General features: G+C 44.1%; 3 protein-coding genes across 16 annotated transcripts in view; 1 reads left to right on the top strand and 2 right to left on the bottom strand.

Annotated features, from left to right (window-relative positions):
- The window catches only part of LOC118583077 (fer-1-like protein 4), a 41,260-nt gene extending 40,071 nt beyond the window's left edge, over positions 1–1,189 (bottom strand). Inside the window, 4 exon segments of the mRNA XM_036186372.1 lie at positions 51–150; positions 393–481; positions 814–869; positions 1,111–1,189. Coding sequence (XP_036042265.1) covers positions 51–150; positions 393–481; positions 814–869; positions 1,111–1,189 — 324 coding nt within the window.
- Positions 1,190–14,736: 13,547 nt separating this feature from the next.
- Positions 14,737–19,457, top strand: Spag4 (sperm associated antigen 4). Of its 3 annotated transcripts, none has more exons than XM_036183107.1 (12): positions 14,737–15,190; positions 15,662–15,766; positions 16,057–16,123; positions 16,287–16,348; positions 16,549–16,592; positions 16,801–16,826; positions 16,906–17,014; positions 17,234–17,309; positions 17,417–17,532; positions 17,896–18,063; positions 19,061–19,150; positions 19,246–19,456. In XM_036183107.1, exons 1-12 carry the CDS (start codon positions 14,881–14,883, stop codon positions 19,402–19,404), a joined length of 1,332 nt encoding a protein of 443 aa, XP_036039000.1. In that variant the 5' UTR covers positions 14,737–14,880; the 3' UTR covers positions 19,405–19,456. The 3 variants fall into 3 exon arrangements, with proteins under 3 accessions (XP_036039000.1, XP_036039001.1, XP_036039002.1); XM_036183109.1 differs by having other exon boundaries at positions 15,043–15,171; positions 19,246–19,455; XM_036183108.1 differs by lacking the exon at positions 17,896–18,063 and having other exon boundaries at positions 19,246–19,457.
- Positions 19,458–23,380: 3,923 nt separating this feature from the next.
- On the bottom strand, positions 23,381–62,728 carry Cpne1 (copine 1). Of its 12 annotated transcripts, none has more exons than XM_036183347.1 (18): positions 62,546–62,720; positions 58,851–58,893; positions 54,188–54,269; positions 30,124–30,252; positions 29,847–30,026; positions 29,654–29,728; positions 29,505–29,576; positions 29,316–29,396; positions 29,068–29,157; positions 28,879–28,965; positions 28,672–28,758; positions 28,519–28,578; positions 28,307–28,440; positions 28,151–28,205; positions 27,134–27,185; positions 24,672–24,805; positions 24,288–24,524; positions 23,381–24,132 (listed from the first exon to the last, which is right to left on the bottom strand). In XM_036183347.1, exons 4-18 carry the CDS (start codon positions 30,250–30,252, stop codon positions 23,992–23,994), a joined length of 1,614 nt encoding a protein of 537 aa, XP_036039240.1. In that variant the 5' UTR covers positions 54,188–54,269; positions 58,851–58,893; positions 62,546–62,720; the 3' UTR covers positions 23,381–23,991. The 12 variants fall into 12 exon arrangements, with proteins under 12 accessions (XP_036039240.1, XP_036039241.1, XP_036039248.1 ...); XM_036183348.1 differs by lacking the exon at positions 58,851–58,893 and adding an exon at positions 50,008–50,150 and having other exon boundaries at positions 54,188–54,237; XM_036183355.1 differs by having other exon boundaries at positions 54,188–54,237; positions 62,546–62,676.
- Positions 62,729–71,504: the final 8,776 nt, after the last annotated feature.

The following is a 71,504-nucleotide window of genomic DNA, read 5'->3' as shown; positions in this document are numbered from 1 at the left end:
CTGTTTGGAGGAAGTCTTAGGCTTGCTGATGGTTGGCTGGTGGAACTTACTGGGGACACCCGGAGTTTCTCATCCACTAGGTTTTCTCTCAGCACCAAGTGCCCAGCACTCTGAAGCTGCTGCAGGGAGATCACCAGGGTCCCCAGGGGCCTAGAAGAAGCATGGAGCACAAGAGTGAGTCAGGCCAGGGGTGTTGGTGCACGCCTTTAATCCCAGCACTCAGGAGGCAGAGCCAGGAGGATCTCTGTGAGTTCGAGGCCAGCCTGGTCTAATAAGCGAGATTCAGGACAGGCACCAAAACTACACAGAGAAAGCCTGTCTCAAAAAACAAAAAAGAGCGAGTCAGGTAGTTGACACCAAACCATTCCCTGGCTTCCTCCAGTTCTACTCACCTGGGGCTGAACACACGGCTACAGTTGACCACCTGTACAGACAGACTTTGCCCAGCCAGTGGAGATCCATAGTGGGGCCAACGAAACAGCTGGGGACAGGAAGATGCTCATAACCAGATGTTGGGCTGACCCTCACACAGTCTAGTCCCAACTGTCCAAATGTGAGGCTACCTCTAGGAGTGATCTCCCAAGCCTCAAACAAACCCTTCCAACATGGGATTGACTTCAATCTAGGGCTGATCTGGGACTTACTGCCAATCAAAAACTAACCCCACTAGTTTTGAGACTGACATCTCAAACCTAAGACTCACACCATTTCTGGAGACTATACCTTCCAAGCCCAGGAATGAGCTTCTGCGCCACCATGGACCCCAAAAGGAAAATACTGACTTCTTTCCAGCTAAGAATCAGCTATACTGACCTCACCAATGTCTGCTTCCCGGCCACAGTGAATTTTCCTTGTTTTCTGGGTAAAACCTGCTCAAAAATGAAACTAGTCATCTTTCAGCCCCTACCCATACACAAATCATTTACCCCAGCCGCCGGTGGCCCACAGTCTAGTTCCCCAATCACAGTGAAAGATAAGAAAATGAGTAGAAGACATGGAGAAGGGAGACAGGTTATAGAGTTGGCCAGGATTTAAGTTGGAGGTCTGGGGAATGAAGAATCCAGAACTCCCCAGTTCTAGACATCCTCAGACCACCCATGCAAGTCTTACCACGAAAGCAGAGCCTCACTTGTCGGTCATGGATGCCTGGTAGCCCTGTTAGGTGCCTCACATACACGGTCAGAGCCATGGTCACTGTGCCTCTGGCTCTCAGTCTGCTGGCTTGCCCTTCTGCCCACCTGTGTTGTCCATGACTCATTGGACTCACCCAGCAAGTTCAGCAATCCCTTCCCTTTAGGCAAACAGACAGGGGGCAGGCCTGGAGGTCATGGGTGGGGAAGGATTGAGGCCTGAGAGGCAAGGGAAGGAGGTCATGGGTAGGAAGGATTGAGGCCTGAGAGGTGGGGATACAGTCCCTGTTGTCAGCGCAGAATTCTGTCTGTACCATCTGCAGGATGCCAAGAAGCTTCAGCCTGTGTCTCGTCTTTATGGGATGGGAGCTGGGACAGGGTAGGGATGGAGAAGGCGGGATCTCAGGCTGGCCCCGGTTGCCCATGAGGCCTTGGTTTTCCTTCTAGGGCTGTGATCAAACACTATGACCAAAAGTAATTTAGGGAGTTGCCTTGGGGTCACTATTGCTGTGATGAAACACCATGACCAAAGGCAAGTTGAGGAGAAAAGGGTTATTCCACTCACACTTGCTTGCCTATCAAAGGGCAGGAACTCAAGCATGCAGAGTTCTGCTTGCCAGCTTGCTCAGTCTACCTTTTTTTTTTTTTTTTAAATAGAATCACGGACTACCAGCCCAGGGATGTCCCCATCCAAGATAAGCTGGGCTCTCCCCCAACAACCAGTAATTAAGAAAATGTCCAACAGGCTTGCCTAAAGCCCGATTTTGCAGAGGCATTTTCTCGACTGAGGTTTTCTACTCTCATATGACTTTAGCTTGTGTCAAATTGACATAAAATTAGCCAGAACAATTGACCCCTGTAAAATGGATACAGCAATACAACACTATTTAACAATAATCTTTCCAAAAATAATAATAATAATCTTTCATCCAAAAGATCTCATATTAATAAATAACACAATATAAAATATATTGGAAGCCGGGCAGTGGTGGTGCACATCTTTAATCCCAGCACTTGGGAAGCAGAGGCAGATGAATCTCTGTGAGTTCGAGGCTGGACTGATATACAAAGCGAGTTTCAGGACTGTTACACAGAGAAAACCTGTCTCAAAAAATTTAAAAAAATATATATTGAAAACTTAAAAGTCTCACAGGTTTTGTTTGTTGGGGGGGGGATTTTTTGATACAGGGTTTCTCTGTGTAGCTCTGGCTGTCCTGGAACTTGCTCTGTAGACCAGGCTGGCCTCGAACCAGGAGATCTGCCTGCCTCTGCCTCCCAAGTGCTGGGAATAAAAGCTGAGCTACCTCTGCCTAGCTAAAAGTCTCACAGCTCACAGTCTTTACCAATTCAAACACTTTAAAAATTTAGGCTCTTTTAAAATATCAGTCTCTAAAAATTCAGTCTCTATAAAACTCCAAAATGTCTTTAAAAATTCAGAGTTTCTCAACTGTGGGCTCCTGTAAAATAAAATAAAAAAAAAAATTACATACTTCCTCACTCCAAGAACAAAGAACCAGGGCACAGTCACAATCTGAAAGAGCAAAATTAGACTTCTGGGACTCACAATCTTTTGGGCTCCTCCAAAGGCTTGCCACAGCTCACAAAGCTTGTCTTGTAGACTCAGGCCAGCTCCACCTCATAGCTGCTGCTGTCCTTGGGGGTCATACTATGACATTAGCATCACCAAAATGCTGGAATCTCTTGCTGCGACTGGGCTGCACTTTCACCAATAACTTCTCTTAGGCTCTCTTCATGGGGCCAAGCATAATTTCTCTCCTTGACCCCTTCAATCCTGGGCCTTCAACTGTTACTGAGATTGCACCTTTACCAGTGACCTTTCCTGGCCTCTCACAGTGCCAAGACTCAGCTGCTCTCCATGACCCCTTCAAGCCTTCAAAATCACTACCACCTGAGAGACTCTTACAGATAACAAAGTTCAGCTGCCAACATGAGCTAGAACCGAGGCTCTTCCTAGACCACTGCTTGTGTGTTAACTAACCCTGAGGAAACACTTCCCAGAAGATTTCGCCTCAGTGATGCTGGGCTCTTCTTAGTCATCTATAATTTCTCAGCTCTAGCATTGATTGTCCCAGGAAAGCAATGTTTTCACATTAGAGGTTTTGCTATCCTGTTAATCACAGTGATTCTTCAACTCAGCTCAGCAGACACCATAAGTCTTAATTCAAAATATGCAACGGCCCCAAGAGAGTCTTTCAGTGACTCTCAATCTTCCCTCTGGAACTTCATAAACCAGGACTCCATCATCTATATTTCTCTCAAAATTCTTACCTCCCAGGCTCCTACAGACCTGCTCACCAGCTTTGAACACCCAATGGTTTTTCTAGCCCAGTGTTCCAAAGTTAATCCACAGTCCTTCAAAAAACCCATGGTCAGGTCTGTCACTGAAATACCCCAGTCCCTGGTACCAATTTATGTCTCAGTTAAGGTTAACTACTTCTGTTATGAAACACCTCAACCAAAAACAACTTGGGGAGTAAAGTGTTTATTTGGCTTTCATATCCCAAGTCATGCTATGCATTGAGGGAAAACAAGACAGGAAATCAAACCGAGTGGGAACCTGGAGGCAGGAGCTGATGCAGAGGCCATGGAAGAATGCTGCTTACCAACGTGGTCAGCCTGCTTTTTTAAAAAATAGAACCTAGGACCACGAGCCCAGAGCTGTTCTCAACCCATAACAGGTTGGTTCCTCCTCCATCAGTCACCAATTAAGACACCTGACAGGCCTGCCTACAGCCAGATCTTATGCAGGAATTTCCTCAGTTGAGGTTTCTTCCTCTCTTATGACCCTTCCAAATCAATCTTTTTTTTTTTTTGTAAGAATTTTTTTTAAACTTTATTTTATGTGCATTGGTGTGAGGGTGTCAGATCCCCTGGAACTGGAATTACAGACCATTGTGAGCTGCCATGTGGGTGCTGGGTATTGAACCTGGGTCTTATGGAAGAGCAGCCAGTGCTCTTAACTGCTGGGCCATCTCTCCAGCCCCCTAATCTTTCTTTTTTTTAATAATTTATTTTTATGTTATATGCATTGGTGTTTTGCCTGCATGTATGTCTGTATGAGTGTGTCAGATCTTGGAGTTACAGACAGTTGTTAGCTGCCATGTGGGTGCTGGGAATTGAACTGGGGTCCTCTGGAAGAGCATCCAGTGCTCTTTAACCACTGAGCCATCTTTTCAGCCCCCCAAATCAAACTTTAATCAAGAAAATGTGCCACGGGCTTGCTTACAGACCAATCTGATTAGGACATTTTCTCAATTGAGGTTCCCTCTTCTGAGATGACCCTAGTCTGTGTCAGGTTGATATAAATAATTTTTGTTTTGTTTTGTTTTTTGAGACACAGTTTCTCTGTGTAGTCCTGGCTGTCCTGGAACTGACTCTATAGACCAGGCTAGCCTCTAATTCAGATATCTGCTTCCTTCTGCCTCCCTCATGCTAGGATTAAAGGTGTGTGCCACCACACCTGGCTCAGACCTTTCTTGTTCTGTTCTGAGTTCCCAGAGTTCACCTCCAAATGTAGCACACACAGTAGACCTTGAAAAACAGTGGCTGGGGCCAAGCACGGGAACACACAGTTGTAATTCCAATAGTTGGGAGGCTGAGACAGGTGGATCTCTAGTTCAAAGTCAAGTTGAGCTACACAGTGAGACCTAGTCTCAAAACAACAACAAAAATAAACTGTCTGGATAAACAGATGGAGCAAAAGACGGACCCTCTCTCCAGTGTCAGCACTGCACACATTCACCACGTTTGTTGAATGCATCCCTAGCCTACATATAGTAGTTGTACTTTGTGCTTCCTAACCAGAAGCCAGAGGCCCTTAGCTTAGTGTACTAGGACTCGAGTGAAGCTGTAAATGGAGTCCGGGGAGTCTGCAAACCTTAGAATCAGACTAAAAATTAACTATGTGTACATTTGTCTGTATATAAATGTCCTACTTAGCTGTTAAAATTTTTACTATTTCTATTGATATGTACGTGTATGCATTTGTGTCCAGATCCCTGGGAGCTGGAGTTACAGGCAGTTGTGAACAGTTGGACCTGAATACTGAGAGCCAAACTCTGGTCCTCTTGATGAGCAGCACTCCCCAGCCCTAAGCCATTGCTCCAGCCCCCAGAGTAGTTTTTAATTTTTAAATTACATTTGTTTGTGCATTTGTTTATTTTGGAGAGTTGTGCACGTCATAGCATACATATGGAGGTCAGAAGATAACTTGCAGGAGTGAGTTCTCATCTCCCACCATGAGGGTCCTGGGAATCAAACTCAGGCTGTAGGTCAGACGTGGCAGCGAGCTTTTACTCACTGGTCCATCTCCCTGGCCAAATTATTCCTTTCCTTTTTTTTTTTTTTTTTTGTTTGTTTGTTTGTTTTTATTTTGTTTCTTGAGACAGAGTTTCTCTGTGTAGCCCTGGCTGTCCCGGAACCAGCTCTGTAGACCAGGCTGGCCTTGAAGCCAGAGATCCAACTGGCTCTGCTTCCTGAGAGATGTGTACCACCACCACCCAGACTCCAAGTTATTCTTTTTAATTTACTTCCTACGTGCAAAATGTTTGCTGTGTTCTCACAAATGGAGAGATGAAGCCAAGGAGAGGTGAAACAGATGTGCTCTTTATCTGTAGGAAGTTTCGTACATGCCAATAAGAACACAACCCAAAAAGAACATGTCACAGTTACTTTCACAGTAGGGAAGGTTCAGGACTGGGGAGCTCTGAGGAGGGAGGACAGAGGCACTTTGCTGAAGAGGGGGTCTTTAAAACAGGATCTGAAACAGAAATTGGAACCCAAGACCAACATTCAGGTAGTGGGAAGGGATGGTGTCCTAGGACCTGTAATTTCAGCTTGGCTGAAGTAAAGGAATGTAGATAAGATGGGATCATCAGAAGAACTGGGTCTTGTTATTTAGCTTCAAGCTAAATAACAAGACTCCTCCTTGTGTTAGCTTTTCCATTTCAATAATGGCATTAGGAAGAACTGGGGGTGTGGCTCAGTTTGTAGAATACTTACTTAGGATGCAGGAGGCCATAGGTTAAATCCCAACACCCCATAAATTAGGCATAGTGAATGACTAAAACCTCAGAATTTAGGAGATGGAGGCAAGAGGATGAGAGGTTCAAGATCATCATTACATAGTGAGTTTGAAGCAAACCCTGCTTCTAAAACCTAAAAACCACACAAAACAAAAATCCAAACAACGAAACTCCACACCTGACAAGAAAGGTTACTTTTTAACTCAATGTTTTTGAGAATTTTATATGTGGTATTTATACCATTTCTAACACCAATCCCCCTCCAACTCCTCCCATGCCCCATCACTCCCTCTCAAATTCATGACCTCTACTATGATTATTGTATGTGCACACCCCCCACTAATGAGCCCATTTAATGTTGCTTTTATGTACATGTGCTTAGGGCTGACCCCTTGGGATAACGGATCACTATGTTTGCCTCTGGAGAAAAGTGATTCTTCCTCTCTCAGCAGCCACCGTTTGCCAGTAGCTCTTCATCTAGAGGTGGAGCCTTATGAAATCTCCCATTGTAAAACAGCAGGAGACAGACCTTGGTAGGTTGGAGCTGAGGGGCACAGGCAGAAGTCACTCACATCATGCAATAGCACTCGTATGAAAAGTTTTATTATCAGCCGGGCGGCGGTGGCGCACGCCTTTGATCCCAGCACTCGGGAGGCAGAGGCAGGTGGATCTCTGTGAGTTCGAGGCCAGCCTGGGCTACCAAGTGAGATCCAGGACAGGCACAAAGCTACACAGAGAAACCCTGTCTCGAAAAACCAAAACAAAAACAAAAAGTCACTGGAAAGTACATGTGACTTTCCCATAAATATAGGTCCTATTGACTGAGAAATAATGCTCAAGATAAGGGTCTAGGGAGGAAGACTGTGACAAAAGTAGGAGCCTAGGGGAGTCAGGTGTGACCTGGCCATGCAGATAGCACTAAGATCACCAGGCTATAAACCGTATCTCTTCTGGGCGGAAAGCAGGTTATACACCTCTTCCTTTGAAGAGACAACACTGTGTGTTCAATATTCCTGGTTCCTTTAGTGCTTATCTGTGAGCACAAGGACCTCTGTGTCCCCTACTCAGATACACCAATTGGAGCTGACAATACATGGTCACTTAGTCTCTGAATTTTAGCCAGTTGTGGATCTCTGTGGTAGCCTCTGTATTCAGGCAAATTTTATTAGGGTACACAATATATCACCACATTTCCCCTTTTTTGTCTAAAGTAATAAAAAAGTTGTAACTAATATAAGAAAAACTATATACAATACGTACAATAAGTATACATAACATATACTGTCAAGAATTACATTAACAATGTCCAGTCCATAAACATTTGCCAGACTCAGAGAAAAATACTCCATTATTTATGCTATTTTAGTGAGTCCAAAATGTTGTACCTAATTCACTTTCTATCCTAACTTGTATTACCAACCCCAAACTATCTTTTGATGGCTTTTAAACTTATACACTTTACACCTCTTTAGTGAGTTTCTTTTCTGAATTTGTTAACAAGAAAAACTATAACTATCTAATCTTCAACTCCATCAGAGACCTAAGAAGGAAATAAGATTACCAAAGACTTCTAAGAAATGTGAGAAATGACAGAAATAGCTGGCTGCCTAGACAGTCACCCAGGTTCCTCTGCAACACTGGGGTATCCATCTTTGGCCTACAGGCCTACCTAGCATATCTGACAGACTCATCTGTGAAGCAGGATTGTCTAAATGGCCTTCCTACCTTGTCTTGGCAAGGATCAGCAGTCCTTTCTTTTGTGTCCTGCTTGTCCATTTGGACAGCATACTGTCAGCAGTTGAGGCAAGGGCACTTTCTTGACCAGTGGCTAATTTGCCACAAAGAAAGTAAACTCCATAAAGAGTTTCTTCGATGACCATCATCTTCTCTGAAGTAGATTGGTGCTGCCAGGAGTAGACATGTCACGTTGTCATTTAAAAAAAAAAATGAATTTGCATTGGGGATTTAGCTCAGTGGTAGAGCGCTTGCCTAGCAAGCGTAAGGCCCTGGGTTCGATTTTCAGCTCAAAAAAAAAAAAGAATTTATGTTACTAAAACATCTTAAATGTCATGTTCTATAGATCTCTGAAGTGTCTGAAGATGGCCTGTCTACCTAAAATATATCTCTGAAATATATCTTTGAAGAAAACTTGAGTAACAGGACTACAAGTTTGATTGTAATGACTAACTACTAACTTGCACTTTTTTTTTTCTTTTTTCGAGACAGGGTTTCTCTGTGTAGCTTTGGAGCCTGTCCTGGAACTCACTCTGTAGCCCAGGCTGGCCTCAAACTCACAGAGATCTGCCTGCCTCTGCCTCCCGAGTGCTGGGATTAAAGGCGTGCGCCACCACCAGCCGGTGCACTTTTTTTTTTAAGATTTATTTATTTATTATGTATACAGTGTGTGTTCTCCCTGCAGGCCAGAAGAGGGCGCCAGATCTCATTACAGATAGTTGTGAGCCACCATGTGGTTGCTGGGAATTGAACTCAGGACCTCTGGTAGAGCAGTCAGTGCTCTTAACCTCTGAGCCATCTCTCCAGCCCCAGCACTTCTTTATATATATTAGTTGGTAATAATAACTTTCAAGGACTAGAAAATTGCATTACATTGTTAAATGAGTTGTATAGGTACTATACCTTGAACAAGATTGGAAACATATGCACAGTATGTTCTAACAAAAATAATCTCAAATTTGTATCAATATATAAGTACAAAATTTGTGTACAATTCACAAAAATGTAATCCAATGTAAAATATTTAAAACTAGTAGCTGCTTTTTAAAAGTAAATTCAATAATCTACCTTTTTATCTTATCATACCAATAATCTTCCATTTTCTTTTCAGAGTAGATTCAATAATCTATCTCTTTCTCGTATCATATTCATATTCTTTTTTTAAAGTAAATTCAATAATCTACCCTTTTATCCTATCATTTCTATATAATACATTTCTATATCATATCCCCCTTTCTTCTAGAAAGAGATTGACTATGACCAATAACAACTTTTAACCAACCCCTAAACAAAGACAAACATCCATAATCCATTTTGGGGGGATATGGATGTAGTTTCCTAGGCTACTTCCTGCTAATTGGGGGTACTGGTAGTTTTTTGGGGACACAAAGAAATTTAGAATATGGTCAAGTCCTGACTGGAGTAGTCTGTAGGGCTGTGGGTCACCTCAGCTAGCCATCTTGATATTGTCCTGAGCAGTTTATAACCCAAAGCCAATTTGCGTGATATTTGTCAGCTTGGTAGCGTTATCATCATCCTGTTGGAATCATCATTGTGGGGTTCCATCATCTTTTTGAAAACTTCAAAGTCACTGTTAGGCATGGTCATGATTCACTGCAGAAAACTGATAGAGACTCAAACATGAAAACATGTACAGGAAGCTAATGAAGCCTTTTTCTAGAATTAGTTAGTACTCTATATGACCATTAACATCATGACAAAATTTTAAAATTAGATACATATATTAATCTTATAAATTTTGATATAAAATTCATACCTTAAGAAAAGTTTAGCTGGGCAGTGATGGCACATGCCTTTTATCCCAGCAGTCGGGAGGCAGAGGCAGGCAGATCTCTGTGAGTTCAAGGCCAGCCTGGTCTACAGAGTGAGTTCCAGGAAAGGCTCCAAAGCTACACAGAGAAACCCTGTCTCAGAGAAAAAAAAAGAAAAAAGGTTTAAAAGAGTCAAAATAAAACCAAAGGACCATGAGATTAATGGCAATAGAACAGTCCCTTAATTTTTGTTTTTCTTCGGTCCCATATCAGGTGGCTCTTCTGACATGATACAGAGATTTTCTTTTAACAAGCATACTTGGGTTTAGAGGAGAGAGCCACACTCCAACTCCAAAGCCAGCTTTAATTTTTAAATGAACTGGGAATACATAAAGACCTTTTGTATTATGTGTCTGTACAGAAGAGCAGAAACAAACATTTAGAAAGATTTATGAAATTTTATCCTGTTAGATATGTGATATACCAATAGGTCAGTTTACTCTTTTTCTTAGGACATTTTTTCTGGATGATTTGTCCTTTTTCTTTTCTTTTCTTTTTTTAAATTTTTAGTGTTGAGGGCTGACTTTCAATAGATCGCATCAAGGGAGCTGCGTATGAAACCCCGACCCAGACGCAGGTCTAGGAATGGTTTAGCGCCAGGTTCCACACGAACGTGCATTCAATGGAATGGGCAAAAGGGCGGCCCATTTCCTGGGGCAAATGGCTCTCCGCACCGGACCCATCCCGATGCACGGCGGGGACGGAGGGGGAGCTGGCTATCCAGGGGCTCCGTTGGCAATGCCTTATCATTCTGCCTGGGTGGGATTCTGACTTAGAGGCCAGGCCTTCAGTCACGATCCCACAGATGGTAGCTTCACCCCATTGGCTCCTCAGCCAAGCACGATTTGTCCTTTTTCTTCAGATGTCTCATTTGTCAGTGTTCTTCAGATTCCTTAGCCTTCATTCTCCTGAAAGACAAAAACAAAACCCTTCCCCAACCCTAACTTTGAGGAGGTTCCCTTGTGGCAAGTTATAGCTGATCAAATGAAAAGCATTTGTTAGTGGTATAAGTTAGTTTAAATTGAATGGTCATGCTGGTTGATATACTATCACCTTTTCTAATTAAGAGGTCTCCCTTGTTCAAATTGAACCTTTATCAATTTTGATGGTATCCATAGCTTTTCTTCTCCTGTGGAGACAAAAGCAAAGCCTTGTCCCCAATGTAACACATGCCCTGGTTTCCATTCTGAGGTCAGAACATCTTTAAAGTATACAGGCTGATTTAATTCCATAGTTTTTTCTATTATCCAATGTCTCACTGCAGCTGTTGTTCCTTTCTCATTGCACTGAGAAAATTCAAAGTTAATAGAGCATTATGTAACTTATTGGGGGGGGGCGTTGTTACCCCTTTCTGTTATTTAGCATATCCTTTAGAGTTTGATTTGATCTTTCTATAACTGCTTGGCCTGTAGGATTATGTGGAATACCTGTAATATGCTTTATATTGTAATAAGCAAAAAACTGTTTCATTTAGACAGAGACATATGCTGGGGAGCATTGTCAGTTTTAATTTGTGCAGGTATACCCATGATGGCTATAACTTCTAGCAAATGAGTGATTACAGAATCAGCTTTTTCAGAACTCAGAGCAGTTGCCCACTGAAATCCTGAGTATCAATATTGTGGTGCACATATTTCAATTTTCCAAATTCTGCGAAGTGAAACACATCCTTCTGGTAGTGGAGTTTGATTGTATAAAGAACAAGTAGGATATTTCCTTATAATTTCCTTGGCTTCTTGCCAGGTTATGGAAAAATCCTTTTTAAAACCCTTACTATTGACATGATGTTTTTAATGGGCCTCCAGCACATTTTCCTTTCAATAACTGATCAATCTCATCATTATCTTATACTAGAGGGCCTGGCAGACCCATATGGGATCGGATGTGTGTTATATATAAGGGATGATTCCTATTCTTGCTTATTTCTTGTAACTGAATAAATAATAAGTTAATTCTCACTCATCAGGGATAAATTCAGCAGTTTCAATGTGTAAGACCATTCTTTCTGCACACTGAGAGTCAGTAACTATGTTGAGAGTTTCCAAAAGAATCCATTAATACCATCAAATGGCATATAATTCCGATTTTTGGACAGAATTATAAGGACTTTGAACCACTTTACTTAAATCTTCTGATGTGTAACCTGCTTTTCCCTTTTGGTTTGAATCAGTATAAATTGTAGGGGCTCCATATATTGGTGTTTCACATACAATTCAGGGCAGGATCCAGTTAGTTCTCTTTATAAGTTTAATTCTATTGCTTTTGGGATATTTTTTGTTAATCTCTCCCAAAAAATTACTGCAAGCTCTTTGCAAAAGTTTACGTTCTGCCCATAATTTGTCAATTTCATCATTAGTTAAAGGTACTACAATTTGTGCTGGGTCTATTCCTGCTAATTGATGAAGTCTCAATTTCCCTTTTAAAATCAACTCAGAGATCTTTTCCACATAAGTTTTTAATTTGGTAGAAATTGCCATTCCAATATATTATCTTCCCTCTGCATTAAAATTCCTGTAGGAGAATGCATAGAGGCTAAAATACCCAAATGTAATAAAGTTTTGCATCCAAATGATCCACATGTGCATCCTGTATTTCCTTTTCCTCCAAAGCCAATTTTCTCTCAGATTCAGCTGATAATTCTCTTGGACTATTTAAGTCCTTGTCACCCTCTAAGGTTTTGAACAAATTTCTCAGTTCATCATTTTTTACTCCAATAGTACTCAGTAGATTGGAAATGTTTCCTAATAATCTTTGAAAGTCATTAAGTGTCTGTAATCGATCTCTCCTAATTTGCACTTTTTGGGGTCTAATTTTTTGTAGAACTATTTTACATCCTATATAATTAAGAGGACCTATCTTTTCAGGAGCAATTTGTAATCAACAAGGCAAAATTTCCTTTACTTCTTCAAACATTCTTTCTAAAGTATCTACATTTGAATCAGCTAGTAAAATGTCGTCCATATAATGGTAAACTATAGATTGAGGAAACTGTTTACGTATTACTCCCAATGGCTGTCATACAAAATACTGGCACAGGGTTGGGCTATTCAACATTCCCTGTGGGAGAATCTTCCACTGATATCTCTTAACAGACTGAGAATTATTATAAGTAGGCACTGTGAAGGCAACTTTTTCTGTGTCTTTTTCTGGTAAAGGTATTGAGAAGAAACAGTCTTTTAAATTGATAACTATAAGAAGCCATCCTCTAAGCATCTGCCCTAACTCCGCCCTCTTCTTCCAGTATCTCACTTAGATTTCCCGCCTGGCTCTTATCCTGCCTTACCACAGGCCAAAACAGCTTCTTTATTCACCAATAGTAGCGACATGTATTCACAGCAAACAGAAAGACCATCCCACAGCTGCAGTGCCTTCCTCACCTCTCTTCCTCTCTCTCTTCCCATGAGGCCACATCTGCACCGCCTCTCTTCCCCCTCCCCCGCCTCTGCATCTCTCTTCCTCTCTTGTTCCTCCTCTCCCTCAGCCCTTATCCCCAGAGGTGCACTCTGTATTCCTTTCCTCCCTCCCCGACAAATTCTCCACGTGAGTTCTGACACATGGCATGGCTTTCTAGGGCCCTTGGCTCCAACCCACCAAGGTTGTCTTCTGCTGTGTTTTTTTTTTTTTTTTTTTTTTTTTTTAAGCACCATTGCTTTCTCTGGGGTGGATCTCAATTAGGATTGAGCATGTAGTTGTTTAAATGTACATTCTAAGATGGCAAGATGGCTCAGTGGGTAAAAGCACTTGCTGCCATGTCTGAAGACTTGAATTTGATTCCTGGGTCCCACATGGTGGAAAGGGAAAGCTGACTCCCAAAAGTTGTCCCCTAATCTACAGACACACACAGACACCACAGAAGAGAGAGAGAGAAAGAGGGAGAGGAGAGAGGGAGAGAGAGAGGAAGAGTGGGAGGGAGAAAAAAATATATGGCTAGAAGTGTGGTCCTTTTATCCCAGTGCTTGGAGATAGCGGCAGGCAGAGCTGAGCACCAGACCAGCTTTGGCTACATAGTGAGACTCTTAAAAAATAAATAGAGGGGTGATTAAAACAGTAATTTTTAATGATGCTCTGCTCCCTCTTAATATTTACTACATATTCCTAAGTACCTGGGCACTCATTATAGGCTAGACCTATCTTAAAGGATACAGAAGTGAACAAAACCAAAAATAAATAAATAAATAATCCCCATCTTTGCCAGCGGTGGTGGCACATGCCTTTTAATCTAGCACTCTGGAGGTAGAAGCTGGTGGAACTCTGAGTCCTTGACTACAGATCGAGTTCAAAGACACAGAGAACCTTGTCTTGAAACATCCCCACCCCCACCCCCACAAATCCTCATAAGTTAACACTGCAGTGGGAATGATAGGCACTTAGGATCATCATGGGCTCCATAGCCAGTGGTAGGCCAGCAGAGATACTTAGCAAGACCTCATGTCCAAAATGCATAAAGGATTGGGGAGATGGCACAGTCAACCAAGTCCTGAGGACCCACGTGCAGGGACTCAGCACTCTAGTAAAAAGCTAGGCCAGAGCTCAGGGGCCTGTAATCCCTAGGACTCGCTGGTTTGGCTCAGAAACAAAGTGAAGGGGCTGACACAGCCCAGTGTATAAACTGCTTGCTGCCTAAGCATGAGGACCTGAGATGTTAGCCCCAGAACCCACAGAAATGAAGGGTGTTAAGGCACATGCCTGTAATCAAAAGCTCTGGGGGAGCAGAGACAAGAGGATCCAAGAGGATCCATGGGGTCTTGAAGAAAACAAACAAACAAACAAAAAACAGTGAGCCCCGGGTTCAATAAGAGAGACCCTATCTCAAAAAACGAAGGTGGAGAACGACATCCACACACACACACACACACACACACACACACACACACACACACACACACACGAAGCCATACACCAAAACACCCGGGACTCGCTGGGCTCCCAGTGACGTCACGGCGGCTCTGTGACACAGCTCCTCTGTGACGTCAGCAGCAGCGGGCAGGTCGCAGACGCCAGGGCGGAGTCGGCCGCGCCGCCCGGGGCTCACGCAGGGTCGGACCCGGCGGCGCGCGGCAGCGGAGGGAGGGCCGAGGGCTTTGGCTGCGGCGACTGCGGCTTCCCCGGGGGTTGGGGGGCGGGCAGCCCCAGGAAAGGATGCGGCGGAGCCCCCGCCCAGGCTCGGCCGCGTCCTCTCACAAGCACGCCCCCGACTTCTCCAGCGACAACAGCAGTAGTTCCCCCAGCGTGACTTCGGGGGACAGCAATGGGCGCCGGTCCGCTGGGCCGGAGCTCGAGCAGCCCGAGGGCAGAAGGGCCCGGGGCTCGAGCTGTGCCGAGCCCGCCTTAAGCCCACAAGTGCCCGGAGGAGCCGCATGGGCAGGAAGCTCTTGGCCGAAGCCGGCGCCTCGGAGCCACAATGGGCAGACCGCCTGTGGCGCGGCAACCGTGAGGGGCGGGGCCTCGGGTGCGGGCGGGGTCCAGCCCGGGGGCGAGAGGGCGGGGCGGGCTCGCGGGGGCGGGGCCCGACGCGGACCTGGGTGCAGTTCCGGCCTCGCGCCTGAGGGGGCGCGCTCGGCACGAGTCCCTGGGTGGCGGTGCACGGTGCCATGGCCCGTCCCGGGAGGGGGCGGAGGAAATCCTGTGACTGGGCATGGCTGACGAGGCGCCACAGCGCCGGCGTGAGTGGCATCCCGGACCCGGGCCCGGCCTCGCCGGGACTCGGGCTGGGTGGGGCGGGTTCTTGGGCTGACTGCGGCTCTCCGGCCCCGGGTCCGGGGGTGCGTAGGGGGCGTGGCTGGCACGGGGGTGCGGCAGCATCCAGGTCTGTTTGAGAGGCTGCCCGGCTGTCTGGCACTAGACTCGGGCGCAGCCGGGCCCCGGGGGAAGTGCGAGCTTGCGTGCACAAGACCTCAATGAAGCCCTGGGCTTCCCGCAGAACCGGCTGGATCTCCGGCAGGCTTGGAGGAGCAGCTCAGCCTTCTCCCCGCCCTGGATCTGAGGCAGGAGATGCCTGCCCCGCGGGTGTCGAAGAGCTTCCTGAGTACGAGCCAGGCCAGCCCGATCCCTTCTGACCCGGCACTGGGAACCCCAGTTCTCCTGCCCGAGCCCGGGTGCGAGTGTCCAGCCCGATCCCTTCTGACCCGGCACTGGGAACCCCAGTTCTCCTGCCCGAGTCCGGGTCCGAGTGTCCAGCTCAGCTCCTTTGTCCAGCCCACTCTTGTCTCCTGAGACCCAGGACCTTGCCCGCCCCCTGCCCCCGTCCCTCCCGAGCCTTTGTGAACTTGCCCCACTTCACCCCTCATGGTCCGCCCTCCCTGTCCTGGGCCCCAGGCTTCCTCTTTCAGGTGCTGAGCGTGTTGTTATCGGTGGCAGGAGACGTGCTGGTCAGTGTGTACAGGTCAGAGGAAGAAGGGGCAGGGATGGGCAGCAGGGCTGGGCCCCACCAAGCCTTGAGCTGATTCTTACCTGGTCGAGTTCCCAGGAACTGGGTCTAGGACCCTGGGGTCGAGGCTAGGGTGAGTTAGGTCCTCAAGGCATCAGCTTCCATCCTGGTTCCTCAGGGAGGTCTGTTCCATCCGCTTCCTGTTCACTGCTGCGTCGCTTCTGAGTGTCTTTCTGGCAGGTGAGGAGCTTTGATTCCCTGGGGCCCCAGCTCTGCAGGTTTGCAGCCAAATCCAGCTCACATGTCCCTGTGCCCCTCAGCCCACTCTAGTGACCCCTGCTTGGTCTCTCACCATCCTTCTGCCGCCCCAGCCACCACCCCTACCCCCTTGCTTTCCTCCCTGTCCCCTTATACCAGAGGATGCCCTTCTCTTTCTCCAGCACTCTGGTGGGGTCTCCTGTACCTGGTCCCCCCTTTGGAGAATGTGAGTTGGGGAGACTAAGCCCCTAGGTGGGGTGGAGGTTGTGGGGGGGCATCCCTGGGCTACTGGGAGGGGGCAGGGTAGGAAGCATGGAGCGTAATCCCCAGAGGCCAACTGAGAATGGGAGGAAAGGGGAGTCATTCTCAAAAAGGGAGGCCGGTGAGTCGGGCCACACAGGGAGAAGATCGCTTATTTGCTCCTCCCTCCCCAGGAACCTAAGGAGATGCTGACTCTGAGGTAAAAGGGGGCAGCCGGGGTGGGCCTTTGGGAAGGAGCGCCCTGGGACAGGTCACATGATGCCTACATCTCCATCCAGCCAGTACCACCAGCGTGTGCACACTCAGGGCCTGCAGCTGCAGCAGCTCCAGGCAGAGTTGAATCAACTCCACAAGGAGGTGTCCAGCGTTCGCGCAGCCCACAGTGAGGTGAGTGCCTGCATGGAGGCTCAGGGGCCCAGCTGCCATCACTCAAGGACCCTCTTTGGAACTACCACATCCTGGGTCCTGAGATGAATCTTCACCCAGACACCCACTGTGGGGACTCTTAAGGCCCTTAAGGTCCTATCTCTGGATATTGAGTTACTGAGAAGCCGGCCCACTGTAAACTAGCCCAAAACCCTCTTGGTCCACCCTCTGCCTCTTTAGAGAGTGGCCAAGCTTGTGTTCCAGAGGCTGAATGAGGACTTCGTTCGGAAACCTGACTATGCACTGAGCTCTGTGGGTAAGACACAGATGTGGAAAGAAACAGACTGGAGGGGGCCGGGTCATAGACAACCGCATTGCTGAGAAAGCCTAGGAGCCCCTGAAAGGGATGTCTACCCATTCTAGGAGCTTCCATCGACCTGGAGAAGACGTCCGATGACTATGAGGACACCAACACTGCCTATTTCTGGAATCGCTTGAGTTTCTGGAACTATGCACGCCCACCCTCGGTCATCCTGGAGGTGGGCCTGGAACCCGGGAGCTGGGGATGGTACCAAGGGCCGAGCCAGGGTGAGGGCAAGAATCAACGTAGTGGACAGAAGACTGGAGCTGAGGTCAGTTTAGCTTCAAGAGGTGCTCCACCGCCGACACGGTCTGGCATGGTGTGGGAAGGCTCCTGCCAAGCCGAGAACTGTAAAATACTGGGGTCTCAGCATTGTCTCCACGGTTAGACAAGGTCCAAGGCAGAAGGTAGAGCTCTGGGCTGAGCAGCAGCTCTAGGACAGAGTCTTGCTATGCAGCTCAGGCCACCCTCCAGTTCTCAGTACTGTCTGGACTTGGGGGTTTGTCTTATGTTCTGATGGTCTGCCCAAACCCGCCTACAGCCAGACGTATTCCCTGGAAACTGCTGGGCTTTTGAAGGTGATAAAGGCCAGGTGGTGATCCGACTGCCAGGTCATGTGCAGTTAAGCGACATCACCCTGCAGCATCCTCCACCCACCGTGGCACACACTGGAGGAGCCAGCAGTGCACCCCGGGACTTTGCAGTCTTTGTGAGTGGGGCTGAGACCAGGAGGTGGGGATTTTGTTCAGAAAACCCTCGGCAGTGGGGAGAATCATTGCCAGCATTTGGCATTATTTGCTCATCTATGAACTGCACACACTCACAAGTTGCTACAGGTTATAATGAGCATAACTAAATCCAGATTTGTTTGGCTTGCCAAGCTCTATACACATTATTTCATTGCATCTGTAAAACCTATGAAGTAGTTGTCTGATGATAGTGATCTTTTTTAAATGTTTTGTTTTTAAAGATTAATTTGTGCATTTTATTTGTTTTATTCATTCATTCATTCATTCATTATAGTGTTCTGTCTGCATGTATGTCTGCAGGCCAGAAGAGAGCACCAGATCTCATTACAGGTAGTTGTGAGCCACCATGTGGTTGCTGGGAATTGAACTCAGGACCACTGGAAGAGCAGTCAGTGCTCTTAACCACTGAGCCATCTCTCCAGCCCCCAGTAGTGATCTTAAAGAGTGATTTCTTTAAAAAAAAAAATTTTTTTAAAGGCCCAATAGTGATCTTAAAAAGAGTGATTTCTTTAAAAAAAATTTTTAAAGGATATGAGTGTTTTTGCTTGTATGTGCATCATGTATATTCCTAATGCCCCAGAAAGTCAGAAGAGGGTGGTAGATTCCACTGGAACTGGAGCTAAGAACAGTGTGAGCCACCAACCTGGGTCCCCAGCAAGAGCCATCTTTCCAGTCCTGCTAACAACTTTATAATAGCCTGGTTTGTTTGCTTAAGACAGGGTCATTCTGTGCAGCCCAGGTTGACTTTAATCTTACAATCTTGGCTTAGCATCCCTGGTGCTAGGACACCCTGGCTGTTGCTGGCTTCTTCAAGTCTACATTCCACACTATACATCTTTCATTAGAACATAAGCCAGAGCACATGTAGCTGTAGAACACCACCTTGAAGATCCTGAACAAAGCTGTTTTCTCTCCCTCTGTGCCTCACTGTTCCTCCATACACTCTTCACCCACCAGGGGCTCCAAGTTGATGATGAGACTGAAGTGCTCTTGGGAAAATTCATCTTTGATGTGCAGAAATCTGAGATTCAGACTTTCCACCTACAGGTGTGTTTATCTCTGGGGTTGAGAGTGCTAAGATGGATATTGATGGGGAGGACAATATTAGAGCAGTAGTTGGCACGATTCGTTTGTCTCCCCAGAATGACCCTCCGTCAGCCTTCCCCAAGGTGAAGATTCAGATTCTAAGCAACTGGGGCCATCCACGTTTCACATGCTTATATCGAGTCCGTGCCCATGGTGTGCGGATCTCAGAGTGGGCAGAGGACAATGCCACAGGGGTCACTGGGGGGCCCCATTAAAAATGCTGATGGTTGGAGCAGAATTGAGATTTGTGCTAAAGAAAACTGCATCACTGCTTTTGGGGAAAGCTCTGGCTGCCTATGGCAGGTCAGTATGGCAGAATATGCCCCTCAACACATCCTCTTTTCCTGGTATAGTAGCAGCAGCTGGTGTTTACAGTGTCTACAATATACAAGACAGTGTTTTAGACATTCTACACTGTACAAGGTGCAGCTTGATCTTTGGTCCAGAGAGGACTGCTCAGAAAAGCTCCACTTGTACCTAGTGAAAAGTAACACAGAAATGGGGCCTTCCTCGGGAGGCATCCCTCTTCAACTGGAGAACTACCAGGCAGCTGAAGCCATACTCGTGTTCAGTCCCTACCCCCAAATCCTGAAATGTCCTCAGTTCCTCCTATGTACAGTTAGAGGGGAAACTCTCCTCTGGCAAACACTGAAAAGCTAAGATCTGGAAATTTCTAGGAAACCTTTTGAGTCAAAGCTGACCTAGGCTTGGTAGCCCTCATGCAGTTAGTCACTACTAGCCTTAGCTGTAGGTCATCTGATGTTCATCAGACTCACGAATCTTCACTGTAATGGTTAAAAGAACTGGCATGCAGATAGGCAGTCAGATAATTAGAGGTCCTAAGGGTGGAAGAGGAACTAGTATGAACAAAGAAAAGCATTCTTTATCTTGGATATTGGGATCCTTCCTACTGGTATGTGAGGCAGGACACTTACCCTCCTATTTAAATTAAGGTGATGGTATTTTGTCATTTGAAGACATAAGTGCCCACACCAAGTATTCTCAAAACCTAAGGTTTGGGGGCTGGAGAGATGGTTCCAGTGGTTAAGACCACTGGCTGCTCTTCCAGAGGACCTGAGTTTGATTCCCAGCACCCACAGCAGCTCACAACCACCTGTAACTCCAGTTCTAGGGGATCTGACACCTCTTCTAGCCTTCTCAGACACTAGGCACACATGTGGTACATTCAAGCAGGCAAAACACCCAAACCCATAAAAATTCAACAACAAAAGCCAAGGCTAGGGCTAAAGAGATGTCTCAGCAGGGAAAGGCCACCAAACCTGACAACTAGAACTTAACCCCAGGGACCCACATGGTGGAAGAAGAACCAACTCCACAGATCTATCCTCTGCCCTCCCACATGCTGTGGCACTTTCATACAAAAAATTTAAATGTAATGAAAAAAATTAAGGGTCATTAAGATGACTCAAGTGGGTTACAGGGGCATGTCCCCTCGTCGTACGAGCTGAATTCAGTCTCTAGGACCCATACAATAGAAAGCCAAGTACCAGAGGTTGTCTTTTGACCTCCATGTGTACCATGACACATATATATGCACACATACAAATTAATGTAGTAGGAACAAATTAAAAGTAAGGTTAAAAACAGAACTAAGGGCTGGGCATGGTGGTGTCCAGATGCCTTTAATTCCAGCACTCAGGAGGCAAAGGTAAGGAATTTCTGAGTTTGAGCCCAGGAGTCAGTACTACATAGACCCTGTCTAAAAAAAACCAAAAAGAAAAAAATAGGATTAAAGACTGGGCATGGTAGTGCACACCTTTAATCCCAGCACTTGGAAGGCAGAGGCAGGGACAAGTGCATCGATAGAGGATAGAGCTAGCAGAACATCAGTTTGCCTAGTCTGAAAAAGCCCATGGTGCTGGATTCAATTCTCAGTACACATATACAGAGGGCAGTTTAACCATAGGAAGCAAAATCCTTAAGACGTCGTTTTTCCCCATCTAAGGCCGGCCTAAACTGTGTAGCCCAGGTTAGCACAAAGGTCAAGGCAATACTCCTGCCTTAGGCTGTCTAGTGCTAGGACCATAGACACGAACCACCTCATCCAGCTTCTGTTCATACTTTCCATACATGTTTGAGTGTGCAAACCACTGCTAGTGTGGAGGGCAGAGGACAAGTGTGGAGTTAATTTTCTCCTCCCACCTTTACATGGACTCTATGAAGAGAATTCAGGTTGTGTGGCTTCTACAAGCAAGCACTTAATCCAGTTAGCACTCCTATAAGGTCCTCTGTTTTTTGAACAGGGTCTTATATAGCCCAACTATCCACAGACTGTGTAGTAGATGTCTTTGAATTCTAGAGCCTCCTACATATACTCAAAGATAAGCTAAGTGGTACAGCCCAACTCTAGCATGACTTAGACCCTAGTAGGCACAATTCCCAGTACCAAACACAAAACAAAAAAACAAATACAGCCACTGAGGAATATTTATTATTATTGATATACAGATACATTTTAAAAAGCAGATTAGCATATATAAAAAATAAAATGTTCATATTGCGTATAAAAACATGAAACAGTAACAGCTGAGGGAAAAGACTTTGAACAGATTGAAAAGAACAATCAAGACTGATACATACAGCCCAGGAGCAGGCTGCTGAGGATGAAGTAAATTTATGAACGACACCTCATCTACATATGGAAGAAGTTCAAGGTGAGTGTGAGTTAACAAATGGAATGAATGGGACTATAGTGTTCACAGAAGGCTACCTGTGATACCTGCTGAAATTGTAAATATCTTGTGATCTATCATTGCCACATCTAGGAACCAATTCCTCAAATATCTGTGTACAGAACGAAAGGAATCTCAGGGGATTATTAAATCCTAGTTATTATAAGAATAGCAGTTGGGGATTTAGCTCCATGGTAGAGTGCTTGCGTGGCAAGCACAAGACCCTGAGTTCAATCCTCAGCTCCACAAAAAAAAAATAGCAGTGGGGCAGTGGTGGAGCACGCCTTTAATCCCAGCACTCAGGAGGCCAATCTCTGTGAGTTCGAGGCCAGCCTGGTCTCCAAAGCCAGTTCCAGGAAAGGTGCAAAGCTACACAGAGAAACCCTGTCTCAAAAAACAAACAAACAAAAAAAAGCATAGGTTTGGAAAAGGAGACAAGGCAGCTTTGATAAGGCATCCAAAATTAATGCAAACAGTATATGTGATTTCTTTTCAACGATTTTTAAAAATCTGATCTGAAACTCATAGTATAATTTAAGTCTACTTCAGACTCTCAGTAATCTACCCGCCCCAGACTTACAAGTGTTGGCATTACAGCCATGAGCCACCAAGCTTTGTTCCCATTATCTGTTTTTCTCCCTATTTTTTAACAATCCTGGCTGTCCTGGAACTCACTCTGTAGACCATGTTGGCCTTGACTCAGAAAGATTCGCCTGCCTCTGCCTCCTGAGTGATTAAAGGTGTGCACCACCTCCCTGGCCCATTATCTATTTTTAAATGATATTTGAGACAGTTTTTTTCCCTTTGTTTTTTTGTTTTTTGTTTTTTTTTTGACACAGGGTTTCTCTGGTTGTCCTGGAACTCGCTCTGTATAGACTCAGCTGATCTCAAACTTAGATCACTTGCCTCTGCCTCCTGAGTGCTGGGATTCAAGTTGTGCATAACCATGACTAACTGGCAGATTGAGTGAAATTTTAATTATGCATTTAAAAGTTCCCTCCTCCCTGCAAAAGGAAATCTGTTTTTCTAAACCAGGCACCTAGTGCACCATAGTTTCATCTACTCTCTAAGCTGAGGAAGGGGGATCCCTTGAGCACAAAGAATCTGAAGCCAGCCTGGGCAGTGTAGTTAACATGTGTCCCTCCTATAAAGTGTCCCACAATGAACATGCATGTTCAATCCCTGATAATATAAAAAGGTATTAAGCTGGACACGGTGGACATGCTTATAATCCTAGCAGTTGGGAGGTGGGGGTAGGAGGACCAGGAATTCAAGTCATCCTTGGCTACCCATATAGGACCAGCCTGAGCTACAAGACCCTTTTAAATCAAGACAGGGGTTCTCTGTTGTAACAGCCCTGGTTGTCCTGGAACTCACTCTGTAGACCAGGCTGACCTCAAACTCACAGAGATCCACCTACCTCTGCCTCCCAAGAACGAGGATTAAAGGCATGCGCCACCACCCAGCTGCTATATGAGATCTTATGTCAAATAAAAAAAAAAATTAGGACTGTAAACCAGACATGGTAGCACATGCCTATAATTCCAGGTTGAGACAGGATGGTAAACTGCAGGCAAGTCTGGGCTACACAACAAGTGTTCCCCAAAACCATAAAGGAAGAAAGCTAGCATAAGAGGTCTAACAGCCCTCACTCTGCTGTGAAGTGTATCTCTCTCTCATGAGGCCTAGCACCTTCCACCTTGTCCATGTGCCCAGCTCAGCTCAGGGACAAGCATACACTTACTTTATAGTCAAGCTTTGTGTTTTCAAAGTAGCTTCTGGAGTGAATAGACCCAATTTGCTTGGATAGGGTTATCAGACCAAAGGGACCTTTCACTCAACAAGCCCAAGGTCAACAGACTAAGACTCAAGGCCAAAGAAAGCAAGGCTATCTATACCAGTCTGTAACCTGCAAAAGGGGTAATCTTTATACTCATCTTTCCTGAATGAAATGGTGTCAGGGACAGGTAGGTAGGTCAAGAGCAGCAATAGCAGAAGCAAGTATAAAAGTATCAACTATAAAGTGGGAAGAATGTGCAGGGTTAGTTCATGACCCAGAGGATGGTGCAGGCTGAAGTAGACTGACCATAGCCTATTCTCCAAGGGGACCTATGCCTCAGGGGGCTGTGCAGGGCCCTTGGCTGGAGCTGGAGGTGCCTTTAATGGGGCCCAACCTTGGGCTTTGAAGTAGGAAACCAGCTGAGTGGGCACTTCTGCAAGTACAGTCTGTGCCAGTGTCTCCCGTGGAGCCTGTCAGGAGAAGAAGGCAAAGTCAACAAGGGCCTGATAGTCTCCCAGGGTCTACACTTTGTCCCAAACTCAACCTTGCCAGACTTTGATGAAAAAGCTTTATCTACCTGACCTCAACCCTGCTCCCAAACCCTACAAACTCTTCCCCTACTCACATTCTGAAATCGTCGGTAAGGCACAAACTGCACTATGTCACGGACAGCTGCTTCTCCACAGCGTGTACGAAGAGGGCCACCATCAGCATCCAGCTGCTCCATGATCTCAAAGTCAGCACCACCCACGCCCACAATGATCACAGACATGGGCAGCTTTGAGGCTTGGACCACAGCCTCACATGTGGCTTCCACATCAGTCACAGCGCCGTCAGTCAAAAGCAACAGTACGAAGTATTGCTAGGGACAAGTTCATTCCTATACCGAGGCAAATCCTCTTTCCCAACCCCTCCCAACAAACCGGCTACACATCCCCACTGACGAGATACCCCTCATTATACATCGAGTCCTCGCCACCTCAGTGCCACAGCTATCCCCAGCTCTTACCGAGGCAGTCCTCTGCTGTGCAGCCTGGGCAGCAAACCTAGCCACGTGGTTGATGATGGGTGCAAAGTTGGTAGGGCCATAAAGACGGACTTGGGGCAGCGCTTGACGGTAGGCGTCTACAATGCCCTGGATGCCTACAAAGAACAGCAGAAAATGCTGTAAGTTGTAGACCTTAGACCTCAGGACAAAGTTAGACCTTACACCTGCCCATCTAGGCCTAGATGTGGAAACCTGGAAATATTTTACTTTACCCTCATCTCTCAAGACACAGCACATTCCAACAAATTAAACTAGGGCAAAGAAGACAGCACTTGATATAAATAGTATCTTCAATTAAAACCCAGAGTAAGAGTTCTTTATTTTCTGAGTCGGGAGGTGGTGGTGCACATCTTTGAACCCAGCCCTCAGGAGGCAGAGGCAGGTGGATCTCTTGAGTTTGAGGTCAGCCTGGTCTACAAAGTGAGTTCCAGTGCAGCCAGGGCTACACAGAGAAACCCTGTCTCAAAGAACAAAACAAAACAAAACAAACAAAAAAAAAAATGCAATGGGATAATGAAATATGCGACATGAAGCAGATTGGGGTACTACACAGGAGGGGACCGAGGTGGATGAGGGAGGACCAGGAGTGATGAGAAGACACACATGTATGCAGATAGCATGGGCTTACAATCTCAGCAGCTGAGGTGGAAACAAAGATCTGTTTGAGACTAGTGTCAGCTATAACAAGAACCTGACTCAAACCTGACTCAAATGCAAAAAAAAAAAATGAAATAATCACATGCTAATGAAAATTTAATACAAGTAATAAGGGGCTGGGATATAGCTCTCTGGTAAAGCAAATTATGCAGCATATACAAGGGCCTAGCTCCTATTTCTAGTAACATAGAATTATTTAAAAGACAGCCTACAGAATGGGAAAAGACCTTCACCAACCCCACATCTGACAGAGGACTGATCTCCAAAGTATATAAAGAACTCAAGAAACTAGACATCAAAATACCGAACAATCCATTACAAAATGGGCTAAAGAGCTAAACAGAAAATTCCCAAAAGAAGAATCACAAATAGCTGAAAGACATTTAAAGAAATGTTCAACATCCTTAATCAGAGAAATGCAAATCAAAATGACTCTGAGATGCCACCTTACACCTGTAAGAATGACTATGATCAAAAACACTAATGACAGTCAATGTTGGAGAGGATGCAGAGCAAAGGGAACACTCCTCCACTGTTGGTGGGAATGCAAACTTGTACAACCACTGTGGAAGTCAGTATGGCGGTTTCTCAGAAAATTGGGAATTCATCTACCTCAAGACCCAGCCATACCATTCTTGGGCATATACCCAAGGAATGCTCAGTCTTACCACAAAGACACATGCTCAGCTATGTTCATAGCAGCACTTTTCATAATAGCCAGAACCTGGAAACAACCTAGATGCCATCAACTGAAGAATGGATTAAGAAAATGTGGTACATATACACAATGGAGTACTACTCAGCAGAGAAAAACAATGACAGTATGAAATTTGCAGACAAATGGATGGAACGAGAAAAAATCATCCTGAGGGAGGTAACCCAAACCCAGAAGGACAAACATGGTATGTACTCACTCATAAGTGGATTCTAGATATAAAGCAAAGAACAATCAGACTGCAACCCACAGAACCAGGATATATAGCAGGGGGGACGACCCTAGGATGACTGAGGCTTATAATAAGTTTTGGTTTTACTCAGTTACTGGGCAAGCCTCAATCAAGCATTTCACTATTAGGATAAGAATTTATACTGTATCAAGGTGATAACAGAAAAATAAACAAACAAACATAAATAAAAAATGTCCTTGATTTTAAGAAACATACTTGAAGTATTTAGGGAAAAGGGCTGTGTGCATTGGTGTTTTGCCTGTATGTGTATCTATGTGAAGGTGTCAGGTCCCCTGAAACTAGAGTTTCAGATCGCTGTGGGCTGCCATGTGGGTGCTAAGTATTAAACCCAGGTCCTATGGAAGAGCAGTCAGTGTTCTTAACTGCTGAGTCATCTCTCCAGCCCCAAATCTTGGGTCTTTACAAAAAAGCTCGGGGTGATGTGACCAGTGAGAGTGCTTACTTGGGATATATAAAGCTCTGGATTCCATCCTTAGCACAGCAAAGTCAATGACAGCCCCCACAGCCCTTTTCCATCTTTTCATTTGAGACCAAGTTACTCAGGCAGGCCTTGAATTTCTGATTCTCTTGCCTCAGCCTCCTAAGTAGCTGGGAATACAGAGCTTTGCCACTAGGCCCAGGAAATCTTAGTTTTATTTTAAAACCAAAGCACACAGAGGCAAGCAACTTGCCTCACATCATTTCAGTAATAAGACGAACTCAACTCCACTGGGCTAGCTCTAGCCCCTCATCTTCTCTCCCCATGAAAGCTCACTCCTGTGGGGTGGAACTGTTTCATACTGCAGAATCAGGAATTACCTGCACAATAGGGATTACTGGGATTGAAGTTCAAGGCAAATTCATGTGAGACCTGAGGGCAAAATGAAAATGACTGAACCAGGTATGGGTTACAAACCTCTAAATTTAGCACACAGGAGGCAAAGACTAGAAAATTGCAAGTTTAAACCGAGTTGGAGTTATAAAGTGAGATCTATTTCAAAAAGGAAAAAACAAAAAAGGATAGGTGTAGGAGGACGCAGTTTTAATCCCAGAACAGAGAGGCAATGGGTTCTCTGTACACTTAGGCCAGCCAGAACAAAAAAAAGAAACAAATAAAAAGAGAAAAAATGAGAATCTTCCTCCCTACCTTCCCCTCCTTTTTAGCATCCTCAGTCACCCCCCACTTACACACCATTTTTTAGCCCCCAGACAAGGACTATGTAGACCTGGCTGTCTTGGAACTTACTACATAGACCAGGCTGGCCTTGAACTCACAGAGATTGGTCTGCCTCTGCCTCCTGAGTCCTGGGATTAAAGGTCTACACCACCATGCCCGGCTAAGACTTTTTATTGATGTCTGCTTGTGTGTGTGCACGACCAAAGTGATCAGAAATATGTATTGGATTCTCTTTGGAGCCGAGTTACAGGTAGCTAACCATTTTATGTGGGTAACTGGGAACTGAACTTTGGTCATCTGGAGGAGCAGCAAGCGTTCAACTGCTGAGCCCTCTCTGTAGGTTAACCACCGCCCCCAGACCTTTCTGTGCCATGAAACAGCACACTCTTAAGGGACTCAACTGTAGTTGGTAGAGTGCATGTTTATCAGGCCCTGGGATAAAGCCCCCAAAACACAATCAAAACAAGGGCATTCTGATATATGGCAGGTTCCTCCAGGAGCAATTTGGCCCTGCACTTGCTGTATACCTGCCTGCAAGAACAGGATTCCCATATCTCTCCTTGTAGCTGGAGGCCAAGCAATAAATAAATTTACCACAGACTCTGGGATTAGGATCCTGATACTAAAAAAACGAGAATAGAAGGAAGAAGAGAGCTTACCTGCCAATTAGGAGGTACCTGGGCCCCAAATCCAAATGCTGGAAACAGTTTGTCTCTGTGGGGGACAGTGAATTGTGAAAGAAGCAGAGAAGAGATTCTGAGTCCAGAGGCTGAGAAGTGTATAGGGCGCAGGGTTGGCCAGAACCTAGAACTCACGAGTCATAGTCTTGAACCACGCTGCCCACACTCCACAGTGCTGTCAGATACTCGTTGACTCCCGAAGGGCTCAGATAGTGCAGGGAATCAGGAGAGGACGGGTCCCCATTGGAACCAGTGAAGTCCACACCCACCTGGGGAGAGACCAAGAATGGAGGTAAGGCTACCTTAGCCTTAAGGCCTGTTCACTTGCCTCTAGGACAGCAACTTACAGTAAAGTTGATTTGGCAGCCTCCCATGACATAGTCCAGGAAGGAATACTCTGTTTCAACCTGCAAGTGAAACCAGGGTTAGGCTGTGGCTAATAGCATGTGGCTAGAAAAGCTCAGAACTCAGAGCGTGGGTCACATGGGCTACCATCTTACCCGGCAACGCTTGACACAAACAGTTCCAGAGTTCTTGTAACTTTTCTTTTTCTTCTGCTTCTCAGGGTGGATACATTCAAATTCAGCCTGGTGGGAAGGAGGAAACCACCACAGCATCAGCCAAGGACCTAAGCCGCACTGGCCAGACTTCCCCCTGGGCAGCAGCCTTCTAGGCCCACCAAAGCACTGTAAACAGTCAACAGTTACCGGGACTGCTTGAAGCTGGGCCAAGGTGGTATGGAATGTACCAATGAGATCATGTGACCCGTCACTGTCATAGTCTGAGCAGCGTACCTGAGAGAGGGTGTGTGTATGTATAAAGGAGACACAAAGCAGGCAATAAGTCCCTTCCCAGGATCTGTTCCCTTGATCAGTCTATTAAGGTAAACTCCTCACCTGGATGGGTGTGCCGGGGTCCCCACCGCAGAAATGCTGAAGAGGAACTGAGAAGCGCTTCCATGTAGGGTTGAGGTTGTTCTTGACTACCTGAGGTAGAGGATAGTGAGCTCTGGCCTGGCCCACGAAGAGGCCCAACTTCTCCTACCCACAAACAGTCTTTCTCCCTCAGTTCCTAAACTTGCTAACAACAAACCCTGGAGATTCTCTCCTTCCTATGCCAGGCCAACCAACACCAGGAACCACACCTCAGATCTGTATGCCAGGTGCCACTTCCCATCACCTTGTCGGAAGAACTCCAAGAACGGATCAGATTTTCCTAGGAAGTCCTGCCGATGTCAGAGACCCCAGTTATAAGACTCAGAAAGATAGCCACAGTGTCAGCCCTCTGTCCCCTTCATTCTTGGATCCCCAGGGGCTCCTTCCAGCAGACACACCTTCTTATCTAGGTTTCTAGCTTCCACCTCCATGGTTACTACACGACTGTCCTTTAACTCCTGGGCTGAAACCTGAGTAGAGAGGACTATATCACCTCATGAATTATCCATCACATAAATTGCTTCCCAGCCCAGGCTTTATTCCTTACGGTGATGGTTCCCCGGCCGGCAGGCTTCCCCGGCTTCAACATCAAGGGTAGAGTAAGAGTCTGGCTGGACACAATCTGGGGAAAAATGAGGTGAGAGAGGCTTCAGGACCTCAGACGGGGTTAGGTCTCACATGACTGGCACATCCAACCAGGTTACTTCATGGTGCACTTCTTAATCCCTGACCCTACATACCTGACCTAGGGAACACTCAGCTCCCCCTAGGAAGTCATCATCCCCCAGGTCTGGTGTCTTGTTGTCTATGTCATAGATTCCAAAGCGTAGCTTCTGGACAGTCTCAAAGTGGTACTCAATCTGCAGAGTCTTGGAGAACATGGGGCTTGAGCAGTTCCGGACTCGCTCAGTCCGGCAAAGCTGTGGGAAGAGGCCACTAAGCATCAGTTACAAACCTGTCACCCCAAAACATAATCCTACCCTCCTCAATGACCATAATCTTCAAGGTCCATCTCACCTCAGCCCAGGTGCCCCCTCCCACATCTTGTAAAAGGACGCAGAGTGGGTCAGACTTGGAGCCGATATCCTTGTCAATGAGATGGTCACAGGAAACGGACAGCTGAACCGAGGTCACACAGTGGGCCATCTGGGTGGGGGAAAGAGCTGGGTCAAGCATCAGGGGCTCTCCTCCATCTTTCACTGATGATAGTTCCCAGCCCAGGAAAGCTGTCGGCTTTACACGGGCAGCCTCCACAGCCTAAGCCTTAAGTGAGCTCAACAGCATAGCACACGGCTGTGATGACAAACTTGGGCTCCAAATTACTGTCACCATGCTGTCCTGACCCTGGACTTGAGCCCTCACCACTGCAGAGAATGGCCAATCTCACTCTGCTCTCTTAGCGCCTGCCCCAAAGTCAGAACCAGGCCACATTTCAATTCCAACAGTCTCCAGTGGAGCCACTGTCTAGATATTGCTCCCCAAAAGCCTCTGCTGATAACGATGCATCCCAACTCCGGGGCCCTACCTCTTGCAAGTTGGGATCCATCCCATCCATTGACTTTTCTAATCTCTAATCAGCTGTTCACGTCTACTTCTCTCCATTCCCATGTCATGATCTAGTCGAAGCCGCTATATACGTTGCCCAGAAACAGCAACAGTCTCCAGCTGGTCTCTTAACCTGTGCTTCCCTACTTCCACTTCCTATCTCCACCCCAACAGGCTATTAATATAGCAACCAAATTTATCCTGGCAAAACAGTCACGCCAGGCTTGGTGGCACTGCCTATAATCATAGCACACAGGAAGCAGAAGCAGGACTGCTCTAAGTCCAAGGGCCACCTTAGATAACATGCAGAGTTCCAGGCTACCCATGGCTACAAAGTGAAATTCTGTCTCAAAAACCAAACAGACAAAAAAATGCAAAGTTGTGGCTCACACTGTAACTCTATCTCCAGGAGGCCAAACACAAGGAACAAGAATTCCAGGCCAGCCTGAGCTGTATACAGTTAGTATGAAGTTAGCCTTGGTTACAGGAGATCCTGACTCAAAGCAAACAAAAGCGCTTGAGAAGTGACTCAGCAGTTAAGAGAATAATTTTCCTCTTGCAGAGACCTGAGTTCAATTCCTGGCACCCATGTTGGGTGGCTCACACCTGCCTACAACTCCAGCTCAAGGGGGATCCAATGCCTCTGGCCCATATATTTAGTCCATAGACACATACACACACTTTAAAATAAATAACAAAACAATCCTCTGCTGTCCCACTGAGAACCACCACTCGTGGAAACCGTACAAGCTGTACAGCAGTCTGATGTAGGATCTGGAAAATCTCGGTCCCTCCAAGCTCACCTGGCGATTCTCTTGCCACTCATTCTGACCTCGCCATTCCTCAAGCCCACCGGATCCCAGTCCAAAGCCCGCAGTCCCGGGCTGCTTTTTGTGGTTTTATCACCCACATGACTATTCCCCCTCCTGCAAGGTTCTTACTCATCATCACATCTCGCCATGTGGAGTCTTACCTGCCACTTGAACTCCAATCACCACTGCCACATCACAGACTCCATTACTGCTTTCATACCAGTACCCAACTCATTATTCATATTTTTGTTACAGTCTACCAGAATGTAAGCTGTGTGAAGAATTTATCTGTGCACTGCTCTATCTCAAGTACCTAGATATGCCTGTTGCAGGAAATCCAAAAGGCCATCTCCAGGACCAAGTCTCAGACTGACTAGCTTTTGTCTCCAAAGTCAAGCAGCCCCAAACCTCTCCAATTCACCTTTTTCCTCATCAGAATCATCACTTTGCATGAATCACCATAATGACTACAACGTAGTTCCTCCTACAGCCCATGACGATCCACAGGCGTGCAAGATTCTCACTGGAATTGCCTCAGCAGCCCAGCTTCCTACCTAGCAGGACTTCCTGGGATGTCTCCAGCCTTGAGATCCCTATTATTAACCCTCAATCAACCCCTTCTCCTCCCATCCACATCATTTCACGATGGTCCCCTAAGCCTCGTTTGTTGTTTTATGGTACTGGGAATTGACTAGGATCTTGTGCATTCCAGGCAACCATCTGTCACCCAGAATACAGTACCCACATTGATAAAACTTTTAGAATCACCCACAGCACTTGAGCCCCTGCTCAAATGAATGATGAAAATTCCACTACTCATCATTCAAAAGTCTGTAGCCAAACTAAGTCAACTGTTTGTATCCTCACTCCCACCCGGTAGGTAGGCCTCCTGCTTCCCCAGGATCCATATTCCAGTACTCTGATTGCCAGGTCCAGTGTTCTAAAGTTGCTCCTACAAGAGGCCTGCACACTTCCGGCCTTCCAGATGACTCCCTTAGAGGTTCAACAGACCACAGTTTATGCCATATCATAATCTGAATTCCACATTTGTCACCTCGTGCTCTCTGAGGCAGCTTCCTACTCATTTCACTACTGTTTTAACAACAAAAAGGCCTAAAACTCAAGGTAGCTCAAAGGTGCATTAGCTAGGTAGGGCTGGGCTCACTACCAAACACACAAAAGAATGCTGAATGGCAGCCCAACCAGATAGAACTATGTGTCTGCATTATTTGAAAGCACTAGATTGTAAAATCAGCAGGAGTATAACCCAGTTTTAAACATGTATTTCTCAGGAAAGTGTATATCCAATAGATCTGAATACTTGTATATAGTAATTAATACACAAACAGAATATGTGCATGCGCGCGTGCGCATGCGCGTGCACATACACACACACACACACACACACACACCTACACCTTGTATATTTTGAGATAGAGTTTCATGTAACCCAGGCTGGCCTCCAATGACTTTGCAGATGAGAATGACCTTAAATTCTAGATCCTCCGCCAGGCGATAGTGGCACATGCCTGTAATCCCAGCACTCGGGAGGCAGAGGCAGGTGGATCTCTGAGTTTGAGGCCAGCCTAGTCTACAGAGCTAGTCCAGGACAGGCTCCAAAGCTACAGAGAAACCCTGTCTCAAAAAAAAAAAAAAAAAAATTCTAGATCCTCCTACCTTTCCCATGTGAGTACTGGGATTATAGGCATGCATCACCATGCCTGGGTTATTATAATCTATACACTTCTGTATAGTTTTTTATATTATACATTTGAAGCCCAATACTTTTTTATTCCAGCCAGTTCAAGAACCTTCAAGCCATTGCATTTCTTACCCTCACAGGTTTCTGCTCCTTGGTACTGCCTCACCTAGCCAACTTCCACAGTCTCAACAACTCTCTAGCAAGCTATTTTGTTCCACTCCTGAGGGAGAATTTCTACAGCATTGTGTAGCAGTGTGATAGTTAGCCCTGCATTCTCTAGCTCAAATTGTAAGGCCATTCTTCGTCAGCCACTTCCCTTAGCTCCTATCAACTAAATAGACAGAACGTGAGAACCAATGTCCTACATAATGAACATCTTGTCACCCATGGCTCTGGTTGGCCGTGACTCCCCTTAGAAATTCTTGCCCAGTAGGATACCACTGTAGTGGCTTCCTTGTCATTCTTTTTGCAACCACGCAGCCATTTCTGTTTATTAGCTAAATGAAAACCAGATCATGTCATTTCTCTGTTTAAAACTCTGGGATAGCTTCCCAATACATTCAACATAAAATTATTCAATATAAAACCCTAAGCTTGAGAGCAAGGGAGATGGCTCACTGGTTAAGAGCCCTTTGTGTTTCCAGAGGACCAGAGTTCAGTTCCCAGCACCCAAATCAGGCAGCTTACACACAGGCACCATGTCTCTGGCTCCAAGGAATCTAATGCCCTCTTCTGGCATCCACAGGCACTGCAATCACATGCATAAACCCACACACCGACATGCACAAGGACACAAAATTAAAAACAAAACAACACAAAACACCAATATCCTGTGGCTGGCAATATGGCGTAGTGGGGAAAGGTGCTTGCCATCATACCTGAGTTTGATCCCTGGAACCCACACAGGGATTTAACCCATGTGTAAACAGTCATCCAGCTACTCAAGTGTTCCCACATGGCTGTCCTTTGTAATCTACATCCACATCCACAGTGTCAATTCCAGTCTCCATCTCAGGGCCTTTATACCATACGTTCCTCTACTGGACAGCAAGCTATGTAATAAGAGTAGGAACCCCGTCTAGTTTTCTGTATCTTTGGTACCCTCTTATAATAGACACTCAGTAAATATTTAGTAACTGCATTAGTGCTGAAATTACAACAGCAGAATTCTTTCTCTCCCCTCCATTAAATTGGGGGCCCCTTCAAACTGCCACCAAGTACTTTCTCTATGTGCCCAGTACTAGTATTCAATGCGCAAAGCCGCCGCTCAGCTGTCTGATGAACAGGAACTCTTCACTTCAGGCCCTTTTTCATTTGAATTAATGTACAGCAACAAACCTTCCCTTTCCTGCTCTTTTAACTACTGAATTGTGAAGATGTAGCTTAGTGATAAGAGTTTTGCCTAGTGTACACACATCCCTGGGTTCAAACCCACACTAAAAATAAACTAAAAAACCAAACCGTAAGACGAAATTTTAATGCAGGACGACTACAGTTCTGTTTTAATGAGAACCAATTTAAATAAACACGGAAGATTCGAAGATGCTTCATAAAACACAAACAAGAAATAAGCTTGTGAAATGATCCACAGCGTAAGTAACTAGGGAAATGCAAAATACAACCAGTGGTGCCAGGTGGTGGTGACGCCTGTAATCCCAGCACTTGGAGGCACAAACAGGTGGAGCTCTGAGTTTCAGGGCAGCCAGGGCTACACAGAGAAACCCTGTCTCAAAAAAAAAAAAAAAGAAGAAGAAGAAAGGAAGGAAGGTAGGAAGGATGGAAGGACGGAAGGACGGAAGGACGGACGGAAGGAAGGAAGGAAGGAAGGAAGGAAGGAAGGAAGGAAGGAAAAGAAAAAGAAAAAGAAACAAACCAAAACCAAATCAACAGACCCTTACAATGGGGTAGTTACAAAGCTGCCAGGGGCTAAGTGTAAGACCAACAAGGTCAAACACTGGCAAAGGATACATGATTCTTAGAGTTGGTGAGAGTATTAAATGTGTCACCTTGAATGAAAAACAGCCTGACAAGTCTGTCAGAAAGCCAGATCTATACCTAGCCAAGTGCAATTCCACCTCAGATTTTAATCTAGAAATGAAAACACTATACATTCATTCGCAAAGTGTTATTAAGAATGCTCACAGCAGCCTTATTCATTATAGCCTAAAACTTGAAAAATTCCTAGTGTCCATCAAATAGGAGGATAGTTATGCTTATTAAAAAACCAATCAGCAACAAAACAGATTATTAATATCTGAAATCTGTATAAATCTAAAGGGTGAAATATATTGATTTTATTAATTAGTTTTAGAATAGGCAGAAACTGCCAAAGGTGGTAGCACTCAGAGATGCAGATCTCTGAGTTCAGGGCCAGCCTGGTCTACAGAGCAAGTTCCAGGACAGTGAAAGCTACACAGAGAAACCCCTATTTTAAAAAACAAACAGAAAAGAAAGAATAGGCAAAACCTAATCTTTGTTGTCCTCCTCCTCACCCAAGAGAGAAGTGGGTGTGACTGAGGAAAGCTACAGAATTCCAGGAAACGATGGGTCAGTTGAGTCATAAAAAGGGTCTGCGCTTCATTCCAACCATATACTGTGGGCCCGCTGTGTGGAAAGTAACACAGGGCCTGACTCTGTTGTTACGAAGTTGGCCTGGCTTCCAGGCTCAGTATCAGGGCTTCCTGTGCAACCAAGGTCTCCTATTTTTGATTTCTTTCTTCTCACAGAACGGCCCTTTTCTTTCTTGTTGGACTATTACTATGTAGGGAAAAAAACTTAAAAATTTGTGGTTTTCAGGGCTGGAGAGATGGCTCAGAGGTTGAGAGCACTGACTGCTCTTCCAGAGGTCCTGAGTTCAATTCCCAGCAACCACATGGTGGCTCACAACCACCTGTAATGAGATCTGGTGCCCTCTTCTGACCTGCAGTCAAACATGTGTATACATAATAAATAAATAAATCTTTAAAAAAAGAAAAGTTTGAAGTTCTCACTCGGCACTGAGAATCACATCTATATTTCCATCATTGGGGGAGAGGATGGGAGACTAGAGGCTCACAGCCAGCTTGGGCCATGGATTCCGTCTCAGAAATATGGAAACAAAGCTCACAAGTCTGTGCACGGACACCAACATTCTCCCTCTGAGGTACATCACTAGCCCCGCCCCGACAGGACTTGTGTAGCCCTTGCTGGCCTCAACTATCAATTCTCCTTCATCTCCAACACTGAGATTGTAGGGGAAAACCATAATACCTACCAATAGCTAGTTTTCTTTTTGAGCCAAGGTTCCTTTAAATTACCTGTAATTTATGGGATTATTAATTTTTTCAAGGCTTCTAAGTCTATCCCTACTTGGAAATCCACGGTTAAAAACTCCTGTTGCACCTCTGACCTCTGTTTATTATTCCTAACTACACACACCACTTATCTTGAGACAGCATCTTTTCAGGTGGGTTAGGCTGGCCTCAAATTCACTAACCTGCCTTTGGCTTCAGAGTGCTGGGATTACAGCCTTTGCCACCGTGCCCTGTCAACAGCTACATTCTCAGACTCACTTTTCATATAGTACCATTTCAATCAGATGAGGCTTTCATTTCAACCCCCTTAAATACCACCGTAAAAAAGAATAAGAAATTTTATCATTTAAGTGGTTTGGTGTACGCTTATTAGATCTTTGTGTACAGAATTTCTGTTAAACCAATTGTAGGATAAGCCAAGGACCTTCAGGAGTTATTTAAATTTAGACTTGTCTGATGCTAAACCCATCAACGGAGAGGTGAGTTTTCTGGCACATCTGACAGTTAGCTCTGGTGTCTCCTCTTTCCATTGGAACTAGTACAGAGCTACAGATGGGAAAACCTAGAGGGCAGAGCTCCAGCCTTCTCTGCCTTGTTTATGGTCACTTAGGGATCTCATTCCTTTCTCCTCTCCTGTACTGGTTATTTTCCTCTCCTCCCACTGCCAACCTCAGAGCTTTCTAAGCCCTATAGTTATAGATCCTCTCTTAAGCAGGAGCCTCCCTGCAGTGCACACCTGCAGTCCCAGCAGAGGCAGGACTGAAGGTCTGGGTCCACCCTAAGCTTATACAAGGAATGTGTCTCAAAACATGAAAGCCCCCATCTCCTCGCTTTTATAATTTGCAACATCATAAATAAAATGGGATTGACTGTCTAGCCCACATTCTGTGACTCCAGGCAGAGGAAAGGCAGGATTTGGCTGTGGCCACGTTTGTTAAGTGAAATGAGTGAGACTAGAACAAATATTTGGACTTTTAAGTGCTCCTTAGAACTTCGTTTTTTTTGTTTTGTTTTTGTTTGTTTTTTTGTTTTTGAGATAGAATCTCACTATGTGGCCCCGACTGGCCTATAACCCGCTATATTGATCAGACTGGCCTCAAACTTGCAGAAGCCACCTGCCTTTGCCTCCCCAAGGGTTGGGATTAAAGGTGTGCACTTTCATGCCTGGCCTAGAACTTTCTAGATTATAGCTAGACTCCCTTCTCTTCTGGAAGTTTTTATATTCACTATCAATCTGATGAAGGAGACAAAAGTATGGACTTCCCAATAGCCAGCAGACTCTCAATACTGCTCTCACTTCTTCCTACCCATCAGACGCTACTGCACCAGATGGGGTCCTGACTTACAGTTTGGGCAAAATCATTAAGCCTCAGGTACCTCAGCTCTAAGGGGGAATATGATTTAGCCCTGAAGATTAATGTAAATGTGTGCAAGGCTCTTGTTACACAGTAGCTAGGACCTGTGCTGGAATTGACAGCGTATCACCCATCATCATCTTCCAAGACTAACTCATTCACGCTGCCTTTCCCACGCCCCCGCAGCACTCCATTGCTCTGGAGGCACTGTAGCTAATCCATAACGGACAGCTGTATTCCTCCACGTTTCTCAACCTCCTTTCCCACTGAGACACTTTCTATAGCAGGGTCTCATACAGCCCACACTGGCCTCCAACTTGCAAAAAAGGCAAAGACGGTTCTTCTCTTTCTGCCTCTACCTCCCAAATGCTTAATTATAGGTCACAAATCCCACTAATACATCGTGGCTAGGCACCACAGACCTATATAGATACAATGGAAACTCAAAGCACTTCAGAGAAGCGGGCATCACTGTACTCGACCAGACTTGTAAGAATCTGAAGGATTATGTGAGCAGGTGGCCTTGTTAAGTTTAAGGAAAGACTAAATGCTATAAGCCTCTCCTGTTTTTCCCCGGAGATAGATTACCTGCAAAACACTGCTGATAGGGACTCTCTTTGCTAATATAAAAACCGTGTGCTTCATTGTTTTAAATGCTGTTCTTTTTCCTGCATTAGCAGGCTCTGACTGCTTTTTGTAAACCCAAGAACAGTTTTTTCCTCTTGGGTTCAGTTGCATCTAACTCAACACCAGATGGCCTAAAACTCACCTATCAGTCCTTTAAGCTCAGGAGTTACATGAGCTTCTTTATTCCCAAGAGCTGAACTAGGCAACCCTGCAATCCGGAGCTCCCTTTACCTCCCCAAGGTCACCCTACAGAAGTGGCAGAGGCTCCGAGCCAGTCAGTCTGAGTAGCAGCATCATCCTTCAGACAACTGGGCCATGCTCACACCTGTTGTTGCCTACCTTGGCAAGAGGGAGCAGCTCACAGATGCTGGATCGAGTCTGAGGCCAATCAGGAAATCCTCCAGAGGCTCCCAAACGAAGCACCTCGACCCACCGAACAACCCTTTCCCAGGAAACAAAAAAGACTATGCCCACTAACAGCACTGTTCTTCCCTCCTCACTTCGAGAGATATGGGGAAGGCACTTGTTTTCTTACCCTTCGTCTCCCTCTAATTTCAGGCGTCTCCACATTTAAATCAGCAAACATTTCTCACAGGTCACAAATCAAACCAAATACTTCCGTTTTGAGACAGTCTTTAGAGCAGGCTGGCCTATTACCCTAGATCCCTCTTGCCTCAGTCTCCCACGTGCTGTTATTAAAGGTGTGTCCCATCATGACTAAGTCCAAGTTCTTACGTGACATTCTACATTGATACATGACTCAGGACTAATAAACTTATGCTCATAAATTAAAATTTTAAAGTGAGATTTATTCAGAAGCATGTATTTCTAAGAAGCCCATGTGCCACACAGAATCTGTCAGTACTGCAAAGCTTGAACTGTGCGTGCACACACAGGAAACCTAAGTGGGGAAATACAGCAGTTTCCCATCTTGTGCTGGGATGGCCAAGAAAGTCTGAAAGCCACTCCAACATCGCTGAAGACTGCCCCAAAGCCAAACAACACCTCACCTGTGCCGGACCATTCACAGAGAAGAAAAAAAAAAAAAAAAACAAACTATCCAAAGAGAGAACTGGATATGGAGGGAAGACAGGACTGTTCTACCATGGAGTTTCTCTCCACCCAGAGACTCTGAACACATCCTATACCAAACTTCATCTGAAGACTTCAAAAATCCTGTCTGATCAATACCCGAGGACCAGTTAGCAGATAGTCCTTTTGTTTTCCATGTTTACTTGGAGTTGGGGAACTAAAACCATGAGCATTGAGGGAGGCTCTTGCCTAATAGACTGGGGGATACTACTAGTGACTGGAGCCCCGCTCCCCTCCCCAGATCAGGGAGAAACAAGCAACACTTGCTCTCTATGAAGTATTTGAGCATCCATGAAAGTTCCATTCATAGCTGAGAGGTTCATAGCTCATGCCTGTAATCCCAACACTGAGGAAGACTACTGTTTCCAAGGCCAGCCTGGGCCACAAAGTGAGCTTAAAAACTTCAATCCAAACAGTGCTAGCAACAGGGCCTCCGGCAAGCTTCGATTTCCCTATCTATAAATCGGGAGTGGTGATGGAAACTGGGGTTGTTTGGTGATGCCTTCAGCATATCGACTATCCCCTTCAGTGCTCACAAAGGGTCTTTGGGTCTTCGTGTAGCACCACTTTCGCTCCGTGTGCTCAGAGGACCCTTAGGACTCAAAGGCCAGGACAGGGACAGGCTATGACAGTGACAATGTGGGGCTTCCACCACACGGAAAAGGGAGGGTCACAAAGCAGCCAAACTGAAGTTCCATGCTTTTAGCTTCTCTTCAGAGTCAAACTCAGATTTCCAAAAGGACTGGAGTAGCTGGATTCACAGAACTGTAGATGCTTACCACTGGATAGGATAAACTAGACTCTTTTATAGAACAGAGGACATAGGTCACAAGACCTGATGGGGCCAAAGGGGACTTCTCTGTCCAATCTTAGATCAAGATAGCCATGACAGTCCCTCATTGTGTCTCCATGGCCTCTTCTCCATGGCCTCTACCTACTAGCCTTATACACAGATGCAAAGGAAGTCTACACCCACCCACCACAACCTCCCTAACACTGGAACAGGAACTGAGGACTTGAGGGACTCCATGTTTATAGGACTTCATTAAAGGGATAAATATAAACAGCAAATGCACATAGTATAGTAAACTATAGTATAGTATGGTAAAAGTCACCTCAGAAAAGGTGACCTTCAAGTCATTTCTGTCTCCATCTTCCCGTGCTACAACTTACAAATTCAGTGTCTTTTATATATGGGGTGTTGTGAGGTTAATACCAGACCATCTTCCTGAGCATCACTAGGGCCAGGGCACTGTCAAAAATTATGGCCTCTCCAGTGTGCATGAAGTTGAAGAGCACAGCAAACCAACACCTGTGGAAAAGTAAACTATCTTTGTTCATAGAGCATGTTTTCCTACTTCTCACAGGAACAATTCACCTCGTTGGGATATGTGGAGGATCTTAAGGATTATTCTCTAAACATCTGTCTGGAAAACTATAGTGTAACCACAAACTAGTTTCACATGTGTTAACTGTCTGACCATCTGCATCAAATGGCCAGGAAAGCCTTTACAGTTCCTGTGGTACATTCAGTTCAGTACAATTAAGCACTTATGAGTGAGAATGTAAGAATCTAATCTCTTGAGAAACAGGCATTTTTCTGCTTGCCTTCCCACCATTAAGTCCTGTTGTGCTCAGCACACACCACTGCACAAAAATGTTAGGACATATAGTTATGGCTAAGCTATAGTTACATGAAAACATAAGTGTATGAAGATCAACAGAAGTTGAGTCCCACCAAAGCAGCAAAGTGGGAGCTAGTATAGTCAATAGCCACCTGAGCAAGTCTATAGCCAAGGGACATTGCTGGTCCCATAGATCACGCGGCTGAAGGGAGATACTCTATCAGCCACCTGTCCCATTTGCAAGCTAACAGTGTGAAGTAGGGGAGGGAGGCCTAACTCAAGAGTGGAGCAAGACATAAGGAAACCAGCAGCTGTATGGTTTGATGTGTGTTCCTCCATCCTTTTCTTTCCCCCCTGGAGACAAGGTCTCACTGTGTAGCCCTGCCTGATTCAGAGTGCTGGGATTAGAAGCATATACAATGACCAGCTTTTAAGTGTGAAACAGTTAACAGCACAATATGGTTTTTGTTTCATATGACTCACATGTAACTACCCTTAGCAATCAAAAGTTCCAAGTCAACTATCTCTACTGAGACTCATCCGCTGGTTTCCAGCTGACTGGAAAAAAGTGGTGGTGGCAGCAGAGACTGAAACATCAAGAGCAGGCAGCGACCTCCTGGGGTGAATTTAGGCCGCTGCTATACTCTGTACTTGTTCTTCCTCCTTCCAGACTAGGAAAAGACTCAAACAAATTGTTCTCTAGGCCAGAGTTGGGGTGGAGGGGGAGACCACCACTTCTCTACTTATTTGCTAAATTTTATGTCCTAACCTTTCAATGGAGGGAGGCCTTGGGGCTCACTAGAAATACAAGGACATGGTTAACGAGATTTTCTCCCCTAATACACAGCCTCAGTATTTTTGAAGTGTTGTCCTGTATCTGAGGCTGGACTGTTTACATCAGGGTCATTTCTCCCGGACTCTTCAGTAGCAGAGTGTGTATTTACAGTATGCTGCTTTGGTTGTTTATTGTGGCTTATGTTGATCCAGAAAAGGAGCCATACCTAATTTAATGATGCTTTTGAGACCCTCAAGACAAAGAACATAGCTCAAAATACCACAAAGTCCAGAAGAGGACACTAAGAATTAGCATTTAATAGATGAACTTGCTTATGTTGTTATAAACAAAAGGCTTTTTCAAGAACTATGCCTACTGCAAATGTGCTACCATAGTACTCTTCAAACTATCTTACAGTGAGCCTTCATGAGCTTTCAGAGTTTATACTAAAAAGATGTAATCTTTAGCTGGGAGTGGTAGCACGTGCCTTTAATCCCAGTATTTGGGGGGCAAAGGCAAGCGGATCTCTGTGAGTTCGAGACCAGCCTGGTCTACAATCCACAGTTCCAGGACAGCCAGGAATACACAGTGAGACCCTGTCTTTAAAAAAAAAAAAAAAAAAGATCTACATTTAGATCCTATCATATTCCCTACAGTCTATTTTGGGGAGAGTAGTGATGGGTATACATATGCTTTCTGTGTAAAATGCTAGAGAGCAGAAAACAATGAATTATAGAAGTGATCCTTTCCTGAGCCCACCCCTTTCAGATGGTAAGGCCACACTCTGTGTGTGTGTGTGGGGGGGGGGCTGATGCCACTGAAGTCATCTTTCAAATATTTACTCAACATGAATCAGTTTTGAAAAGACTCAGACAAGGTGGCCTATGCTTATTGTCCAGTTACTCCAAAAGCTGATGGGGTAAAGAACTCAAACCCATCTAAATTAGCATGGACAACATAAATGAGACCCTAGCTCTGTAATAAATAAAACTACTCAGTTGCCACCTGGAATGTATTAGTCTAAGCTCACATGTAGCTCAGTGGTACACTGTCTGCTCAGACTAAAACAACAGGAAAATCAAATAAAGCTAAACTATTATGTGATAAAGAAAGAACTAAAAGCATTTCCCAAGAACTTTGTAGGGAACAGCCCACTAATTCTTGCAACTCAAACCCATCCTTTTAAAAAATAAATCGCAGTCCACGACAACTTTCTTTACTAGTTTCCCTAGGATGAACAAATGTGAAAGGAAGAACCTAGAAGAGCGATGTCACGAACCAGCAACTGCTTTGGCTCCCACCTTAACCAAACCCACCACACAGGAATACAAAAGCAAGCTTTAGGCAGGTGAAATTAAGAGTCTACCCCAAGCCTTTCTTTTTCCCTTGTCCACTGCAACCAGCATTTGAAAATGAGAGTTCACAGACCCCTTGGAGACTCCTGGTGAGGAGGAGTATCTGGTACTCAAGTTTTCCAAATCCACATAACGAAGCCATTAGCTAGCAAAGCACACACAATAAAATGAAATTCTGAAAACGAAGATACCACAGATTTGCCCTAGAATCAAGTTTCCTGCCTGCCATCCCAAGGCATCCTCTTCTTTCCACACTTCAGCATTAGACACGAATACACAACAATTTTTACCTCTAAAATCACCAAATCCACATTTCCAAAGGCATAAATATTTTCATGAGTTAAAAACAAAAAACCCAAAAAGTGGTATTAAGCTCAAAGACGTACTTTTGTGCAGTTAAAGCATTAAAAGCATCAGCCTTTATTTTGTGACAAGTTTATTGAACAGTATCCAAGACTTCTTCTTTATAAACAAAAAAACCGCTAATGGTGCCAAAGTAGTAGGTGCTGGCAATGTGTCACACTGTCAACAGCCTTTTAGCTGTGCTGGGTTTCTAAAGTTTGGACTACAGAACTGCCAATAAAACAGCTGAAGGAAAATCATTTACACATGGCAATTGTGAGTGGGAAAAGTGATCACCGCCAGAAACTTTCTCCCAAAATGGACTAGGAGTCATTTTACATGTTCTTCACTCATTTTTCCAGTGCCTTTAAACTGAGTGCATTTTATTTTCACACACTTGTACAATCACAGAATCCAGCAAAATGGATTGAGTAAGCTTTAGTGTTTCCTTATTTTTGTGCAAGGTGACCATTTCCCCCGAAACTGTATATGCTTGCTTACTTCCATCTATGTACATACTCCTAGATTTTCATCAAGCGGGTCAAGACTGACCTTAACTACACTGAATATTACTATCTGTAGATTTGACATTTCCTAATGCAGGAACTACATTTCACTTAACACTGTTGCATTAAAACAAAACCCAAAACAGCCACTAATAATTGTACATCCAAACTAGTATTATCACAGAAAACACCTCCAAATTATGCTTATGAACTAAATCTGTCGCTGAAGTTCAAGAAAATTTACAAATTTGCTTATTTATAAAATACATTTGTAGGTTTTACTAATCCTTTAAAAGCAAAAGAAAAATAAACACCAATAAAAACTCAGGAGAAAACAAATTAAACCTAATGAAAAAGATTCTCTTCCATTAATGTCAAAGTCACCGAAAACAGACAATAAAGTTTACACATGAAATTGAGAATACCTTGATAGTGTTTACAAACACTCTTTAAGCATCAACGCTTTACAAAGCCTTCATGCCATACAAATGAAAAGAATCATGTAAATTCAAATCCATACCAAACCTAGTTCTGGAGAAAATTTGTCTGTCGAGAGGTATGAATAGTTTCATTGAACACAATTTCATGGTTATTAAAACAAAAACTAAACCTTCAATGCCCAGAACAAAATAAAACAATATACTTAGCAGTTAAGTCTGTTAATAATCTCAGATATACAAAAACTGAAGTTCCAGGGGGCAGAGCATTTAATTACATTTCACAACAAGCACTGTTGTGATCCAAGGGAACGCAAAACACAATTCTCTCTGATTTCTACACCAACACTATTTTCTTAATTTATTTAATGAACAGTGAGATTCAAGTTCTTCTTTTTAGCATTTATCTAAGACGTAGAAATCACAAAATAGTTGTAATTGAGTGTATGAATTATTTAATGAGTGTAGGAATATACAACCAAAATAAATTGTGAGAAAGGAGAAAAGATTTTCACCTTTCAACATCCAATTTTTCTAAAATAAAGATAGCTTTCCAATGAGCAAAATAGCCTGCAGTTGAAATAAGATGCCCAGGTAGTTCTGAAGTGTTCACATTGTCTTTGGAATGAGAAATGATCACTTAAAAAACATCACATATAAACATATTGCTTTTTGAGGCAGTATCTGTCAAGCAAATTGTATCTGTGAGTTACGAAATGATTCACAATGCAGCCACTTCTTTTCAAAGTCTGCGCAATCCTAAACAAAAACTCCATACTATCAACCCTCCAAGACTGTAGTAGTGAATAGGCTTTCCAAACTCCATCACACAAGAAACTGCTGCCACTCTTAACTCTAGAATTACACGACGAAACTGTATCAGTGTTCCACTGCCTTAGAACACCAAAAAGGCACTACGTATAGACATACATGTTTGTGCGCATATACATGTATATATGTGTATATTTACATATATACACATATATACAAATATAAGTATATACAAGAAATGCCTCTTTTAAAAGTAAATGCAGACTTGTAAATAATGTTGGTGTGTTTCAAACGAAAGCAAGATCATGTGAAAGATAAAATTTATTTCCCATGATTATTCATTAATCTCCAATTCTGTATGTTATGCTAATGTGAAACAGCTTTCAAGCATTTATAAATGAGAAACAAACACTAGACAGAGACTTAAGTGTCAGTGAATAAGATGTGATAAACCAAATACTTTTATGAAAAGGACATTTAGCCAAAGTCTATGTGGCCCTCTACTGTGGTGCCCTAATTGCCAAAAGGAAAGAGTATAGAAAGGCAGGAGTGATCTCAATTCTCCTCTGCTAGCTGTACTCAGACTCTGCATAAAGAGTATTTGTGAACAGGCTCGTGATCAACAACTACACCGAAAAGCCTCCAAGTTAACAGAATTAAACGCACATCAACCTATAGTCCAACTTAGGGATCTTACATTCTGCAACACTACTGCTAACAAAACTACCAATTTCAACTTCAGTTTTAAATTCCAAGATAGAATGCTCTTTCTTATGGATTCCTTTGCACCAAAATGTCACCTAAATTGGGACAAAAGCAATTTGCTAGATTAGTCCATCACAGAAAGGACTTCAAATCAAACACCTAAACACTGATTACTAAAGTGGTTTCTGGTTTTCATTGCCATCCAAACAATGTTAACAATTTTAAACTCACTAAACTAATAAAACTTGGCAGTCAAACCAAAAAAGGCCAGTAGAGGACTCCATAGTTTATTTTTATGGTAAAAGTCATTCCACACAGTCGTAAGTGTGACATTAGAAATCAAAGTTCAGGGTTATATAGCACAAACCAAGTGTGGAGTTTTTATATTAGAAATTAATTAAAAACCAACAAAATAGTTGTACCCATTACAAGTGAGTCAATTAAGCAAATAAAGCGGCAACATCTTAAGCAGGACTGTCTATACAGCAAGAACCCTCAAGAAGCAATAAAGGTACATACAATGAATCCAGATACAGAGACTTTATTCAATTTTAAAAGAAAAATGAAGGTTTTAGACAAAGCTTTGACCCTAAAACAAAGCAAGTATGTCCAACTTTAAATCAAATTGCAAAAGTAGCCAACTTCTAATTGTCAGCAACTGGCAAGAGCACCCTCCACGAGAGCTCTACCCATGTTTCTATTTTCTTCATCCCACGTGGTATAAAAGAAAGCCAATCTAGATTCCTTGATAAGCTTTATATATATGATCGAGTTTTAGAAATGGTTTCTACCTACTGGTATGCCAAAATTATTTTTGTGTTCTCTCCAGATAAGCTTTACTGTAACAAATTGCAATGTTTATTCTGTGAGTTGTAAACAGCCAACCAATGCTCTGTGTTATAGAAACCAATCTATCTGCAATTGAAACAATCCACAGGTTCTAACCTGGAAATACTAGGAAAACAATCTGGATGCATTAATCACAGCAACATGAAAATATAGCCTATAAAGAACTGATGTGAACAGCTACCCTAAAACGAGCTTCACCTTTCTTGAACCTATTGGCCTATCATTTAAGTCAATGACAGCAGCCGTGGCTTCATCCCGAGATTCAAAGGCCACCATGGCTTCACCTGTAGGCATACCTTTCTCATTGTATTTTAAACATACTGAACCTGGGATTACCTGATAACCATAAAAGAAATCTAAAATTTCATCAATAGATACAGTAAAGGGCATGTTCTGCACCTTAATTATTGTAGGTCCTGGTTTTCCAGAGCTAGCTCCAAAGCCAGGAGGACCCCCAATATGTATTGGGCCAGGCCCGGGCCCAGGCCCAAAGGCTGGAGGCCCACTCAAATGCCCAGGAACACTTCCAAGACCAGGGGGTCCACTCCCAAAACCAGGAGGAGCACTTAAACTACCAGGGCCATTTCCAAAATTCTGAGGGATTCCCCCAAATCCTGAGGGCCCACTTAAATTATTTGGTGCACCTCCAAAACCTGGAACTTCCAGTCCTAGGCCAGGCAAACCACTGTTTCCAACTGAAGGCATAACAGGTCTAACATCACCAAAGGCACCCCCTAATCCTGGAGGGGGAAGTGGTGGCCCAAACGCATTCGGGCCACCAAAATTACCAGGGAAGTTAAATGGCGGCCCATTATTGGCCTCCTTCGATCCTACAGTCAAGAAGACATGCTCCTCTCCTCCTGCAGTGGGGATGCCAGCACCAGGTATTGCGGGACCAGGTATTGCGGGACCAGGTATTGCGGGACCGGGTATTGCAGGACCGGGTATTGTAGGACCAGGCATTGCAGGACCAGGTATTGCTGGACCAGGCATTGCAGGACCAGGTATTCCGGCACCAGCCATTCCGGCACCAGGTATTCCGGCACCGGGCATTCCTGCACCAGGCATTCCGGCACCAGGCATCCCTGCACCGGGCATCCCGGCACCGGGCATCCCAGCACCAGGCATTCCGGCGCTGGGCATGGCAGCACCAGGCATTCCAGCAGCAGGCATACCAGCACTGTGCATTCCAGCAGCAGGCATTCCGGCACCAGGCATCCCAGCACCGGGTATTCCAGCAGTGGGAATTCCAGCAGTGGGCATCCCTGCACTAGGCATCACTGGCACTGCAGGATTACCTGGAACAGGTATCTTTAAGCCCTTTTTTCCTTGGGCTGGGGGATTTTTCTCAATCTCCCGCATGTCTTCTAAGGTAACTATATGAACAAAAGCTTCTCTCCCATTCAGCTTTTTACGGTGTAAGTGTTCAGATTTACGTGCATCATCTTCAGTTTTAAACTGAACCAACGCCTGCCCTAGACCTTGCCCATTGTTATCAACAAGCACATGTACAGCATTCTCATCCACTGGGATTCCTTCTAGGAACTGAAGAATGTCCATCTTGGTGATGCTGAATGGAATGTTTGTTATATGGGCACAGACTTTGGCAGAGCTGACATCCCCCTCTGGATTTAACACCATTTCTCTCTGGTCATAGCTCAAGTTCTGAAGTCGTTTTCGAATCATATCTATCTTTTCTAGCATACCTTTCTTAGTAATTGGATGGACTTGAATAAAGCGATTGCCCATGTATTGTTTGTGACGGCACAGAGCAGCCTTATAGTCAGCATCATTCCTGAATTCTACAAAACCTTCACCAGTTGCTTTCCCATTGGGTCCATAAGCTATATAAATACTATCTTCCACAATATCCAACTTCTTAAAAAAATCAATGACATGTTTGTTTTCTGCTTCAAATGGTAGCCCTTTTAAGTAAACACAAAAACCAGCCTCATGTGGTGATCTTGACCGTGACCTTTTCTGCCCACTGGGCGATTTTGACCTTGGAAGTGTCTGAGGAGGGGGGTGGGCTTGTCCAGAAGACCCCATACTTTGTTTAAAAGTGATATGACCTCCAGCAGCTACCCACTGTCTCTCTGTGGCAGGACTGACTTCCACATAGCGTTGAATCATCAGCATTCTATTCCGTTTCAAAGCTTCAAATGTATCTTGAGGGGAGAGAAACTTAACCAATCCATTCCCATTATTTCGACCTACATGATCTTTTAGCAAATGCACTGCATCAACTCGGAGCCCATGGAAAAACTCTCTGACATCATTTTCCATTGCTGAAAAGGGCATTCCATGCACACTCACATACAGATCATCAGGGTTGATGGGAAGTGACTTCACGCTGCTTTGAGAGTTCATCTGGATAGGGTTAACAGGATTTAATGGACCCAGAAACACAGGGTTCAGATTATTGTTCAGACTCATAGGTGCTCCAGAGCCATTCATTCCAGCGGGGAGAGGTGCCACAGGTGGTGGATTCAAGGGTGGCATGCCTGACATGGGTGGCAATGGGGTCATAGGTGGCACAGAAGGGACTGGGGGAATGGGGGGAACAGGAGGCACAGGAGGCAATGTTGGTACTGGAGGAGGAACTGGTATTGGGGGAATGGATGGCAGCGGTGGCAAAGATGGCATCGCTGGGATTGGAGGAATTGGTGGTGGTGGGACTGTGTTCATTGGAGAAGCTGTACTTGGAATGGTCGAGCTGAATGTTGGACTCCCAAACGAAGTCCCCACACTTGGAGGAGCAGTTCCTACGCTGGCTGTGGAAAATGTCTGTATGTTTTTGTTGCTCTCATGAACAGAAGTAGTAGCAGTAACTACACTTGGCGAAGGATTATTAAAGTTGGGTACTGTTGCCGGCAAGTTTACCCTGCTGCTCATCCCTGAGCTAGGTGGTGGTCCTGATCTACTAGCATTTGCTGGTGGTATGTCTAAGTTGGCAGTTTCAAAACGCCTACGACTCAGTTCAATCATATTCTGCATTTCTGTTTTACTACTCAATAATAGTGTTACTTTTGACCCTTTAATTGTACCACCTGTGCGCATCATACCAAGCCTTGCATCTTCATCAGTGGCAAAAACGATGAAAGCCTCACCCAGTTCACCCCCTACAATATGCACGCCCCCATCAGGGATGGTCAATCCAGAGAAGAAGTGGCGAATGTCCATGGTCCCCGCCACAATTGGGAGACCTTGCAAACGGATGACCACAGCCATGCTGCGCTGAAACCACACACACCTGCAGATGAGAAAAGGCAACGGCCATGTCAGACTCCTTTTATTATACCAAGTTGTTAGTTGCAAGAATGACCAGCTACCATATTATCCCTCAAGCTATCACAATGTCTTTAATTTAGATCATTCAAATATCTGAACAATTCCAACTTCCAAAGGCTTTAATTCTGGAATCAATTATAAAGAAGTTCAGTCCAAGATTCAAAAGATTCAAGAAAAACTATAGGATAATAAAGTTACCATAAACATCATTCAGAGCACTAAACCCTCTGTGAGATTTAAAAGAAATGCATACAAATCTATAGGGGGAAATCTATGCAAAAGATGCATCAAAATTAATATTTAAAACTGACTTAACATCTTCCTTTTAAACTTTACAATTTCATAGTTATTGGAGTGATAGCTTATAAGGCTCAATCTCAAAGAAAAACAAAAACAAAAACAAAAAAACTGGAATGTTCCTGGATTACAAATACCTAACAATAAAGTAAGTTTGTTTCTCAAATGTGAAAGCATTTACAAGACCCTGAGTACAATCCTTAGCACCAGAAATCTCAAATAGTAACAGATTCCCTATTTTGTAGTAAAAATTTCCATTTATTTTATAATTTTATTAAAACAAAAGAATATCTTGAGCTGCAGAGATGATTCAGGGGGATAAGAGCACTTGCTGTATGGACAACTGTAAGAACATGAGTTCTCTCCCTGCATCCACATGGGTGTGGATGCATACATCTGAAACTGTCAGCCTATTTCCAATGAAGTGCCTGACATCCTCTCTCAGCCTTTGCCTGTAGACACAGCTTATATATATGTGCACGTTTACACACACACACATGCATGCACACACTCTTTCTCTTTCTGGGTTTACTATAAGCATATTAAGAACCCAAAGAAGGGGCCGGAGAGATGGCTCAGCGGTTAAGAGCATTAGCTGTTCTTCCTGAGGTCCTGAGTTCAATTCCCAGCAACCACATGCACACACTCTTTCTCTTTCTAGGTTTACTATAAGCATATTAAGAACCCAAAGAAGGGGCCGGAGAGATGGCTCAGCGGTTAAGAGCACTAGCTGTACTTCCTGAGGTCCTGAGTTCAATTCCCAGCAACCACATGGTGGCTCACAATCATCTGTAATGAGATGTGGCGCCCTCTTCTGGCATGCAGGCAGAACACTGTATACATAATAAATCTTTAAAAAAAGAAAAAAGAGCCGGGCGGTGGTGGCGCACACCTGTAATTCCAACACTCAGGAGGCAGAGGCAGGTGAATCTCTGTGAGTTCGAGGCCAGCCTGGGGTCTACAAAACGAGTTCCAGGACAGCCTCCAAAGCTACAGAGAAACCCTGTCTCAAAAAACAAACAAACAAAAGAACCCAAAGAAATACTAAACAGAATAGCCAAAATCTGAGTTAACCCTGTAATTATCACCCTAAAGTGGAACCTATCACACCACTATTCACCATGGCTATTTAACCAAAACTCAGGTCTAGTGACTCTACCTAATTTTGCATTAAATTTTTTTTTTTTAAAACAAACAAAAATCAACTTGGGCCAGACATGGTAGAACTCCCTTTAATCCCAGCACTTGAGAGGTAGATTTCTGAATTTGAAGCCATGCTGCTCTACACCGAGTTCCAGGCCAGTGAGGGCTTCATAGTTTCAAAGAAATAAACAAAATAGATCAGTTAGTAGAATGTCTGCCTGGCACTCATAAAGCTCTAGGACCACCCCAATTCCACAAAAGCTCAGTATGGTGGTGAATGTCAATTATCCTAGTACTGTGAGGTTGAGGCAGGAGGATCTTGAATCCAAGAGCAACACCACAGATTATACACATTAATGTATAATTTACTATTAGGACCTCTAACTCAATTTAATTCCTACTGAATCTCTGGTTGCTCACTGATCTCCTTATACAGCAAAAACCTATCTCAAAAATAAATAAAAGGAGGTGGGGAGGGGGGCTCAGTGAGATGGCTCAGCTTGAGTTCCTTCCCTAGGATCCACACAGTTAAGAGAATCACCTCAGTCACACGCACGCACACACAAATAAATAATTGTAAACTAATAATAATAGGGTTCCGCTGGAGCAACGGCTCAGCAGCTAAAAGTGTTCACTGCTCTTGCAGATACACTGAGGCCCAGCACCCTCCTAGTAGCTCACAACCACCTTTGACTCAGTTCAGGAGGTCTGATGCTTGCTTTTGTCCTCCATGAGCACCAGGCGCATGCATTACACAGATATACATAGCAAAATACTCATATACATAAAATAATTCTTTAATAATAGTAATAGGGCAGCACTTGGGAGGCAGAGGCAGACAAATTTGGCTGTGGTGGCCTACACCTTTAATCCCAGCATCCAGGAGTCAGAGGCAGACAGATATCTACCTAGGGAGAAGAGGCTGTCCTCAGATATCTACCTAGGGAGAAGAGGCTGTCCTCAAACACAGAGAGATCCATCTGTCTCTGCTCTCCCTCCTGAGTGCTGGCATTAAAAGGCATACCACCATTCCTGGCTATATGTTCTATTTTAACACTTTTTGAGCAGCCAAAAACAAAAACAAAACCCCACCTCGCTGTTTACTATACCTGAAGAAATTTTTTTTAAAAGTCAAACATAACCAAATGGTATATTTAAAATCACATTCTATTATAGTCTGATGACCCTAAGCTTCTGGATCCTCTTGCCTTTACCTCTCTAGTGCTGGGATGTGCTACCTGATACCCAGTTTATGTGATACTGGGGACTGAGTCAAGTTGTACTTGCTAAGCAAACACTCTACCATCTGACTTATATCCCCTACTCCTTCATAGTTTTTCTCACACAATTATACACAAAGATAAAAGTAATCTTCAAATTTAATCAGGAATGATGGACTAGCAAATAGAAAATATTTGTAAGACCATCATAAAACACTAAAAACAGAGGGAGTGGGTGAGTAAAGCTTTTCAGATATGAACTAAAGAGTCAACAAGAGGGCTGGTAAGCTGGCTCAGGTAGTAACAACCTGAGTTGGCTCCCTGGGATCTACATGGTAGAAACAGACAATTGACTCTCCCAAGCTGCCCTATGACTTCCACATGTGTGTCACTGCTAGCACCAACCAGCACTCACAAAGCACACACACACAACTGGAAAAAAAAAAAGAAAGAAAGAAAGAAAGATCATCACCAATAGACTCTCAGTTTTCTATTTAGCAGACAATATGAAAGTTTATCAGAATACTTCCAAATAACTGAGTCAAATTCTCATTCCTTAATGAATCTGAAACATGTTTAAGTGCAAATTGTGATGGCACCTGTTCATATTCAAAAAGGTCCCATCGCTTTCTATGGGGGAAACATACAGGTAAGCCAGGTATTCCAACCTGAGAACAAGATACACACTTCAGTTTGTAACTGAAGAATGAGAACTTGAAATGGTCCCAAGAACAGAGATTAAACACAAGCCTAAATGGCATTCACAGTAAGTTTCTAAACCATACTGTTAAGAGATTTACTGAAAGTTGGTACAAGGCACCCACGAAAACATTCTGATTATTAATACCCTGACTAAGATTGCCAGCTGGAAAAGGGCTGGAGAATTAAACCAAGCAGAGTACAAGACTTGCTCCTAAAGCTATCTGACAAGAAATACTGTCAGGTTTTGAAACATATGAAATGACATCTGTCATTCTGCTACTAACCTACCTTGAGTCTGGCTTTTCCCTTCAACAAAAGGTTCAATTCAATTGCTAAGGTGAAAATTCATACTCCACAAACTATTACCTAACATTTACAGTTGTATTTCTAGTAAATATAAATAACCATACCAAGCAGCACTGGAATCTACCATCCGTCTATAATGCTCACTACCTAACAATAAGAAATATATCCATATAAATACCACAGACTCTCAAAGAAAGCAACTGTTCATCCCACCCTACCCCTCAGACATGCTTCTCTCACACGCACGCACATTACTACATCTACTTTCTTACTTAATAAGGTATCTCACTTTATTTTGTATAAAAATAAACCTTCTATCAAAATCTCTTACCTTGTAAAACAAGAGATGTATTTTCTTAAGAGGTAGAGGCCAAGTCAATCCTGTGGGCAACCAATTAAAACCAACTTTTAGACTGCAATAGAGAATAAATGGAGGCAAAAATCAATGCAGGAAACAACAGGCACAGGCCACACTGAACTGTACATTACGAAGAAGAGTCTGAAACCAGCGGAGCACTTCATAAGAATGCATAGTTTTGTTGTTTTTTTAAGGAAAGAGATACCAAAATCCCACACATATTTAACTGCCTTCAAGTCTGAGAACCATTCTATCAAGAATACGCCATCAGGTACTTGCATAAAGAATATGCCATATAGTCAAAAAATAAATGTAAAAACAGTACTAAAGCTCAGCTTCAGATGTTAATTGCTTTTTATCACTTAATGTTTATACAAGCCAGAAAATTCCGTAGAAGTCTATTAACATGTCCAACCTCAACTTATTTTCCTAAATTCTCACCAAACTTCTGATGAAAAACAATTCTGCACAATAACAATTCCTGGACAAACTGTCATCGAGTCAGGGATACTCACGGAAACCACTGCAATTACTCTTTCAAATATATTACTTTTGCATCAAAATATCACAGGTCACAATACAACTGAAATGCAAGTTATCTCTAAGCAGCACTAATTCCACTATATTCAACATACTGAGATTTCTTTTAACAGAATTCAAAAAAATGTGTTTAAAAAGCCACCTAAAGCATATCTGTAACCTCAGTATCAAGAGCAGGAGCTGAAATACTACTTAAGTCTGAGACTAACCTGGGCTGCATACTTAGTTCTAAGTCCAAACGAGTCCAACAGCAAATCCTTGTCTCAAAAGCAAAATATTTCTCCAGCAAATGTCTTAGTATATAGTAATACTTCCCAAGCACAAACTGGGTAGCAGGGTACTTATCTTTCAGAGTAATTCCTTCCAAACCAGTTATTAACAATTCACAACCAAATGACTATTTTTTATTTAATTTTTTTATATGTACGGGTATATTCTGTATTTATGTCTGTGCACCATGTGAATGCCCAGAGGCCAGAAGGCGGCTTCAGATTCCCTGAGACTGGTGTTAGACACAGTTGTAAGCCGCTATTCGGGTGCTGGGATTCAAAGACAGGTCCTCTAAAAGAGCAGCCAGTGCTCTTAACTGCTGAGCCCTCTCTTCAGCCCCTCTAATTATATTTAAAAGGTCATTTTAAAGTGTACTTTTAATTTTTAACCTTTTTTGGGAGGAGGGCTACAAGCAGTCCCAGATTGAATATAAGCCTAATATATTTTAGGCACGCCGTCTACCACTGAGCTCTATCCTCAACTCAACATTTTACTGTATGGACGTGTGTGTGTGTGTGTGTGTGTGTGTGTGTGTGTGTGTGTGTGTGTGTAAAGAAGTGTACATGCCACAGAATGCATGTGGAAGTTAGCTGGAAATCAGACCATCTGGCTTGGAACTAAGTCATCTTACCAGCCCTATTATATTTTTTAAATCTGGCTGAAGGGGCTGGAGAGATGGTTCAGAGGTTAAGAGCACTGAATGCTCTTACAGAGGGCTTGAGTTCAATTCCCAGCAACCACATGGTGGCTCACAACCATCTGTAATGAGATCTGGTGCCCTCTTCTGGCCTGCAGGGATACATGAAGGCAGAACACTGTATACCCAATAAGTAAATAAATCAAAAATAAAATCTATTTTATTACAAGAAAAATCAGGCTGGAAATCCTTCTAGCTCAAATACACTAGTTGTTTTTGTTTTGAGGACAAGTCTCAGGCAGTCCAACCTATTCTCAAACTCAGTAACTGAAACTGGCCTTAAGTACTGATCCTCCTGTCTCCACTCCCCAAGTGCTAGATAGATTACAGACAGGTACATGCCGCCAAGACCCACTCAAAGTTTGTTTTGGGAGAAGGTCTCACACTATAGCCCATGCTGGCATTATAGGCACATATAGGCACCACTTTTTAAAATAGTGATTTTAAAAAAAATGTGTCAGGCGGTGGTGACGCACACCTTTAATCCAGCAGTTGGAAGGCAGAGGCATGTGGATCTCTGTGAGTTTGAGGCCAGCCTGGTCTACAAAGAGAAACCCTGTCTTGGGGGGAGGGGGTGGAGATGGGGATCTGTGTTCTTGTGGAAGTCAGAAGAGGATCTTGGGTTCCAGTACTTGCCTTCTACCTTGAGAAAGGGCTTCTTTTCTTTTTCTGCTGTAATACATCAGGCTAGCTGGCCTGTGAATTTCCCAGGACTCTGTCTCTACCACCTATCTCCCCATAAGAACACTGAGATTACAGATGTCACTACCTCTTTTTCCTTTACATGGACTCTGAGGGTCCTCATGCTTCCACACACTGAACCAAGGTCAAACACCAATCTTTAACTTCAGAGAATGAGAAAACCCTGCCACTCTCTGGTACTAAGATTACCAATAAAACTACTTATCTGAATGATACTCATTATTAAAATTCCTTGAATCAAGTAAGCCACAGTAATAATTTTTAATCACCAAAAAAATAAAACAAATTTTAAAAATCATGTTATTCTAAACTTGTGCAAGGACAAAGCAAACATTTTCTAGCAACCTAAAATATTAATTACACAACAGTGAGTTTTGCCAAAAAAAAAAAAAAAGGCCAAGCTTTTAAAATTCTAGAGTATATTAATCTTTAGCATGCTGCACAAATCGATCCTAACTGAATGTAAGTCTTTGTCAAATCACTGTGTACATGTATATGATATGTGTGTGTGCACAAGTGACACACAGAACTGTGTGGAGGTAAGAGAACAACTCTATGGAATTGAGTCTTTCCTTCTACCTTTACGTGGGTTCCAGGGACCAAATTCGGGTCATCAGACTTGTGTGGCAAGAGCCTTTTACCTTCTGAACAACCTAGCCAGCTGTACATTTTTTAAAACTCTTCATTTAATTACATTTATTTCCTTCCTGTATTTGTGTGTGTCAGAAAAGCCACAGCCTCCAGTCAGTGGTGGTGCACACCTTTAATCCCAGCACTCAGGAAGCAGAGGCAGGTGGATCTCTATGAGTTCCAGGCCAGTCTGGTCTACAAACCAGAGTTCCAAGATAGCCAGGATTGTTAGACAAAGAAACCCTGTCTTAGAAAAAAAAGAAAAACCACAGCCCATGTGTGTAAAGGTCAGAGAACAACTTTTGGGAGTCAATTCTTTCCTTCTATATGGGTCTTTGAGATTAAAATGAGGTGGTCAAGATTGACATTAAGTACCTTTACTCACTGCCATCTCACAGATCCTAATTAAACTCTTCATTTAAAAGTTGTATATAAGCCAGGTGTGGTGGCATATATCTTTGATCTCAGCATTTGGGAGAATGAGGCAGGCAGATCTCTGAGTTTGAGGCCAACCTGTTTTACGAGTGAGTTCCAGGACACCCAGGGTTATACAGAGAAACCTGTCTCAAAAAAATACAAAACCAAAAGCTGTACCTAGCAGTTTCTACAACTAGGGAAATACAAAACACAGTTTGCTTCAAATAAAGCAACAAGAACAATTATGACAATACTTATCTTTCACTGCATAAAGGCTCAACCCTAAGAGCTACAAAACCAGGGTAATTTTCTAGTTTTTGTTTTTGTTTTTTGCTAAACATCTGGCACCTATTGGAGACTAATTCAAAATATCTGGTATAGCAGGATATAATGAGAATCTTGTATCCAAAAAAACAAAGCAGGAGGGGCTGGAGAGATGGGTCAGTGGTTAAGAGCACTGGCTGCTCTCCCAGAGGTCCTGCCTAAGTTCAATTCCCAGCAACCACAGGGTGGCTCACAACTATCCATGAGATCTGGCGCCCTCTTCTGGCCTGCAGGCATAACACTGTACACATAAGTACATGAACCTTTAAAAAAAGGTAGGAACAAAACACACAGGGTATGGGCCTGGAGCTTATCTCCCACGTATTAGGGAAATGAGGTTCCTAACGCTTTTCTTTCCTTTCAGACACAAGACATCCCACATCAACTCTGAGATGGAGAAGTTTAGGTCAGCAGTTAGGCCCAAAGGGAACTCCCTATATATACAAGGTTCCAAGTAATTAACAATAAGGGAAATTCTTATTACATCAAGGAATGTTGAAAGCCCAGCTGATCTCAGCAAATGTGTCGGTCAATTTCTGTTCAACTTACAGTACAGAATCAATTCCCACACAAGAAATGCCATCTGAAGCACCCCCCCTACCAAGGAGAACTGTACACATCAGGGCTAGGTACCAGCACTTCAGCTCTTCTTTCACAAGGAGCCAAATGGAAACTGCAAACTACAGCACTTTCGTTTCAACTCCTCACCCTGTACAGACCAGTCATTTTTATCAGTTCAAAAAGTATTTCTATTCCTTTATGTGTGTGCATATTCTACCTACATGCCTACACCACATGCACAAAGTACTGGGAGTGTGTCATAGTCCCTGGAACTGGTGGTACAGATGGATCTGGGTTGCCATGTAAGTTCTGGGAACTGAACCCTGGTCTTCTGGAAGAATATATTAACTGCTGAGCCTTCTCTCCAGCCCCAAGACCACAAACAACAGAAGGAGCCCTGTTTTCCAAGAGCCTGCTTATTCCTGTGTGCTAAAATATCAGCTAGTATCTAATTGAATACAGGATCCCAAACTAAAAAAAATCTATTCCACTCACCTGAAGCTCTGGTGAACTTTGGAAGGACACGAGTGAAATAGTTCTATGCAAAAAAAACAAAACAAAAAGTATTGAGCCATATGTGGTGGTACGCGCCTTTAATCCCAAAGCTCGGAGACAGAGCCAGGTGGATCTCTGGAGTTCGGGGCCGGCCTTGTCTACAGGAGTTCCAGGACAGCCAGGGCCACACAGTGAGACCCTGTCTCAAAAAGATAAATAAAAACAGGTATTGTAGCTAGACAATGTGTACATGCAATGCTCACTTAGGAAGCAGAGGGAGAAGACTGAGAGTCAGAAGTTGGACTGGACTACACAAAGACTCTTATAAACATGCACATTGTATCTATATATAAAGTACAGGGACAGGAAAGGAGAAAATTGACCCTGGTTTGCCACAGATCCATTGATATAGTTCAAAAGACTAAAACAACAAGCTTGTTTATCTATTTTCCATTTCATTTCCCTTTTTTTGAGCTGAGGACCGAACCCAGGGCCTTGCACTTGCTAGACAAGCGCTCTACCACTGAGCTAAATCCCCAGTCCTCATTTCCTAACATTATACAACAGATACTAGATACAAACATAAATTATAAGTACTTGCATATTATGACAAGATAGACTTTAGTTACCAGCCATTCTGATTATTGGAAACTCCAAGGTAAACAAATGTCCTCAATAAACCCTTTCATTACAAAGAAAAGGTATGAACTCAACTCCAGCTTTTCCACTCTTCTTGGTAACCAACACAGAGAAGTGAGTTCCACTTTGTCCAGGCATCACTCTTTACAGGAATCAGGTAAAGCAGAGATACATACTTCAGATGCAAAAAAATCCCAGCAACCCTTAAATGTTCACCTCAGAGACCAGCAACAAAGTTTCTATTGCAACAGGCACAATGTTTTCAGCAGTGTAATCGCATCAGAGTCATCATGAAACCACACTTCATCCCCTTGAGTTTGTCCCCCATCACCAAATAAAACACATTTCAGATCCTGGGACCATTCTTATGAATACATTCTTCTGACACTGATAAAAATGTATAATACTGAAATTTCACATTAACTTTCCATTTAGTACTCAGAGGAAGTAGTAAATCAAGACATTTGAAATAAAACACCCCTCCTACCAAAAAGATTTTAATATTGTTATTACTGATACCAACAAAAATGTCCTTTTTAATTCATTTATACTTCAAAACAAAAATATTGCTTCAAGCCTAACTAACCACATCTACTTTCACTATGACTTTGAACTTAAAAACTCTGCAAACCAGAGGGTCCATAGGTGGTTGGTAGGGAAACTACTAGAACTTCAAGTGAAATTATTTTTCTGTGTAGTCTAACCTAAAACTTTTAGCAAGTATTCATTTTTATGAGTTTTATTCACTAAGAAAATGGAGACTAGAACTGGTGAGACTGCTCAGTGGTTAAATCACTAGCTGCTCTTCCACCCAGGTCAATTCCCAGGACCCACATGGCAGCTCCCAACCATCTATAACTCCAGTTCCAGGGGATCTGACACCCTCTTATGGCCTCTGATGTCACGAGGCATAAACATGAAACAAGACATACATGTAGACAGAACACCCATACAATTGAAAAAAAAATAGACTAGGCTTTAGGGTTTAAACTGTATTCTCCATTTTAGAGAGATTTCTAAAAGTACACATTGTGCAACCAATTACTAACAACATTTTCAGAAGAAATCATTTATTCAAATTAAATATTGCTAGCCAACTATTATCCCAGTGACTCCGGGGGCTTACTAAATAGTTCAATGGCAGCCTAACCTATCTAACAAGATCGTATCTTCAATGAGGAACGAACAAAAAACCACCAGACCTCCACAAATCAAACAGTGGAGTGGCTTTCTGCAAACTGGAATATGACTATCAATTCTAGCATGGATTCTAGTATCTTGGCCACAGTATAAAACGAAAGTAAAATATGAAGTTTTACACCCAAAAATAGTACCAAGAAGTCCAAAACTTTCAATAGGCAGTCAATCAAAACATTCAACATGTCACAAGAGAGTAAAAAAAGCCTAACGTGTATTTCTGTCTAGAACAATAACGGCCAGTTGTTTCTAATGCGCCCACATATTCACCTGACAGATCTGAACATAAAATTAAAATAATACATTACAACCCACAGTGACCAACATTTAATCAAGCATAAGTCGATATAAAAATGTAACATATTTTGATAAACTATCCAATACACACTAAGCCTTGTGAATTCATCTAAACACAAACATTTCATTTCCTTCAACAATTACCTTAGGAAAGTTATGTGAACAGTTCTTCCAATTTTTAATAGCCTTAGAAAAAGGTCCAGACACAAGTTCCATCAAATCCAAGTCTCCGTCTCAACAAAAGTAACAAATTTCAAAAACTTCAGTTTTATATTTCTATTCATTTTAATAAAGACTTTTGTAGAAATGTTTTCCAACTGCAAACGCTCTTTAACACTTGAACAGTATACACTGGTTAACAAGGTCCCGAACAACTTTCGTTTCTAAGACTGAAGTCCACCAAAATTTACACTTCAAACTATCCAAGAGACCTGAACGAACAGTCCACGCAGTCTCTCCCTTCAGTAGCCATCCTAGTTTTGCCCACCAGGTTATGTAGACTGGCATCAACTTAAAGAACATAAGATGATTCCTGCCAACTGCACACATTCAGTCATCTGTGTGAACCTAGGAGTCAAGAAGGCTTTAGGACCCAGAATACTGCAACACAGCCTGAAATTCTATCATACACTAGCTACCAGAATGAATGAATCTTTTGCACTGCATTATCCCGGAATAGACTACCTGGGGAGTCCTTCAAACTTTCCACTATAAAACACACACACTGGAGTCCACAGGCTTACCAACGGACTCAAAACCGCTACATCACTAACCTGTCGATCCAAGCCTTCCCATCCATTTCACCGCTGCAAACTAGCGCCGCCAACCTTGAGACAGCTATCTAAGGCACCTACTCTCCTTCCTCCCTGGAACTCCTCCCCCAAAGGTGCAGTAAAGGTGCTGCGGGGAGCAGCCCCTTCCCTATTTGGAGACCAAGGACGTGCTATCCTTGCTACAATTCTCGAGACTTCACCCCCTCCTCCTTCTCAGCTACAGGACGGCTCCAGATTCCCTACACTCCCTAGGAAGCACCTCGCTGCAACCCCTGCACCTTCGGACCCTGAAGGTGGCCGGTCCCTGGCTTTCCAGGAGAGCTTCCTCCTCCTAGGTGTCCCGAGTGTGGTCCCCTATTGCCGGTCATAGGCCACTGGGGCCTCTTCGCTTCGGGGCAGAGCGGGGGAGTTAAAAACCTCGGCCCCGATTGAACCTAAGAAACCTTCCCCACTCTGCGTGCAGGCGTCTTCATCGTCCTCCCCCGCCCCGGGGGTTCGCAGGCCGCGGGGCCACCCAGTGCGGGCCCACTGGCCGCTCAGGACCACCGGGGCGTCCCCGCTGCGGCCTCGTTCCCACTTCGGCACGCCGGCCGCACCTCTCGCATCCTCGGAGGCCGCGGAGTGGAGGCGGCACCCCAGGACCCCCTCGGCCTCGCCTGCCGCGACCCTTTTGTGTAGGGCGCTCGCGGCCGCGGGCTCCGAGGCCTGGGAAGGCCCCGCCCCGAGGCACCAAGGAGGCGGCTCGAGCCCCACACAGCCCCGCCCGTGCCGGGGCTGCGGGAGTCTTACCGGGGAGAGCTTGCGCGGCACCAGAACCCAGACCCGAGTTACCCCCCGCGCGAGTGCCTCCGCCCCGCGGCCGACAGCCCCAGCCCGAACGGCGTCCCGGAGCCCTCTGCAGCCAGCACCTCCGATGCCGCCTCACAAAATGGCCGCCCGCCCGCTCGGCCGCTCCGCGCTCCAGGAGGGGGCGGGGCGGGGCGGGGCGGGGCCGTGACGTCACCCGGTGGGAGACGCAGGCGCGCTGAGGTTGGGGGGCGGGTGGGGGAAACCTCGGAAGTTGCAGGTGTTTGTAGTAAAGGGGGCTTTTTTTTTTTTTAATTTTTTTTTTAGGTTGTTGGAGACAGGGTTTCTCTGTGTAGCTGTCCTGGAACTCGCTCTGTAGACCAGGCTGGCCTCGAACTCACAGAGATCCACCTGGCTTTGCCTCCCGAGCGCTGGGATTACAGGCGTGCGCCACCACTGCCCGGCTTTCCTTCTTTTTTTGGCTTGAAAATCTTCGGCCTTGGGGCTCAGTAGTTAAGAGCTCCTACTGCTCTTCCAGAGGACTTGAGTTCGATGATCCCCGCTGGGTGGCAACCAACCACCTGTAACTCCAGCCACAGGAGGTCTAACGCCCTCCTCTAGCCTTCTACAATCAATGTGCATATAACCTAACAGACATTAATAAAAACAAATAAATCTAAAAAGAAGTAAAAAAAAATTTCAACCACTGTGCGCATGATGGCACACACTCTTGATCCCAGCACTCAGGAGGCAGAGGCAGGAGGATCACTGTGAGTTCGAGGCCAGTCTGATCTACAGAGAGTTACAGGGCAGCCAGGGCTGTGACACAGAGAAACACTATTACAGGGAAAAAAATTTTCAACCTACCATGGTAGCCCACAAAACCCCCAGTATTTGATTATACAGGGAGTCCTGGGCTGCACCAGACCCTGTCTCAAAAATATATATAGTGATAGGTATGGTGGGGCACGCCCTTACTCCCAGCATATCTGAGGCAGAGGCAGGTAGATCTCTGTCTTGGAACTCGCTCTGTACAACAGTCTGGCCTTGAACTCATAGAGATCCTTCTGCCTCTGCCTCTGCCTCTGCCTCCTGAGTGCTGGAATTAAAAAGGCTTGTGCCCACTCTTAGGCATATACCCAAGGAATGCTCAATCATACCACAAAGATACATGCTCAACTATGTTCATAGCAGCACTATTCATAATAGCCAGAACCTAGAAACAACCTACATGCCCATCAACTGAAGAATGGGTCAAGAAAATGTGGTACATATACACAATGGAGTACTACTCAGCAGAGAAAAACAATGACAGTATGAAATTTGCAGACAAATGGATGGAACTAGAAAATATCATCCTGAGTGAGGTAACCCAAACCCAGAAGGACAAACATGGTATGTACTCACTCATAAGTGGTTCTAGATATAAAGCAAAGAACAATCAGACTGCAACCCACAGAGCCAGGGAGGCTACATAGCAGGGGGACCCTAAGATGACTGTGGCTTATAGTAAGTTTTGGTTTTACTCAATTACTGAGCAAGCCTCAATGAAACATTTCACTATTAGGATAAGAATTTATACTGTATCAAGCTGATAATAGGAAAATAAATTAATTTTTAAAAATAAATAATTGGTTTTTTTTTTTTTAAAAGAAGGCTGGTGCCACCACCGCCTGGCTTCAATGCCCAGTTTTTTTTTTTAAATGATACAAAGTTCAAAGCTGGATAAATTCAAGGCCAGCCTAGTCTACAAAGGGAGTACCGGGGTTATATAGTGAGATTTTTCCTAGGATGTAGCAACAGTAGCATGCATGAAGCTCTAGGTTTGCCACAGGCACTGAATAACCAAATGTAGTGGTGCTCACCTGTAATGGCCATCACATAGGAGGTGAGGCAGGAGAATTTAGAGCCCAAGCTAGAACATGTGACAGGTTCCTGCTGCAAGGGCTGAAGATCAGAATTTAATCTCTAGGACCCAGGTGGGAGAACCAATTCCCACTAGCTATCTTCTGACTGCCACCTAGGTACTGCAGGGGCGCACGCCTTTAATCCAGCACTAGAGAGGCAGAGGCAGGCGGATCTCTGTGAGTTCAAGGCCAGCCTGGTCTACAGAGCGAGATCCAAGACAGGCTTCAAATCTACACAGAGAAACCCTGTCTCAAAAAACCAATAAAACAAAACAAACTGGTGATTGAACGCTAGGCTTTCACATGTTATACAGATAAGTGCTCTGCCAGGGGCCTATGTCCTCAGCCCTGTATCCTGCACGCACGTCAATGAAAGTCTCTCTGTCAAAGATCTAGTCTTCTAAGTCAGAAAATGAAGCAACAACTTACTAGCAAAATTGGAGCTTAAACTGGATGGTGGAGGCACAAGCCTTTAATACCGGCACTCCTGAGGCAAAGGCAGGTGAATCTCTCAACGTGGGCCTGGTCTACATAGTGAGTTCCAGAATAGCCAATGCTAAAAAGAGAAACTGTCTACAAACAAACAAACAAAAATTAGGCCCCAAATTCTCACAATCCCAACAACCTTTAGGCAAAATGTGCCTATACTGGTAAACTGAAATAACAGCTGCATTATAAAACCAAACCCACAAACCTACACATTCCATATACATATGTATATATGCGAGCTTATACCAAACACACCACACAGGGAAGCAGAGGCCTGGTCTACGTAGCAAGTTCCAGGACAGCCAGACCTATATGGTGACAGCCTGCATCAAAAATAAAGAAAATGAAACAAAACCTACCCTTTACATATACACATCTGTATATTTATACGTGTACATATATAGATATAGATGCTAAGGTAACAGGGATTCAGCCCAGCACTTCAGGCATGCTTAGGTAATCACTTTACAACTAAGGTATCCCACCACACCTCTGTGTGTGTGTGTGTGTGTGTGTGTGTGTATGTGCTCATGTGTGTGGAGGCCAGAAGTCAGCATTAGGTATCTTATTCTCTCTCTACTTTATTTTTAAAGACAAGTCTCTTAGGAAAGTTCACTGAAGGAGCTTGCCAGTTTGGCTTTTTTGGCTGGCCTGCAAACAGAGGGATCCTATCATTTCCTCCTCCCCAACGCTGGGGTGAAAGGCTCAAGCCTTTGGCTTTTTTACTTGGGTTCTGGGAACTAAACCCGTATCATCAAGCCTGTGGGAGAAACCCAGGAAAGAGGACTGTTGCAACTCGGAGGCCATCCTCGTCTACTTGCTCTAAAAAACAGAAGAGTCGTGGGGTGGCCCTGTTGATAAAGGTCTTGTCTTACTAGCATGAAGACATAAATTGAATCTTATGCAAGTAAATTCTGAAGCAACTACTCTCAAAAGGAAGGAAACCAGGGCAAGACATAGTAGTTGAGAGGACACTTGCGCACTCAAGCATGAGGAGCCGACAGGCCTTGCCCTCCTCCTCAATTCCCTCTGCCTTACTACAAACTGTAGATTACATTCTAGAAGCTAGCCCCCAGGGTCCATTCCTTTATTTGACCAACCCCTCCCCCTGAGACTGACTACCAAAGTCCAGCTATCAAAGTATTGAAATCCAACAATCAAAAGACCCCTTTAGTTCAACTAATTAACATGCCCGGTTAAAACTAAACATCCCCCTTGTGAGGGGGCCCAAAACAGCTAGACCACACAGCTGCCATGACAGCCTTAGAAGCCCAGACACAGCTTCTGGCAGGCAACATCTGGACCCAGGAAAAGCCTTAAGCTGACCCCACCCCTGGGGAGAGCCTGCATCTAAGAGGAAATACCTGACATTCCATTCTCTATACCTCTAGACAAATGTCTGTTGCATGGATCCTAAACAGTCTTTAAAACAAAACAAAAAACAGCCAAGCAGTGGTTGCGCATGCCTCTAATCCCAGCACTCAGGAGGCAGAGCCAGGTGGGTCTACCAAGTGAGTTCCAGGAAAAAGGCACAAAGCTACACAAAGAAACCCAGTCTCGAGAAAAAAAAAAACAAAAAACAACGGAGCCAGATATTGGGGTAAGTACTGAGAGATCAGAGAGACAAAGGAATAAGCCACTAGAGAAACTTCTCACCACTACCGAATCCTCTGATCGAATGGAAGGGGAGATCCTTTCTCCACCAATCCTCTGACTGAAAACCTCTGAGTCCTCAGCTGAAAGGGCTATGTTCCTGTCTCCTCATGCCTTACATGCCTTTCTCCACCCAGCCCATTTCACTTCCTTAAAGGTGAGTGTACTTCCCAAATACTGGTAGCAAAGGCTTAAGATCTCAAGTGCAAGCCTGGTGTGGGTGGAGCACGCCTTTAATTCCAGCACTTGGGAGGCAGAGGCAGGTGGATCTCTGTGAGTTCGAGGCCAGCCTGGTCTACAAAGTGAGTTCCAGGAAAGGTACAAAGCTACACCTTGAAACCCTGTCTCGAAAAATAAAACAAAACAAAACAAAACAAAACAAAACAAAACAAACAAACAAAAAAATCTCAGGCCCTGGGTTTAAAGGCCTGGAACTACCAAATACTGGGATTAAAGGTATGTGTCATCACTGCCTGGCTCTGTTTCTCTCCCAGACTGAATCAATCTCATGGCTTTGAACTCAGACAGAGCTCTGCTTTCTGAATGCTAGGATTAAAGGTATGTGCCACCTCTATGTTTAAGCTAGTGGCTTGTTCTGTCCTTTGATCTTCTGGCAAATTTTATTAGGTACAACAAAATATCACCACAAATGTCAGCTAAAATCAGGGTCCTGAACCCTAGAAATCCCCTCACCCTAATCTTTGCTATGATAAAAACCCCACCTTGTCTGGGCTCGGGACAGACATCAAGACCAAGCTTAGAGCTAGAAATAAAGGCTCTTTGCTTTTACATATGTGATTCGGTTTCCATGGTGGTCTTTTGGAGGTCCTCAAAATCTGGCATAACAATGTTAACATGGGGTTTCCCCATGTACCTTTATAAAAAAAAAAAAAAACCATTCTCCTAAAAGCCACCACTGTCACCTCTACTCTGAGGCAGTCTTTTTTCCTCTGGGACAAATACCCCTCCCCCTCTCCCTGGTTCCCTTCCCCTTCTCCCTCCTCCTCTATCTCATGTCTTTGTCCCTTATCCCTGCCCTCTGTCCCTCTGGGGCAAATAAATCTCCTTTGGTCTGAGAACTCTAGATTTGCTGGCAGTGGTGGCACACGCCTTTAATCCCAGCACTCTGGAGGCTGAGCCAGGTGGATCTCTGTGAGTTCGAGGACAGCCTGGGCTACAGATCGAGATCTAAGACAGGCACCAAAACTACACGGAGAAAGACTGTCTTAAAAAAATAAATAAATAGTGAACCAGGGCCATTGAGATGATTGAGCAGATAAAAAACACCAGTTGGAAGGCCTTGACCTGCATTCAATCCCAAAAACCCAGGTAAAAGCAGAAGAACTGAGTCTGTAAAGCTGTTCTCTAATCTCCACAAGTGAGCCATACGTAAACACACACAATGCCTGTGCACAGACACTCACATGAATACACACACACACACACACACACACACACACACACACTTCTGTGCGAGCACACAGATTTAAATAAATTTAAAAATTTTTGTTTTGGTTTTTGAAACAGAGACTCACTGTGTAGCCCTGGCTGACCTGGAATTCTATTTGTAAACCAGGCTGAGTTTTGAACCCACTGAGATCTGCCTACTGTTGTGCCTAGGTCGTAAGACCCCCAAGCAAGACCACCACAGAGCCATTATCCGATGCAAGCACACAGAGATTTGTATTAACAAAACAAGCTAGCTTGGTCCATGTCCAGAGGAGGATGCCCCAAGCACTCACTTTAAGGGGTTTATATAGGAAAAGTTTACATGCAGCTTGGAATTGGAGAAGGGGGATAGGGGTGAGGTCAACATAAGGTTACTAATTACTAACAGGATTCAGGGTATCTTAGGGACATAAATTTTTATTCCCTGTGTCCTGCTTTTGTTGACACATTCAGATTTATTGTTGCGGTCCTTCACTCCTCTGAGGTCAACTTCTGGTCATTTGAGTCCATTACTCCCCATATCTTGTTTTGCCAAGTCCAGGATACATAGATTTATTGTCCCAGCCTTAAGTTCAACTTCTGATCACTTCTAAAACTGCTGTCAGCAAATACCTTTGGAGGAGGGGAGGGGAAAGCATCTCTCAAGATGGAGACTGATTTTTCCCTTTCATCTACCTCTGTGTCTCAAGAGCAGATACTAAAGGTATGTGCCACCACAACCTAGCTGTTTATGTTGCTGTTATTTTGAGACCAGATATGCAGTTCTGGCTCGCTTGGAATTTGCTATGTAGACCAGGCTGGCATTGAAATCAGATTGCCAGCCTCTGCCTCTGAGTACTGAGATAATAGACATACACCTTCTGCCCCATTTAAAATCATTCAAAATAAAAAGACACTTTTTCTCCCCTTTGGTTTTTTGAGACTTTTTTTTTTTTTTGTCTGCTTACAGGACTGGGCACTGAACTCAGAGCCCAAAATACTCTACAACTGAGGTATATCCTTAACCTTATAAAGGTTTAATTTGTTTGTTTGCTTTGAGACAAGTCTCTGTATTAGGCAACATTCTCTTAAAGGAACAGAACTAATAGAATGAACATGTATATATTAAAAGGGATTTATTAGAGTGACTTACAGACTGTGGCCCAGTTAGTCCAATAATGGCTGTGTCCCTGAAATACCAAGAATTCATGAGACTGCTGAGCGGTGGTGGCGCACGCCTTTAATCACAGAACTCGGGAGACAGAGCCAGGTAGATCTCTGTGAGTTCCAGGCCAGCCTGGGCTACCAAGTGAGTTCTAGGAAAGGCGCAAAGCTATACAGAGAAACAGAGAAACCTTGTCTCAAAAAATAAAACAAAACAAAACAAAAAAGAAATCATGAGACTGAATGTCTTAATGTGAGAGACAAAGTTACATTTTAAGTTTTAATTACTATGCCTAAGAGGTCTATGAAACAAAAATGCCTCTGAACTGGAAGCCCCTTGCTCAAGGACACATAGTTCCGGAAATGCTGGAGGCTGTTGTTTATGGGAGATAGTAAGTTTGTTTGACTCATCTGCTTGATTGTGTATGGGCCAGAGGTTCACAGGATGGAGGTATGTCAGGATGTATGCTTGTCCATGATTGGACCTGATGGGAAATACAATAAATTATGGGTTTTGCTTTTTAAGTGGATATAAACTGTGATACTGGGCCATTTCCCAGGAACCTGGGTATGGACCTGACCAGAGCCCATTCAACTGGCCAGTATTGAATTAAAGCTTGCTTCAGATTTGGCTTTATACATGGTAGTGGTCTCATTCTCAATGGGTGGGATTAACATTGTTTAACAGTTTCAATCCTGTACTAGAGTCCCAAGGAAGTTTGAAGAGCTTGCTGGTCTTCAGTTGATTAGAATTCCTAAGAGGTTCTTTCTGTTTTGTTTTAATATAATTTCTTTATTGATTTTTTTGGAATTTCACATAATGGACCCCAAATTCACTCCTCCCAGTCCCCTTTCACCTCTTGCAGCATACCACAAAAGAAAATTTAAAAAAAATTAAAACCAAAGCAAACCAAACAAACAAAGAAAACTCTTCGCTCCTCCACTTTTCCTGACTCTCCAACACCCCTCCTTCCTCTTAGTGGTACTGGAAGCCATGGTGTGTACTGTGATCCATGCACGTGAGTCTAGTTAATTGGTAATAGGGATTTATTAAGGTATAAATTGAGGAAATACACTCACGAATACAGAATGGAGAAGACAGCTGGTGCTGTCCTCTGATCTGACCTGGAGTGAATCCACTTCCCAGGGCAGGCAGGAACAGAGAGAAGGGGCATGTGATCCTTCTCCCTAGCCTTTTAAGAGGTCACAAACAACAGTAGGAAGCACCACCTCCTTTGGAGGACCTATAAGCCAAGGTCGTGGGCGGAGCAAATGCCACTACATTTCCTTTTTTTGTCTAAATAAGAAGGTTGTAAACTTAACGAAGAAAACTATATACAATAAAAATGACCGGCTGAAGAGATGGCTCAGAGGTTAAGAACACTGGCTGCTCTTCCAAAGGTCCTGAGTTCAATTCCCATCACCCACAGGGTGGCTCACAACCATCTGTAATGAGATCTGGCTCCCTCTTCTGGCCTGCAGGGATAAATGCAAACAGAACAGTGTATGCATAATAAATAAATAAATCTTTAAAAGAAAAAAAAAAAGAATGACCATCAAGTATTGACCAGGAAAAACAAAGGGTAATAACATAAACAAAAATGCAACTACAACCAACAAGAACAACATCAAACAAGAAAGACATGCTGAATGTCCAGAAATGTCCAGAATATAGGTAAATGGCAAAATACCGAAATTACCCCAATAGCTGTCCTATCTTAAAGATTCCAACTCTAGTACTAATATGTTCTTACTAAGATATGAGAAAAGTATAACTGTAACCATACAGTCTTAAACTCCATCAAAGACCTGAGCCCTGAGAAAGAAAATAATACTATCTGAGAAAACAGAAAATGAAAGCAAGCAATTTCCGAAATTCTTGCGAAAATAGACAGAGACAGCTGGCAGCCTGGACAGTCACCTGAAGTTTCTCAGTATCGTTGGTGCATTCAATTTGTCAACAGGCCTAGAATATCTGACAGACCATTTTCAGGAGCAGGAAATTTAAAAGACCATCTTACCCTGTCTTGGCAGAGTTCAGTAGTCATTTTTCCTTGTGTCCTGCTCGTCTGGAAGGAACAGTGTTCATACTGTAAGTAGTGGAGGCAAGGGCAGTTCTTTGTCCAGAAGGCCATTTTGTGCCAAGAAGAAGACAAATGGGTTGGGGATTTAGCTCAGTGGTAGAGCGCTTGCCTAGCAAGCGCAAGGCCCTGGGTTCGATCCTCAGCTCCAAAAAAAGAAAAACAAAACAAACAAACAAACAAACAAAAAAATGCCAGGCGGTGGTGGCACATGCCTAAAATCCCAGCACTGGGGAGGCA

This window comes from Onychomys torridus, chromosome 4, assembly GCF_903995425.1.
Source record: "Onychomys torridus chromosome 4, mOncTor1.1, whole genome shotgun sequence".
Classification (NCBI taxonomy): domain Eukaryota; kingdom Metazoa; phylum Chordata; class Mammalia; order Rodentia; family Cricetidae; genus Onychomys; species Onychomys torridus.
This window is presented reverse-complemented; position numbering and strand designations above follow the sequence as displayed.

What these genes read in the sequence shown, in the direction of transcription:
- Spag4 (XM_036183107.1), top strand. Translation starts at nt 14,881, where the DNA reads ATGCGGCGGAGCCCCCGCCCAGGCTCGGCCGCGTCCTCTCACAAGCAC. An exon ending in CGTGAGGGGCGGGGCCTCGG is followed by an intron (nt 15,191 to 15,661) that starts GTGCGGGCGGGG and finishes GGCTTCCCGCAG; the next exon opens with AACCGGCTGGATCTCCGGCA. An exon ending in TGGTCCCCCCTTTGGAGAAT is followed by an intron (nt 16,593 to 16,800) that starts GTGAGTTGGGGA and finishes CTCCCTCCCCAG; the next exon opens with GAACCTAAGGAGATGCTGAC.
- Cpne1 (XM_036183344.1), bottom strand. Translation starts at nt 50,128, where the DNA reads ATGGCTGTGGTCATCCGTTTGCAAGGTCTCCCAATTGTGGCGGGGACC.